The sequence below is a fragment of the Melozone crissalis genome, unplaced genomic scaffold, assembly GCF_028551555.1.
Source record: "Melozone crissalis strain CALT ecotype California unplaced genomic scaffold, PUWL_Pcris_2 ptg000034l_1, whole genome shotgun sequence".
In the NCBI taxonomy this organism is placed as follows: Eukaryota; Metazoa; Chordata; class Aves; order Passeriformes; family Passerellidae; genus Melozone; species Melozone crissalis.
The window spans coordinates 15,305,111-15,357,927 of NW_026535812.1; the positions used below are offsets into that span (position 1 = coordinate 15,305,111).

The 52,817-nt window shown below is 48.0% G+C and overlaps 3 protein-coding genes across 3 annotated transcripts; 2 read left to right on the forward strand and 1 right to left on the reverse strand.

The window, feature by feature from the left end:
• The first annotated feature begins 7,169 nt into the window (after positions 1-7,169).
• On the forward strand, positions 7,170-11,260 carry TMEM207 (transmembrane protein 207). The gene is made up of 5 exons (XM_054283109.1): positions 7,170-7,265; positions 9,088-9,125; positions 9,521-9,565; positions 10,012-10,151; positions 11,112-11,260. Exons 1-5 carry the CDS (start codon positions 7,170-7,172, stop codon positions 11,258-11,260), a joined length of 468 nt encoding a protein of 155 aa, XP_054139084.1.
• An 8,017-nt stretch (positions 11,261-19,277) lies between these two features.
• On the reverse strand, positions 19,278-26,086 carry CLDN16 (claudin 16). Its single transcript, XM_054283051.1, has 5 exons — positions 25,970-26,086; positions 21,360-21,462; positions 20,952-21,116; positions 19,735-19,926; positions 19,278-19,417 (listed from the first exon to the last, which is right to left on the reverse strand). Exons 1-5 carry the CDS (start codon positions 26,081-26,083, stop codon positions 19,278-19,280), a joined length of 714 nt encoding a protein of 237 aa, XP_054139026.1. The 5' UTR covers positions 26,084-26,086.
• Positions 26,087-39,741: 13,655 nt separating this feature from the next.
• CLDN1 (claudin 1) lies at positions 39,742-51,315 on the forward strand. The gene is made up of 4 exons (XM_054282697.1): positions 39,742-40,008; positions 48,208-48,372; positions 48,843-48,927; positions 49,412-51,315. Exons 1-4 carry the CDS (start codon positions 39,786-39,788, stop codon positions 49,572-49,574), a joined length of 636 nt encoding a protein of 211 aa, XP_054138672.1. The 5' UTR covers positions 39,742-39,785; the 3' UTR covers positions 49,575-51,315.
• Positions 51,316-52,817: the final 1,502 nt, after the last annotated feature.

The window sequence follows — 52,817 nt, forward strand, 5'->3', positions numbered from 1 at the left end:
AGCACAGTGGAGAGGTGATGCAGGGGTAATACCTTGTAAGAATGGGGAGATTTAAAAAATAGATCTGCATCTAATTCTGATTGCCATCCAGGTGGAAGTTGGATAGAGTCCCTTCTCTGTCATCTGGACTCTCCTATGTACCAGGAACCCTACATTTATGCAGCCCATGGCACCCTGCACATCTAAGTGCTGTTGCAGCACAAAAAGGACCCCCACAAATACAAGGAAGGAGTTGGCCAGTTGGAGTTTGCTCTAGAAGACAGAGATTATCCTTAGAGCAAGTGAGGAGGGGGAATTCATATTCCTACTGAACAGGTCCTACAGGATTATCCTCACCATTCCAAGGGCAGCTCTGACTGCACCTTTGGCTTCCAGAGCTGCAAAGACCTGGGGGAGATGGAGACGTTATAAAAGTCTGCTTTAGAGTACGATAAGGGGTTTTGGTGTATTTGAGCAGGTCTCTAAGGAAGGAAAATGAGTTTGGGAAGATTCATGTTGCTAGGACAATTTTTCTTGGCCAAAGGGAAATCAAGAGAGCAGAAGCAGGAGTTGGTGGGGAAATCAAAGGGTGAGTTAAAAGAAAGGAGTGTGAAGAGCCTGGCTGTTTGTGTTGAAATTATAAACAGGAGTGTGTTTTTCAGATATATTCTTGGGGAAGATGTAAAAGTGGGAGATGAAGTAAAACAGTAAAGCTGTTGAGGGGGAGAAAGGGCTAAGCTGAGCCTTCCTATTGCGTGGTCTTATTTGCAGTCCCTGTCTGCCCTGGAAGCATCCCCCATATCTCTCTCTGTTTATACATGCAGAAAACTCCTGCAGAGTGGGGAGGAAGATGCAAGCTCTCCATCTGGTCTTCCAGACGTTGTTTCTCATCCTGGCACCAGCCTGGAGAGGAGGTGAGCTCTGAATTAGGTGGCCAGAGCCCATGGTACAGGGCTTTGGGGCTCATGGGGAGCAAACCCAGAGGAGCCTCATTGCCCCATCCTTACCCTGATCCCAGACGCGTTGCTGCAACATCCTTGGGGAGCACGAGGTGGGTATGTACAGAACATCTCACCCCAGCATCAGCTCCCTGTTCCTAGGCAGAGCATTTGGCATTTATCTGTCACAAGAGGAAGCTGGAGAGCAGCCTGCTGGTCCCATGTTTCTTGAATCCATAAGTGCTGGTACCAGCCCTCACTAATTCTGGGCACACAGGAGCTTGGCTAGAACCTGTTCTGAACTGACTCTGTCTGCAAGGAATGAGGGTCTGAAATCGCTGCCCTTCCTGCATGGAGCCCAGGTGGGTGGGGGTGCTTGGCAGGGGACAGGCTGCACCTGGGGCCCCCTCAACAATTCAAAATAAACCCAGAAAGGGCACCTGGAAAGAGTTCAAGGTGCATGGGAGGCTGGTAAGCAATCAAGTGTGGTAAAGGTATTTGGATCAACTGAGGAAGGCTTATCATCTTAGGCTGGAATGTCAGCAGGTGCCTGCACTCCAGGACAAGCACAGGGTGCCCCTGTGGTGCCTGGATTCTGTCTGTTGCAGGGGCACAGGGGACATGTCCCCGTCCCTGTGCCCACGTGAGCCCTCTTGCAGAAGAGCCCCTGGACCACGGGGTTTCCTGCTGAAGCAGCACATGTGCCAGCTGATAATGACCAGCATTCATTTGTATTTCTGCATTCACTGCTAAACGGCTCTGCCTGGAAAATTGCCTTGAAAATGTGTTTCAGGATGTGCCAGATAGTCTCATGCTAATTTCTCAGCCAAAACCTCCCATGTGGTGTCCAATGTGATATCAGTAACTCAAAGGCAGAGGAAAATGAAGCCTCTATTTGCTTTCAAGCAATTTATTCTCTTGTTGTCTTTTTACATCCAGCAGCTAAGTAAATTAGAGGGATGAAAATACTAAAGGCTTTTAATTTTTTCACTGTAATTTCTTAGCCCCTGGCAACTGAATAACAACAAAAAAAAAAGAGAGATATTATGAAAAAGTAATAAAGCCTAACTATAATTTTTAATTATTAAATCCACGTACAATTTTAACTGATTAAAAGTAAGAGGACCTGTTGGAGTACAAAGAAACAGCAGCAGGCTTCAGAGTTCAAGTAGTTGTGATCAGCTTCAATTTCATATTAGAAAATGAAAAGAGAAAAATTTCTGCTGGTGATAACTTTGTATTTCTAGTATACTTCATCTTTCTCTTTTTTCAGGCTGCTTTTAATTCTATCAGCTTTAAGCTTAATTCTGCTTTTGTGTTTCTTAACTATTGAGGATTATTCAGCCCTTTGAACTGATTTCTGACATGCTCTGTGTGAGGTACAGTGGTATCTGGAGAGATTGAGATGAAAGATCTCTTAAAGTCTTTTTCTAGCGGGGCTGTAACACACAGAATTTCATGGATATTTGGGAAGTCAGTGATAAAGCTCAGAATTATTTCATGCCCTGATGTCCAAGCTGGAAATAAGAGAAGCCCCACTGTCATTCAGGTGCAGTAGATCTTAAAATGTTATTCCGAGCTCTGAATTCTCACACAACAAAACAACTGCTAGGCTTACGCAAATCCTGTTATTTCAACACCTTTTATTTTTTTAGGATCCAGCTTGAGTTTTAAAGACAAAACTCAGCTTGGAAGAGGAAAGGAAATAGCCACTTCTCTAAACTTTCAGCTTCACCCTGCCCCACCACAACACAGCTCTCAGGAAATCACTGCATACTGATTTCTGTATTTAATGGTGGGAGCAGAAGCAGCACCAAAGTCATCAGCACACACAAAATGTTTGCTGGAAATATACATTCTCAAAGTGCAAGAATTCCAGACCAAGAAAGCTCCTGCCTCAGTCCTTTCAGATAAGCTTAATATTTCAATTGTTACAGTATTTATTTCAGGTGTTCATTATAAGGTTGGAACAGCAGTCCTTGGACAAATCACAACAATTTCTCACAAAACCTCAATGTTGGGACTTCAGATAGTTTTAAAGTTTTGACTTCCCTGAATATATGAACACCTGTGTATTGAGTTCAGTTTTCTGTAGCTCTCAGCAGGGGATATGCATGCACATATAGGAGAAATCTCATATGCATAACCTAGAGGAGATTCCTTTTTCTTTATCTTCCTGCCAGGCAGGAGCCTTCACTGACCCCGTTCTCTGCTGGATTTTCCCTGCTGGCACACCAAGGCAAACAAAAAGGCTCTCTGGACCATCCAACATGAGGAGGTGGCAGATCTGCGGCGTGACCTCTGAAGCCCCGTTCCTGGGGAGGATGCAGCAGAACAAAGTCACCCTTGTTGGCATTCAACATTTCAACCCCTGTGCAGAGCCTCTCCTTCCCCTGCAGCACATCCCCCTCACGGGCTCACAAAGGGCTGCATTCATCAGGGACCAGCAAATGGGTATAATCCTTTTGAAAGACAACAGGCCCTGCCAGCTCCTCCAGGCCTTGGTTTAAAATGTTCATCCTTCCTCAGTTACTCAAGGCCAGGGCCACCTTGGCTGGCTCTCGTGCATGTGGAGGGGTTTGAGGGTCTGAGGACCCTGTGGGGTGGGGAAAGGGCTGCCTGGGTCAGCAAGCCCTGTTGAAGTGGTTACATGTCATGTGGGAGCTCGCTGACTTGTGTCCCAGGAGCTGTTTGGTTTCGTGCCCACACTCCTCCCACGGACAAGCTGCTGCTCAACCTTGCTGCTCTGGATGGGGTGAACCTTCTTTGCTTTTCCAGCCTCACTTTATTCATGGTTGGTTTGCTCTCATTTGTTCCTGTGCCAGCACTGGCCATTAGCTTAAAAAGCTCTCCCCAGTGCTGGATTTATCATCTGTGTGTGTGTAGGGAACGAGCAGCTCCTTGTGGCTTCCATTCACAGAGGATGAGACCGAAGCTGCTTTCGTTCTCCCGTTGCACAGAGGAAATGCTCAGTCCTCCCCATTGCTCTGGTCTTCTCCTGGGCTAAATAAACTGAATTTGCCTGCTGAGTCATCCCAGGCCAGGCCAGGAGGGATCAGGGGTCCCAGGCCAGGCCAGGAGGCAGCCTGGCCAAGCCTTGATGCCAGAGCTGTGGCTGCAGAAGCAAAGACTGAGATGGTCGTGGTGGTGCAGTCAAGAAGGGAGAGGAGAGATCCCAGTGGCCTTGAACTGGAGCAAGAATTGATTGTGGTGGTGATGTGAAAACACTGCAGCATAACAAAGTGAACACATGCCTAACCCTTGTCAGTTGACCTTAATATAGAGAGCAGGATTGCCCTGATGTTCCTTGTCTCTTTTCCACATCTCTGTGTGTTCTCCATTCTGTTCCATGTCCCACCTCTCCTGCTGCCAGTCTCCTTCTTCTCTTTCTGAGTCTTTGACAGTCTTATTCTGCTCTGTTCTGGGAGGGTGATCAGAAATTAGCAAGGTGATTGCTTTCCCAAAAGTCATCCCAGCAACCACCAAATGCTCTGAAGGCAGCCTAGAAAGAGCTTGAAACAAATTTAAGCTGCTAGCTGTGCTTACAGGCTGCAAGGTGTTTTATGTGGACTTCTGTTTGCCAGTGAACTGCCTCCCACTCTTACCAAGATCCAAAAATCCCCAGGTTGTTCCCTGAAATTTTGGCTTAATCTAAAAGCATATCTGAAATTGTATGACACACAATGAAACACAGGCCATCAGCTCTAGTGCACACAAATACAATTTGGAGCCCATCTCCTGAAATTCAGACCCCTGACACAACCCTGGCCCTCTCAGACTCGATGAGGTGAATCAGCTCCTCCCAGATTCCTCCTGTCTCCCCATCTTGCATTCCCTTTCACACCTTTCATGTAACCCAGCCCCCAGTGGAGGTGATTTCTGTGGCAGCTCTGGAAGTCACCCTCTGAGTGATCCTAGAGCTGTCCCTCTTCCCACTGGAAGGAGCAGGCTCTTTAAGGAAAGCCATAATGGGCAGTCAGAAATTGCCCTACGTTTTGGTAGCTCCTGTTGCTGCCTGGGAGATGCATTTGTCACCTAGCAACGACATAAGGTGATGAGGAAATAACAGCACGTTAATCTAATGGCCATGAGTTACCATCCATCAGGGAGCAGCCTCCCAAATCCACCAATCAGGAGAATAGAATTGAGGAGGAAAGAGATACCGAACTTGTCATCCATAAGTGGAGGAGGAGTGAGCACAGGTTATCTTCATGTGTGTGTACAAATGTATCTCCTTGTGGGGGTATCCCTGGAGAAATCCCTCAGACTGGAGCTAGCCTTCAGACACAGAATTGTCCCAAAGATGGGTCTCAGTTTTGCAAAACCTGAAGGCAGCAGTGCCCCAGCAGGCAGGGAGCAGCAGGAGGGTGCCAGCCCACCAGAATTTTGGTGCCAAACCTCTCTGGGTTTTTGGTGTCCAGTCCTGACTGTCTTAGAGCAAAAGCCGAGGCTCTTTATGGCATTCATGTATTCAAGCTACTCAGCTGATCATGGACAGGGAGAGTTTTCCTGCTGAAGCAGTGATTCTTTTCAGAATTGGAATCACTCCTGAAGCAAAAGACTGGGCTATTCATGGACCCCCTTTAAGCCAACTCTGTCTCCTTTTGTCGTCATTACAGAGAGTGCAGGACAGGCTTCACAAATTGCCGTCATCCCTTGGAATCCCTGTATGGGTCCAACCAGCAGAAAACATCGAAGTTTGCCTCAAGACCAGGAGCTGAGCAGTGATAGAATTCAATTATTTCCCTTTTCTTCTGGAAATAAATCCAGAACAGAGGCCCCATGTTATTTTTCAGTACCAGGAGCTCATTGAGGTACCTGCCCCCTGAAATACCAGGGTTGATCCATTTGGTGGCTCTAAATTGAAAGTACCCTGGATGCTGATATGAGGGAAGTAATTGTGAGAGGAAGAAAACTGAAATTAGTTCAATGATGGATGACCTCACTGAAGCCTGTAAGATTGTAAGAGTCACACAAGGAACAAGAGTTCCCAGCAAGGCTGTGCACATTTTTATACTGCAGGAGCTTTTACTTTAAGAAAACAGCTAAGAAATTGGTTTGGCAATTTACTGTTGAGCAGCACTGAAAAGGATTGGTCTGAAGCAGGACAGCATGTTCAGACCATTTATTTTGTGTAGCACATGCACTTAGCACCATGATGAGAGATGCTTTCTCAGCGAGCATCATTTCAGGGACTCGCCTTTCATTAGTGCTGAGCTGGAAGTAAACATGAGGGAACACCAGGGCTTGGGCTGGGTTTATGCAAAACTTGAACATTAAATAACAAACCCGTGTTGTGCATGTATATCACAGCTGGTCAGACTTCTTGACCTTTCAGCTGGAGCAAAGCCACAGAGGTACATCTCAAGAGCAGCTCGGCTTTGTCAATCATTACAGAAGTAATGGCATCCCAACATAATGCTTAACTCTGGAGTGACAGCTAAACATATTCATGGCAACACCCTTTGTGTTAAAATCTGGAAGAACTACAGTTAATGGTGCATTTCAGCCACGGGCTGTAAACTTCTGTGACAACCTATTACTGACTGCTGAACAAACTGGGACTGTCCCTTCCAAGGGGATCAGGGCTATGGTGCAAACCATCTTCTACCCCTGTGTAACCACATCACCTGGATGGCTCTATAGGAATTGAACGTGCAGTGAAATTTTGTGTCCCTTGTAAGAATCATTGGGATGTATGGGGTTTTTTAAGCTGCATTTTCCTGGCAAACCCTGACAGCTGCATAACAGCAGTGCTGGTGCTGGTGGTGGGTGTCTCAGGCTGGGAAGGGTTTCCTCCATCCTTGGTGCAGGTTTGAGGTGGTTGCACAGTGCACAGGGCATGGTTAGAGCTAACTCTGCTTTTTTTGAAATGCCAATATTCCATCTGAAGGCAGCATGCCATGAAAGTCTGGCCCCACTGCACAGACACCAGTGACTCTGTTTGTAGCAGCTCCTGTTAAATGCAGCCGTGGGTTAATATGGAACTAAGCCTCAGCAGCAGGAATTTGTGAACAGCTCGGAAAATACCAAAACAACTGCAAGGTGCTGACCTTAAACCCGTGTTCCTTTAACTTCTGGTGGCTGTTTGTGTCCCTGCAAACCCAAATTCGCTCCCTGGCTAGCGGTAATTTCTGAGGCGCAGGAAGCCATTGGGTAACGTGTTCTCTGGCTGCAGGCACCATGTGCAGGGAAGTTTTAAAAGCACCAAATCACAGAGGGTAAAACACTGCTGCAAACAAAGCTCTTCCAATGTTTCTCACATTAATGATGCAGAGACCTGGAGCTTTGTGTTTAACTTCATGGATCACAGCAGGAACCGCAGTTCTGTGTTTAACCTTCTTCCAGGTAACCAACCCTTCACTGGGACCAGGCTGATTTTAGGGATTTTGTCAGGGGGAGGGGAAGGTTCCAACTTTTATAGAATTTAATAATCAGCTTTCTATTTTTATTATTATTCTGTGAAGGATTTGTTTTTGAGAACCTAATGAATTTGGGGAAGATTTAATGCTCACAAAAATTCCAATTAATGCAGAGAAAACACTACTGCCTTTGTCCTTTATTCTGTCTGTGGCTATTGAGATGGAAGAGCTTGGGGCTTCAGCAGCACGGGTGGGTGTTTGGCTGCTGTGACAGATTCCTGCCTCAGAGCAGATGCACTTTGCTGCAGTTTAACCACGCTGAGGTGGCTCTGCTGAGCTGGTTTGAAGGATGATAAAAGAGAGGCCAGAGGTTGTCATTCAGCCATGAAAAATACTCAGGATACATGTAATCACAGCAATCAGCTATCTGCTTTTGACTTGTTATTTAATAATCAGTTGAAATGCAAAAAAAACCCAAAGGAATTAAAATATTCTGCACCAGGGTGCATGTGTGACATGGCAAATTAGTTCAGTTTTAAAAGGACACGTCTGGAAGAGTTGAAGCTTCTGTCTTTTTCTCTATTCCTCATTTGGATTTCAGCCACTCGTGAAATTTCACAGATAATGCTTTATATTAAAGACTTGCTGTGCCCAAAAACCTCTGGTGAAACTGGGACTGAAAGGCAATGTGTGCACAGGATCAGACACGTTATAGAGATCTGAGGGGGCATTTCTTACTGTTTACAGTGGCTTGAGCTTTGCATAACAAAAAGAACCTGTTAATTAGAGACTTTAAAAGAGATTTTTTAGTTATGCATATTTGATACAAATTTCTAGTTCAGAACAGAGCGTTTCAGTTTGACTCAAAGTCAAAAATCTCTAAGTCTTTCGGATATATGCAGAGGGAAATCCAAAGTAATTATTTACAAATTACATTCTAATAGGTTTTTTCCGAGAAACAAATCTAAATTCCTCTATCTTGCTCATTCTGCTTCCCAGTGTTATCACAACTTTATACCCAATCTGAATTTTTTTGTAGCAACATTGGACAACTGTAATAACACACATAACACCAATCAGCCAAAATAATCTATTGACCTGGATTCAATTATACTGATGAACTGCTCTGGTTACTTTTTGCACAGATAATATGAAACTGAGGCTAAGATCAACAAGGCTTGCAAAAATAAACTGGTTTAAACTGAGAATAGAAAATATACCTGAAAAACAAGTTTCAGGTTCGCATATTTGCAATAGCTGAAACCTGACTCTGGGAATGATGCACCACTACTATCTGAAAAGAGGAAAATGCTGGGTAGAGCACACTTCTGGTAGAAACAGCTCCAATTTACTGCTGCATTCACAATCAGCTCCCAAAAAAAAAAAAAAAAAAAAAAAAAAAAGAGCCATAGAACAAGAATTTGGTCATGGGCATTTTCAGCAGGTATTTCTGAATAGCAAAGCCCAGTGCAGCAAGCAGGTCTCAGACTCCAGCTGGTGTTTCCCTGCTCTTGCCTTTCCCTCTTTCACATCAAAAGGAATGCTTTCTCCTTGGCCTAGCTTTCATCTGCAAGCTATTGAATTTATTGAGCTCTTGGTGAGGTTCTCTGCTGGTTTCGATTTGGGCTGGCTCAAAGCAGAGCCCCACAGAGGCAGATCCCCAAGGAGAGGTCTGGTTTCAACCCTGCAGGATCAGCACTCCTTTTGCTCTTCCTCTCCAATTTGCCACTCTAAGAACAGTAATTATACTGATAAATTGTAAAAAACAAAATATACCTGCCCTGTGTGATTTACATGTGTGTTTTCAGTCAGCAGACTCCGGGTCGGACTGTGAGCTTGGCGAGAGGTGAGTGTGGCTCCATTCTCTCACCCAGGCTCTTTCAGGGGTGCTGTGCTCCTGCCTGGCACACCAGCACAGCTGAGGAATGAGGACTTCCAGGAAAAGGCCACTTAGGGATGGTTGTTTTTTTCCAAAAGAGGAAATAGAGGCTGGCAACCCTTTGGGTTTTCAGCAAAAATGCTGGTGGAGGGCGCCAGTGTTGAAAAGCAAACAAGTGGCATTCTGCTTCTTCCATCACCTGCATTGCTCCCATCCACACAGAGAAATTTTTAATGGGCTCCCTTTATGGAAGAAAACTTCTCAATCTTCTACTTACTGATAGTGCTTGGTAGATGTGCTGGGGTGGGTACAGCAGCCCCCTCACACTGGACTGGGAGTCCTTTTTATTCTTCCCTTTTTAGGTGCGTTGGACAGAGCGATGAAAACTTTAGCAGCTGGTATGTGTGGTAAGTCTCAGATCTGCTTTAAGGGGAAAAACTGGCAAATAATATTCTTTGATGGATATATGGAGAGAAAGGCATTAAGAGAGACTGATAGCTAGAGAGCATTGCTCCTGGGCTGTCCCTGTGTTCTGTCTTTACAAACTAATGGAAATCATTTATCCATATCCTCCTCACTGTACGCTGACAACTGAGCTGGGAAAAAATGATGGATTGTGTCAGGGAGAAATGTTTGAATTTCCAGCCAGCACTGGCTGCTGAGTACTCAGGAGTGAGACATTGGTTTCTGGGGACTTTGATCATGTCCAGTGTGCTGGTGGAGAAACACAACATTTAAGGGCTATTTGCAAAAAGATGTTAATGAATATGTTAATTTGAAGACATGCAGCCATCTGTCGGTGCTGCCCGCAGATGGTGACAGTGCTGTTCCTCCGCTGCTGCCTCTGCCTCAGGTTCCTGGTGCTGTTTTTCCTGGCCCTGCTCCTGTCCTGCGGGATCTGCTGCTGCCTGCAGTGCTGGCTGAGGCGCCGGAGCCTCCTGCCCCGACGCACCGTGGCTGTCTTTGCCCTCAGCAGCTCCGATGCCTTCTGTGGTTAGTCCTGTCCCTGCTGCAAGGTCCTGCTGGCCCTGGTGGCCTTCCTGTGGCCCATCCATAACCCAGTAAAAAGCAGTGAGGCTTGGGAGCTGGGATGCAGCCAGGGGCTGCATTGATGGTGAACGGTGGAGTGCCCAGCTCTGGCATCTTGGGGACGTGTCCAGACCATGGACTAGGGGGCTGAAGCCACATCCACTTTTCACTGAGCCATACCTTGGTGCTGTTCCTGTGTGTCCATGTGTCCCAAAGGTGCCTTAGCTGGGGCTTGGCCAGGCAAACACTGCAAGTATGTGGCACTTTCTCCTCAGTGCCAGGCCACTCAGTGGCCCAAGACATTGGGGCAGCCACAGGCTCTGGGGTCAGGCAGCCTTTTCCAGCCTGTGTCCTTCATTTCTCATTCAGGCAAAACTGTACTGGTCTAACTCGAGCCACCCCAGTACAGCTCGACTGGCTAACACACCCTGGTCTGTCAAAAGATTGTCCTGGTGGGTGCTGTTCATTATTGAGGCTGCCACCCTCAGCATTCCCCCAGGAGCACCCAGATTTTGAGGACTGGGCTATAATGACTGTGTAGCAACCAGAACTGATATGGAGTATGGCCAGCAGCATCAGCAGGCTGAGCCAGACAACATCCCTCCAAGAAAAATAACGCTAATCCTGTCATTAGGCTAAGCCCTTCCCAGAGGACATATTACCTGCTTGCTGGGTGGTCACAGACGGTGTCTCCACTGTCTGTGGTGGGAGGACCCACCCAAACCCACCCAGATTCCTCTGTCCCAACTTCTTGTATCTGGAGTTTGTGGTGAAAGACTTTGTGATGCCATCCTTCAAAAATTACATCCGTGCCTTTCTTGTTTCCAAGTGGTTTGGCAGCTCCTCCTGGGCTCACCCCTCTCCCTCCCACGCTTGCCCTTCACGCCTGTCTGCTGTACAGTGGTGACTTTGCTTTTTCCCCAGCTGCTGAAGCACCTCCGTGCCCCTTCTCCGGATCCCTGAGCTCCTGCAGGACTGCAGAGATTTCCTCTTCTCCTGCCCCCTGCTTCAGCCTCGGGGGAACTGAATTGCCTCCATCTTATGAGGATGTTATGAAGGAAAACAAGCTCTAGACACCACATGTTGGCTTTCAGGGATCCTGCTTGGTTCATCAGAGATCTTCCATCGTGCCAAAGGAGTGTGAGATCAAATCAGCCTTTTCCACAGGTCGGCCGAGAGTCTGAAAAGCTGCACAAATTTCATCTGAACCTGAAAGACGAGACTAAATGCAACAGAATAAATGCCAAAAATATGTGTTGAATCTGTCACAGGAGTGCAGCTTGATATTTTGATATCTCTGGATTTCAAGAAGCTTCCTCAAAGGCCTGAATGCATTTGGGGTTTCTGGCTCAGCCTCTAGATTTATCTCTCTAAGGCTGCTTGAGCTGGTGCAACCCCATGTATTTTAGGACCAAATGTTGATAAATGACTTGGTAGTTACTTCTCAGGCTTGGGCTGCCTCCTTCACTCGGCACTGTGCCAAGAAACACCCTCTGGCAAAGTCATGTTGTTCTAATACATTGCAATGCAATCATGCCACTCTGTGATGAAGGATCGTTTGCCACATTTAAAATATTTAGCACAGCATATCAGATTTGTCTAGTGCAAAAGGCAGCAAATTTATGGCCAGGGAAGAGAAAACAAGAGACAGGGATTATGTAGGAGTAGCAGTGGCAGGAGCTGGTTACAGTGCCTTAAAAAAAGGTGAGTTTGCTCATTTGAGCTGTTCTTAATTTCATGATGACGGTCCTCAGCTAGTCTTGCCCTAGCACTGCAGACCAGAAGGCTTTTAATGGCCCAGGACCCACATGGAAGTCCCCACAGACATGAATTAGGGGCTTAGGTACTTAGTATTTAGCTACAGAAATCTATTAGGATAAAGAATGCCATTGAGGCATTCAATTTCCTTTGAGGTGATCACTGCAGACAGGATGGAAAAATAAGAAGCCATCTACACTGACTTGTACCCACAGCGGATCATCTCAACCAAAGCCATTCCTTGGAAGTATTAGCCTAACTAGTTCTCAAATTATTGAAGAAAGATGCTGAATTTTCCCCTTAGCTGGATTCCAGATGAAAGCAAAGATTCCCCTTTGTTTGTCATGGGCAGGGCAGGCCACTGAAGGCTGCATTCAGCCTGCCGGGGCTCTCTGCCTCTGCTCTCTCCATGGCAAGGGCTGGGGGATCTGTCAGACCTCTCCTGCTGCAGAAGGGAATGCCAGCCCTGGTCCTGTGCTGCCATGGAGCCATGAGCCCAGTTTGGGCAGCTGGGTCCATCTGGGATCAGAATCCCAAAAGATTAATGGGAGCCCACAACCTGCCTCATGGAGCACCTCCCCACCTGTAGAGCAAGGTTAGCACCAGTTCCTGTGCTCAGGAAGGAGACTGGGAAGATAAATGCACTAAAGGTTATCATATTCTCATAATGATTCTATGTAAGTACATTTGTTAGATAAAGAATTGCAACTTATTTTGAGAAAAAATTATTTGCCAAAACCACTGCAAATTATCTCCCTAAAATCTTATTTTAGAAGCAGCTTTAATGTTTGACACTTGTGTGAAAGGAAATAAATTTCACTTGTAGCCAAATGAATGTTTGTGCCAGCAGGCTAAAATATTACTGGGTTTATTAATAAGGAAAATTAGCAAGTACGGACTCAGCCAGGGGAGAAATCAAGCAACTTCTGAGTGTCCTTTTGCTGGCTGAACTTACTAAGACTTGCAGGTAATCAGCACCTCTCAGGATCAGATCTTTCACGTACATAACTGCTTCCACCACTCAACCCCTTCAATTTATGCCCTGAAGCATGAGATTTGATTATGTTTGTCACTGCAGCTTGCATAGCCTGTTAGTGGGCATTAAATCAGCTGTCACTTGATTCCCACCTACACACTGTTAGCTTCAGTGACCCCTTCATGGCAGAGAACTCCACAGGTTGTCTGCATTATGTGCTGCATAAAACATTACTGCCTCCTGCTTATTAATGGCTTGGCTCTAAATAAATTGCTGCCTTTAATTTCACTGAATGTCACCTTCTAATCAGATGGCTGGAGAGGCTAACAAGCAAGGACTGCTCAGGTTTCAGTGCCTCCAATCCCTCTGCATCCCTCTTTCTCCAGGAGCAGTGATTCCTGAGGTGTAAATCCTTCCCCAGCCACCCAACAGAGGGCAAGCAAGACTTTCAGCACACAAAACACTGCAGGGAAGGGGTTTGTTCCCCTGCTGCTTGTGTGCATTCAAGTGTGTTCAGTTTCATGTTTGAGGTGCTTTAATTATGCACAAAAGGAATCAAATTTTTTCCATCAGAATTGCAACAAGTGACTCACAGTAAAGTAAGCCAGTGCCTGTCCTGAAGTCAGGCTCCATCTGGAGTCACCAGCGTGGGAGAACCTGTGTGCTGTGGTACCTGTGCAACACCACAGGAGCTTCCAAAAACAGCTGAAAGCCAGGAGGTGTCTGCAAAAAAGAGCTCATGTAGAGCTGCTGTGGGGAGGACATAAACTGATATTGCTGCTGGCTTGGGGTAAGGAAGGGAAGTACCCTGAGAAAGGGTTCAGAGCCCTGGTCCTTGGCTTCCTGATCAATGGAGTGGAGAAGAAGATGGGTTTCTTTCTTCTATAAAAGCATTTCGGGTGGCCCCACCAACCCCTTATTATCTATGGAAGCTGCTTGTCCCAGCTTGCCACCTTGCTCCTGTGTTCTCCAGCAGAACAGACAAGGTTTCTCCAGACCTGTGTTCCCATTCTTACACAAGCAGAGATTTTGCTGGGTAATTGATATTTTTATAAGTACTCAGCTCTTAATGAGGGCAGTTAAAGCAGTTTGGCTGATGTTTCCAGAATTGCAAAGAGAGAAGAACCACTTCCTTATAATTCATCACCTTAGGAGTAGGGTTCACCTTGGAAAAGCACTTGTCCTGCTGTGACTCTCTGGCTGCCACTCATCCTCTGGTTTACACTTCCTGCTGACTTTGAGAAGAAATGGCAAACAGCTCTAGAAAAAAAGCAGAAAACACTAGAAGGCAGATGTGTTTCTGGGGGAACTTGTCACCAGCAAGACTTGTGGGGGGACATGGGAGTGGTGCAGAGTTGCCAATTGCTTGGTGACCAGCAAAGGACAGAGGGAATGTGGTGGGCACGCGGCTGGACTTTCACATCTGCAGATTAAGAGCTGAATAATAAACTCATAAAGTGGCTCTCAGGCAAAATAGAGCAAAGCCAGAGGTAGCTGAGCCATAACAGGGCATCAGTTTGGAATGCCAGGAGGGTTGGACATGAAAGATGGGGAAATAATTTATATGCTCATTAATTTTTTAATTGTCATCCAAAATTCTGCATTATGGGCTGTAGACTTCTGCGCAGAGAGGATGAGGACGGGGCTGGGGACAGATGCCCGCTCTCTTTGGGTCACTAGATGGCACAATTCTGGCTATTTTCTTCCTTGCTCAAAGGCATTTTGCAGCAGGAACCCAGCAGCTACGGGGAGAAAATAGTTCTCGCTGCCGTAGCGGCGGTTGGACAGAGCATTTCAGTCATCAATCACTTGCCCACAATATTTAACAGATGCAGAAGAACAAACTGCGGGAGTCCAGCCCCAGCTGAGAGAGAAAACCTTGTGTTCTTGGTGGAATTTTACTTTTCTCTCCTGGAAAGTTTAGGAAATGACTCTGAGTAGATGTGTCTAGGGTGAGACAAAGTCCTCAGCTGCTGGAGATGCATTGCTGCAGGTGTGCACTGAGGCCTGAGCTTTGTGGCTACCAGCAAAGGTTCAGGTAGCCTCCAAAATCAATTCCCCATGCCCAAGGGCTGGTCCCATTTGTGCTGCTGCCTTTTGTGTGTCCTTGCAGGAGAGCAGTGATTCCCTCCACAGGAGTCAAAGCAGGTCCTGAGCAAAACCTGGATGCGGGTTAGGGAGACACAACACTCAGTGCTTATTGTATCCCGCTGATGTTACAGCCTGTAAGGAAAACACAGTTCTGCACTGCTGCTCCTGTCTCCTGGAAATAATTGTTCAGATCCACTGAATTCACACCAAAATCACATGGCAATGTCTGTGAAAAGGCAGGAAATCCATATCCTGGGAAACACTGACGCAGCTGCAGTAGGAGATAGCCTAGTTCACAAGGTCACAGTAAGAGTGGGCACTAATTACAGCTGGAGATGTTAAAAGCCCTCCTGAGCAAGGCTGATCTGGGCAGGGAGAGGATGAGATGCTGCAGGCAGAAAAGGACAGCCATTGCAGGTGTCATTTTTTTATCTCTCTCACTTGCCTGTATGAAAATGGGAAATCAATAGTTATCTGTAAGGCATGGAATCAACTTAGCAAAGATCTTACCTAAACACTTTACTGCTTTCCATAACCTGCAGCCAGCCCTGCCAGAGTGCATGGAGACATCAGGGAGAGGACAACGGGGAGCCCCAGTCCAAGGAAGCACCCTGGGGCAGGCACACAGGCAGGAAAGGTGCTACTCCCTGCTCTTAGCTAAATCCCTGACTCTCCCTGTGCCCTGGGAAATGAAAACAGAGGTGCCCAAACACAAAAAAATGCCCCTTGAAAGCTAGTGAAAATATGGAGAAACCTAAAAATCTGTTGGAACTGATGGAATCAATGTTGGGCCTCAGCTCAGCTGGAAATTGCAATTGAGCAAAAAGCCTTGGTAAGCCATCAATGGCCATCAGGAGGGGAAAATCAGTCTATTGTCATTCCCAGTGGCTGCTGCTGAATGGAATGCAGGTAGGTATTAAGGAAATACCTTAATAACTGAGCTCACCTGATACATCTTTAGCCTTAGGGACTGGTTGTGATTTTGAAAGAATAAATAAGTTGTATTTACTTTCTGGGAGGTTTCTTGCTAATGAATATATAATTAAACTAAAATAGATCTGCATTGTGACCTGATAATGAGCTAATGAGGAGTGAATCCTGCAGTCATGAAACCAGTGTCAGTATTAAATCAAACAGGGATTAACAATTAAATATTAACAGCTGATCAAAACATCAGCTAGACTGTTAGCAGAATTTGAATAATGAAGCAATGCAGTACTGGAATGGTTACAAAACATTAACCTAGCAAAACTAAGAGCTGCTGTGACCTTTTCCTGCTCCTCTTGTGCAGGAGATGGGTCCTCAAAACCTACCATAGAATTTGGCTACAATAGAAGTATGATTAAGGAATTAACTCTTATTCTATACACATACTGAAGAAGAGAGGCTCACAAGTGTTGATGCAATATTCTCGATATACAAAGAATATTTGTACAAGAATTCTTTGTGTGTGAAGTGTATTTGAGGAGGATGAGTTAAGGTAGTATTTGTGCTCTATTTGTGTTTCCCAAGGAGGAACACAGGGCTGGAGGGACCAAAGAAACTAATCCTTAATATTCACCCCTCATCAGGGCATAGAGATTCAGTGCCCACTGAGCCACTGCTTGGTGTGACCCACGGGTTGCAAGTCACAAAACAGCTCCCACCACCTTGAAACAAACTGAAGACCATTCAAGATAAAGGCCAAAAATTCTCCTCTATCACTGAACAGGAGAAATCAGTGATCTGAGATTTGTAATTACACCTGCACTTCTTCTCTGCTAAACAAGAAATAAATCTTCACGGCAAGAAATAACCTTTGTGCTCAGAAACAGCTATGGAAAACAACAGCAAGAGGCTGGCAGGCATCCCTGAGTGTTTGTGGGGAGGGATAATGTGCTGGCTGCATAGGCTGTGCAATTTTTGATGCAGAGTTGATGCTTTTGCTGGGTACCTCCTCCCCAGGAGCAATCTCTGAGCTGGGTGAGCTGGGCTGAGGCTGCCTGCAGCATCTCTCCTCCCTCTGGGAGGCTGAGGGAGCATTTGCCTCTCTGGGCAGGAGCGGGGATGTGGGCAGTGGAGCAGTCACTGAGCACAGCTCTGCCTCTGGGGTGTGTTCACCCTCCATCTCCTTCCCACTGTGTCTCTGAAGGACCAGGGCAGCAGGGACACAGCCCAGGAAGCAGAGCCAAAAATGTTCCCAGAGTTTCCCTGCCCTGGCAGAGAGAATCAGCAGTGTCAGTTCTTCTGCCCCAAAGACCCACAGAAAACATATTTCTGATGGGGCTGTAAAAAAGTTTAAAAAAAAAAAACAAAACAAACTGCCAAGTTCTGAATGCAGTTTCCAGCTTCCTGCAATAACAGACAAAAATTCCTGTCACCTCCAGATCTCTTTGTGCATTCTTGGTACAATCTGTGAATTCATCACATCGCTCATAACTCTTGTACTTGTTGTCTCTCAGGACCTTGTAAAAAAGCCTCCATCACCCCTCCTACTGTGTTTACATCTGTTTGATATAGCTCATCTGTTGGCAGTAACCTGCTCCCAGTTTGGCTGACATAAACGTCTTCCAGCCCAACAGCACGAACTCTGCAGGCACAAACCCTTGCCTGGACAGCAGAGCTGCCACCAGGGCTCTGCTGAGATGGTTGTGCTGTGCCCTCAGCCCTGTGCAGATGCCTGGCTCTGCTGGGATGGTTGTGCTGTGCCCTCAGCCCTGTGCAGGTGCCTGGCTCTGCTGGGATGGTTGTGCTGTGCCCTCAGCCCTGTGCAGGTGCCTGGCCCTGCAGCAGGGCCATATGGAGCTGCTGTTGTCCTGTCTGTTCCAGGCCCTGGGTGTTTCTCAGCTTGGAGCCATGTCAGGGCTGGGTTATGTTTTGGCCTTGCTGGTCAGCTCTGTGCTGCAGCACGAGGTGCTGCTTCCAGGAGAACCCATCAGAGGACTCGGCCCTTCATTTTCCATCATAGGAGTTATCAGAAGTGCTGCTTGGGATGCAGTTCACTCCAACTTCAGCCAGCCCATCTCCCTCTGGGCTACATAAGATAAAGTTTCACTTCATACTGTCTGGGAGAAGGAAATCCAGCCTCCCCATCAAGCAGCCCATGGAGGAAGCCTCCCTCTGGTAGTGCTTCACACCCAGCTGAGACTCCAGCTTTGTTTCTCCACTGCCCCATAGCAGATAAATCTCTGTGCTGGGAGACTTTTCTCAACCCTCAGTGGCCCTTATATGGTGTGGTGCCCATGGTCAGAAAGGACTGGATTTGGACAGTTCCTATCAGCTCTAAGAAAACTCTGTCTCAGCTTCTCTCTATTAAATGCATGAAAAATGTTCACATCCATCCTCAGGGAACATGTTAAGCCACACAGGGGTTTTCATCCCCCACCCTAGTGAATACCTGGCTGATGCCCTAACCTCATCCAGCCTATGGCAGCCTGGATTGCAGCCAGGGACAGCAGTCCTGAACTGGGTTTAAATACCTTTTAATGGAAAGGGACAATAGATTTTAGTATCATTTTTCCTAGCTTCTAGTTAATGTAGATATATTGTAATGCACAAGTTCAGGTTTTGGATCTTCACTCACTTCATCCAATAAATGTTTTTATTAAGCAGAATGAAGCTGGCAATTTCTAGATTTCACTGGGTTTAGTAGTGTACCTTTTAACACTGACTGAGAAGGACTGTATTTTTCAGGCAAGAATGCACCTGCATTTACAATCATTTCTCACTGCAGACTCATGGACCAAAGAGAGGGTCAGACATTTAACACAGCTCTTATCTCTTGAAAAGCTCCCCAGCTGCCTGTAAGAGAAGCAGACCCCTCTACTGAGGGCACAGGGTCCAGATGTTGTTCAGGCAGTCAGTCCCTCCCTTTGCCAGGATTTTCTCCTTTGTACACTCTGGTGACACATTGCCAGATGTGGACCAGATCCATCTTGCAATTTGGGTGTCTTCATGCAGAACACTGTGCTCTGGAATGGCTGGTTTATCTCATTTCCACCAATAACGTTGAGACAAATGCTGAAAAGAGTTTGTGTTGATTATTTCAGTCTGTGCTTATACAAGTGGTCTCAGCACCCAAGGCAAGAGGATTCCAGAAATCAGGATCTTCTCAGAGTTTACTTTCTTGAAGGAAAGGAATTTTGAAGCCCTTGTAATGAAGACATTGTAGCATACAGCAGATCCTTGAAATTCAACTGCATCTGTATCACAACCACAAGAGCTTGAGTCTCTGCGCAATCACTACAAATTAAAGCAGAGCTCTTTCTGGAGCACTTACCTCCTGCTCACACCCTTGTGTCCACCGCATACATTTTGGAGGTGGCTGTCTGCGAGGATGGCAAATGCACGTTTGTTACCAAGGTGGCAGCTGAGGAATAGCCTTTCCTCAAGGAGTAGGCAGAATGGAATCTTCCAGAACTGGTCTCTGTGAGGCACAGAGAGAGAAATAGGAACTGCTAATGAGTGCTTGGTGACTTTCAGCCGCAAAGTTTCATTATTCAGGGAAAGCAGCACTCCAAGGTGTGATATAATAACAACAACACACTTTATGTCATCCTTACACCCCAGCTCCCACATGAAGACCTTGATGTGCTTTCTGGAGCTGCCTAAGACTATTCCCATTTTACAGCTGAAAATATCGTCCCTGGAGATGAGCAACCATGCCAAAGGACTTTCCCCACCTGTAGCACACCCTGAGCAATGGCTCTGTCCCTGAGCTGTGCCTCAGCCGTGCTTCCTCACCTCTGAAGAGATACATGCAGCAGGTGAGCAGGGACCCGGACAAGAAGCAGCCAAGTGACCCCGCCATGCCAAGCCAGCAGGACCAACCAAACTTGTACTGGATGCCCAGGAAGATGTTGTGGAAGAGCAGGGAGGAGCGCTCCACGTAGACATCCACGGCGTACCACACGGAGCCCGTGATGCCAGGGAGACCTGCAGAGAGGGGCCACACTCACAGCCATGGGGGATCAGACCTAAAGTACAGCTGCAGGGTGGGAAGACCTTCCTGGGACAGCAGGTTTTGGCTCCTGTCCATGCTCAGGTGGATTCACCCTGGCTCCTGCTGATACCCTGTGCTGCCAGGCAGAGGCTGCACCTCTTGGCTCAGCACTCACACACACTTCCAGCACACTGGCAGCACTCAGATTTCTGCAGCAAAAGGCAGGAAGCTCCTCCCATCTCAGCTGCTTGTAAAGTTGTCTCTAGAATTCAATTTTCTGATTTTTTTTTTCTGATTTTCAGAACTTTGATGATGTGCTTTTCAGACAAACTTTGAGAAGTGAATTGGAAGATGTTTCAAAGAGCCTCTTAATGTGTTTTACATGTGCTCCCAGTGGCTGGGGTGAGTTATTAAATCTGCTTAGACTGAAGAAGAGGTATCTGCTTGATATTGGCATAAAGTCAAATTATATTATTTGGTACCTAGTTGGCTACTTTCGTGTTTAAAATTCTCCCATTGGCTGTAACAGCAAAGCACCTCAGCCAGTTGGGTATTTATCACCTAGAAGGGACAGACATGCTATTATCCTTTTATTAGAGATCAGCTGCAGAGATTTTGGGCTAAGTGACTTGCCCAAGGTCACACAATCTGTGGCAGAGCCAGGAACCAAACCAGGATGCCAGGACTTTCTAGTCTTTCAGCAACTGGTCTAGAGACCTACAGCAAGATTTCTTTGCTGTATCAACAACCTCAACTGCTCCACAGCGAAACAGCAATAAATGGAAGTCAGTCAACTCAAAGCCAACTCACCTGGTCAAAACATGAACTGAAAGCAGATAAACTCAACTACATGCTGTTTGAAGCAGGTGGTGAACAGAAGAAGCTGCATTACACAAATAAATCAAATAAAGGTCCTTTCCCCTACAGAAAATCGCCAGCCAAAATAAAAGAAGGCTTTTAATGCTTCCCCACTTTGCTACAGGGTGTCGTACAGAAAGGGAACACTGTGGGGAAATACCTGCAAGGAGCAACATAACCCCAGCCACCAGGCAGATGCGCAACTTGATGAGCGGCTCGTCGGGAAGGAATTTCACACAGTCCAGTCCCAGGACCAGGAAGAGAAATCCAAATCCTGACAGGAGGTCTGCTGTTATCATCATGGCTCGGGTCAGCACCAGCTTCACTGCAGGACAAAAGCAGATCATTCCACTGCACAAGGAATGGAAATGTGGGCAGGGAATGGGGTCAGATCCCACGGGAACATTTTATTTTCTGGTGTTCAGCTTTTTTCAGCTTCCCCTGGGAGTAATACCTGACTGAGAAAAGAAACATGCCTCTAATTATCTGTCACTGAGTGGAACAGATACTCTTAGTCTGCACTCAAGTGTCCCCACCACTTGCAGAAACATCTCTGACTCTTACATACCAGAATGCTCGGCGTAGATGGAGTCGTACTCATCACAAGTTTGGATCCCATCAAAAACGTTTGTGACACATTCCCACCACAGGCCACGGCATTTTGTACTCACCTGTGGATTGAGAGGACAAAAGAGACCATAGGGTAAAATATCCACCAATGCAGCAGGTGGTTGTCTTAGCCCTTCAACAGAAATCCTGGTCCAGTTACAATGATGGTCAAGCAGAATGTTTAGCTTGAAGAGAAAAAGTAGAAATATGGAGGGAAAGGACAATGTTTTCTATGTCCCTACTAATGCTTTTACATTAGAGCAAAAGAATTCAGAGTAGACATTAGGGAAAAAAGCCTTGCCTAGTAAGGATACAAATTTTTAAGGAAATTTCTGGGAGGAGCTGGGGGGTGGCTGACCAGAAAGATCTAAGAGCAGGTTTGCTCACCCATTGCCAAACTCTTGTCTAGGCTGAGCTGGGCAGGGCCATGGACCAGACAACCCGATATTTTGCTGCCTGTGCTCCCCTTCCTTACCCCATCCTCCTGATGGCTAAGGAGCAGCTCAGAGAGCGGGAGAGGAGTGCAGAGCAGTCTGGATGTGAGCCCGGGGAGGGCTGCCCCCAGATGACTCAGCTGTAAACACTGGCTGGAAAACCAGAGGCAGCCGGTGCTGATCCCGGCCCTGGGGGTGCTGATCCCGGCCCTGGGGCTCCCTCTGTGCTGCCAGCCCTGGGACCACGCGTGCCCAAGCCACAGTCATCACCGAGACACGCAGACTGGGCCAGGCCGGGCAGCAGCATCGTGGTTAATCGTCTGTCCTCCAGCCCTAGATACCATTCCCAGCCCAGCCTTCCATAAATCACTTTAATACGGGAGGCGTTTCCATTACCAATGCAAATATGGCAACAAGCGCCTTTAAAATATTCCTGGAATTGCTCATAGGAGGAGCAGAGTTAATGTCGGTGCAGCTTTGGACTCCAGCCCGCCCACTTCTGCCAGCGACACCCGCTGCAGTTAATGGAAAGAGAAACTCTTCCAGCAAATGAGCTTCACGCAGGGGAAGGGGACCAGGCTTGCTTGGATGATGCAATAAATTAATTTTTCTTGCACTGTGTAAATCACAAAGCAGATAATAACATATCTCGGACACATAATAAAGTCTTAATTCAGGATGTACTGAAGTCTGTAGCCAACTGTAGTATTTTCTCCACAACACAATGTCTGAGCCAAGCTGTGCACCTCCTCTGTGATACTGCTGTCTGGATCAAATGGGAGGAAAAATGACTCGCTGCTTCAGAATGGCAGAAGAGATGCTATTTATATTTGAATGAAAATAATCTACATGTTTTGTTTCATGAAGATGAGAAGTGCTTAAGGTTTCTGAGAATTTCAGGGCATATTTAATGAAAAATATGATGAAAAATGAGAAGCAGTGATGGAAAAAACTAATTTCATTGATTCTGTGCTTTTCAAGAGAACAGAGTCTCGTAAAATAATTTGCCATGTTTACATTCAATGTATTTTTACCGTGGCCCTCTTAATGCAGTTGCAGGTCCTCTTCTGTCTTAGCTCACCACTGTTCAGGCTGTGCTTGAAATTAGCATATTTTTATTAAATTACATTTTATTCCACTTGTGTTTATATAATTTCTCTTTCCTCCCAAACCACCATAGGCTTATTTATACTACTCTGCATTCAGCTAATCATGTCACTTACTTCCTCACTTGCTGATATTATTACTGTTTTTTAAATCTTACAAGCAGCATCTACATCTAAATTATTTATAAGAAGACTAACAGGATTCCAGGCTTTGTCACCCTCCAAGCAAAACAGAGGTCTTAAGCACAACAGTTACGGTCCAGCTTGTGAAATAACCCCCTTCCCAAACTAATAAAAACTTGTTTAATGTTTTTTGTTCTTGGCATGTTTCAGTTGTCACTACTCCTGGGCAAAGCAGGAGCCAGCCCATGTCCACATAGCCTGTGTACAGCCAGGGATAACTGTCCCATTGCCTGGTGCAGGAGGGATAGGAACAGGTGTCACTGTGGGGACCTGTGGCTGCCCTCAGCTGCTGCTGAGCTATTCTGGATTCTGCTGCCAAGGGCCAACACTTGCTCCTCTCTGCTTTGTGCACTGCTGATCCTTCTGGTTGTTAATCTGCTCCCAAGCCACCCTTGAGCATCCTCCCTTGCACTGACAGCACAGACCCTCAGGCACACGGGAACTCGCTGCTGTAAAGGGGACAGGGGTCAGGGCATGGGGCACCATGTGGGGACATGGATTTGCCCATCCATGGCTGGACTCCTGCACCATGTTGGTAGCACTAATTCCCCATCACCTCTCTCCCCCTACAGCAGATGTGCTCCAGCTTCCCTGGGCCCAGCTGAGGACTCCCAGAGCAGCCAAAATCACAGCCATGCTCCTCATCCTCCACTCGGATTACAAAACACGACCTGCTTTCCCTAACACAAGTATGCATGTAAAACATGAACTGCATAATGACTGTAATACACATAATTATATCCTATTCATAATGTATAATTAATATTAAAATAATTCTCATACAGAAAAAAAGGAAAATTACAGAACAAGCGCACGCTTCTCCTTCTGGGGAAAGCGGAGAAGACAAACACATAAGCAATGTTAGTCACAGTGTTTTACCGCACTCTGAGAAGGTGCCAGCAGACAATGATTACAAGCCCAGCTTGAGTGTAAAACAGGCAGCATTTAACAGTAGTGGTGGTATTTATAATCCACCTGCAACAGGGAGGGACTGTCTACACAATACAGCCCTCGTTGAGAAGCAGATTATGGGCTTTTTCCACTACAAACTACCGCAAAAATGGACCCAGCCCTGTCTTGATGCTTCACAGGGAGTCACTAACTTAAATAGCTTTCTGTAACCTGTTGTTTCTCAAGGGAGGTGAGGGTGAAAGCTGAGTCAGGGCCCCTGCAGCCTCTTCTTCCTGGGATGCTCCTCTCCACTGGGACCACAGTGAGGGCTTCATCCTCCCCAGCTGCAGGGGGTCAGAGTCAAAGCCAAGCAACCAGCCACGATCCAGCAGCTGCTGAAGCATGGAGCTCCCTTCTTCTGGAGCCAAAGTTGCCTAACTTACCCTTTTTTCCATCTGAAAACAGGAGTAACTGCGCACTCTAGCCTTTCTAGCCGTGGACATTCCCTATTTAGAGAGGCAGTGAGTCATTAGGGTCATTAAGATCAGTGGTCAGGTATTAAGGCTGGGGGCGCTTTGCTCCATTATTTAGTATTCACACTCAGAGCCGGAATGTGAGAATAGTGGTTGCTAATGACCAAACTGGGTGTTAATGGAGCACTTCGGACAGCCCATCGCAGGTGCCTTTGCCCAGGAAGACAAGGTTACACAGCCTCAGGTAACGGACCAGCTCTTTACTGGACTCACTCAGGAGCTGGGCTTCTCTCATCTGGTTTTCCCCACAACTGGACTCCCTTGGCTCTTCTGAGTATACTGATACTTTCATCTGAGTATTTTCTGATAGAAATCTGAAATATCTCCCAAATGAAGAGTCACATCCCATCCAGCATCACTGGGTGCACTCTATTTGCCCTGAAAAGTGGCTCACTGAGCTGACATGCTGACCACCAGGAGCTGCACTGCATTGGATCATCACCTTGGCACTTACATCCACCTTTCAGGGTTTCTGACCATCAGACTGTCAGGATTTCTTGTGGCGTAGAGAAAAAAAGTTTTTCTTGTAATTAGTTTTATCCTTCTTTCCTTGGATAATTCATCCCTTCATGTTCTACAGTTAAATGCTGCATTGCAACCACTGAGCAGAGGAGCTCATGGTTTCATATGCTGGATAGCAGATAGGAAGTTTTCCCCTGATACTTTCAGCCAAACTTTCTGTCCTGGAAGGTGTTTCACCTTCACTGCCTAAACCATCCAGTTTGCCAGAGAGCAGATTCCTACACTGTGGACCTGCAGCTTAACTGTACAGAAATGAATGGCTGTGCTGGGAAGAAAATTACAAATTCACAGTACTGAGTGCTGGAGAAGCAGTGGTGATTTTGGACCTGGAGTCTTTGGGGCACACCTTGCCTGTAAGCAGCAATCTGGTCCCTTGCTTGCAATTACCTTTTGCCAATATCTTTCTCTAATACAAGAGTGCTACTGTCCACATGAGTTCCAGGAGATATTGAGTCCCCATGCTCCCCTTAAATTTCTGGTAGCCCTGTAGCTCCATAGCTGGCCAGAAAAAGACTTGAGGAGAACAGTTGTACATGCTGGATGTCTCCACCAAGAAGGCTGAACTACAGAACTAGAGACATCTTGAAAATATCCATGCAGATTGGAGGTACAGGATAATTCTTCTCAAGTTCATGCACATGTAAAATCAAAGCCTGTAGATCTTTCCTGAACTTACTAAGTAAGAGCACAGTCTGGATAAAAAAGTCTGGCAAAGAGAATTTCACAAAATAAGACTCTTCTCATGCTCTTGCCACAGTAATTATTTTCATTCTCATCCACTTTCATCCAGCACAACAGGGAGAAAGAACATGAGAATGGAGTGGAGCAATGACACCAGGAACAAACTCTCTCTAGCACACATTGGTTTTGGTGATCAGACTCTCCTCACCCCAGTCTTACCTCCAGTGAGTCATCAGCATTCACCATCCAGCAGTCTGTCCAGGTAGATATTATCAAAAACGCAGCAGAGAAAAAAGCACAAAAGAAGCCCACATATTGGAGGAAAAACTTCATGGCAGCAGGTGCTCAGCACACCCAGGGGAGTGCGAACAATAGCGCCCAGCCTTGTTCCCAAAGCCAGGGCAGAGACAGAGTGTCAGTGTGCCAGAGGCCCAGCAGGGACCATGAAGAGCAGGACCTCCTCTCTTGTGCAGATGCCATCTGGTGTGATGGCTGCAGGGCAGTGCTCACTGCCAGGGGTCAGGAGGAGGGTGAGAGCGCCCACGGGAGCTGCTGCAGCCAATCCGCCCTGCCCCGCTGCGGCTCCTGTCATGCCTGACTGAAGAGAAATGGGGCTGTGCAGAAGGGACAGGTAACTGCAGCCCTGGCTGCCAGGGGAGGCAGCTATCATGGCAGGTTTTGTCAAAATAGGCATTAGAAAATAGAATCGAAACTTGTTCTCCAGGGCAGAAGTCTTGAGCCTTGCTGAGGGATACAGAGAGGAGCTCTCATGTGCACACACACATTTATTCTTGTTCAATTATTTATGCTTTACCAGGGAGCAATTATTAAGTGTCTTGGTGTAGATCCCAGGCCCCTTGGTTGTTACCCTGCTGGTCTCTGGTGCAGTGATGATCTAGTTCAATGCAGAAATGTCACCAGGGAGGAAAAGGAAAAGGCAGCAGTCATGGGCCTTCAGAGCCAACATCCACCCCCATCCCAGACACAGAACTCTACATTCTGAATTTAAGTCAAACCTCGATACCTCTCATGCCTAGGCCTCAATTTGTTCATGACATGAGTACACCTCCAATGTGGAAATCTTGATGTTTTCAGACTAGTGCCAGTCTGGAGGATTTCAGTTGGTTGGAATTCCCTGCTTGCTTACTCTGACTGCAAACTTCTGCTTTCCTGCCGGGCTCTGCAGGTGAGCAGGGGTCACACAGGCTGGCAGGGGCAGAAGGCTGGGGCCTCTGTAAGAGACTTCTCAATAACTCCTCTCATGCAGTGCTGAGAAAGTCATCAAGGCAGGAAAACCAAAAGGGAGTATGACTAGAAATTCCTCCCACCCCAAATGTACAAAAGCACAGAAACCAACGCATCCTCAATGATCCTTATTTTTTAATATAAAGAGAAGAAGTAACGGGCTGAAGAGCTGCCTTGAATGGACAAATATTCAACACAGGGCAGAGGAGCAGCCTCCCGCTCTGCGTTAAGCTTTGCTTCCAGCTGCTCGCCCAAGCTGGCGGTGTCTGTCATCTGAGCTGCCACCTCCAGATGGAGCCAAGCGGCACCTTTACAGCGCTGCTCAAAGCTTCTGCTTCTCCGGGATTCCCCTTCAAATACCGCAGCAATGAGAAGTTTATTCTCCCAACAGATAACCCGTATAATTCCAATCATAACCTCATGAGACAGTTTTGCCGACAGAGATCACAACTTTTACCCTCGATGCCAGGCTCATTCCACTCCTCATAGGTCACCCTGTGGAATAGGTCCTCAGCACATGCTTTGGGAGGCTTAAGAGGAGAACAAGAGTCCCAGGTCATAAGGCCAGGGTATGCAGGAGGCTCTGCTGCTTCAGCTTTCTGCTTTCTGTTTCCTAATTCCATTTGTAGAAGCTGACAAGTGAAGAACTTTTCTTCTTCCATCTTTCCCAGATGCAGGTCCTGATGTGGTTATGTGGATATGATGCTTTCTCCTGAGTTTTCTGGCATCCAAATGTCTGGATAAGTCAAAGAAACCTTCATGATTTTCACTTCATGGCTTTCTGTGACAAAGGTAGCTTTGTGTTTTCAACAATCCTGACCCATGGGGACGTGGCAGTGACCACACAGTTCCCATAAAGGATCATGACTCTTATTAGCACATACATGTATATAGATTGCATTTGTGTGAGACAGGTATGAAAACACACATCATCTTCCTGTACTTGCATTGTTCTGAGCTCATTAACCTCTGTCTGCACCCATTTTTAAAAAGCATCCTAGTCAGTTGTTATTAGTGGCAACTCAGAAAAAGCAATGTGGTGAGCTAGAAAAGGCCTGAAAAATCTGAGACAGCCTTCCCACAATCAGCATTAAGTCCTTAGCAGTGTCAAGACCAGAGCTTGACAGCAACAGAGCCTGGATTAACCAGGAAATGTATTATAGCCATATGAAATGTATTATAGCCATATGAAATGTTTTATAGCCATTGCCTTCTCCTTCTGTCCTGTACCCAAATGCAAGCCACTTTCAGAGAGGATAAGCCCAGTGGAAAGAAAAGGGACATTTTCTCTTATTTGGTGCATGGTGGAAGTGTCTCTATAGAAGCATGACAGAGGTAGGAAGTGAAAATCTCTCATGAATAGCCAGAGAGGTGTTTCTAAGCTTGTGTGATGGGCACATTGTTCTTTCAGCCCAGCCCATGAAATGCCCATGGATGACAGACCAAGAGGCAAACTCCACCGAGGGGGAGAGGCAGCATGTGAGGCACCAGTGCTGCCTGGGCTTCACTCCATCTCCCCCCAGCTGTTATTGCAGTCCTGGTGATGTCTGGTTTATTTTCCGCATGCCCAGCTGCTGTCCCAGCTCCTTCCACATCCCCGTGTTCACCTTCCCTGCAGGGCAGGGCAGGTGAGTGACCCTTCCTGGAGCAGGATGCCCGTGCTTCCCTGGCCATGAGTCACTGGGGGCAGGAAGTGGCTCCAGCCATTTGCATCTAGCTTGGGGCTCTGGAGCATCCTGGCCTGGACAGCAGAGCAGGTCAGGATCCTCCAGTTTTCCCTGGTGTAAGGCTGCTCCAGACTGTGCAACACAAGATGGCTCATGGCTTTTCACCTGGTGGAGAGACCAATTCAATATCTGTTCCCTCTTTAGGTCTGTGTCTTCAAACACAGCCATAGAATGTGCTGCAGTTACTAGAAAGAATACAATATTCTTTATTTTGTAGGAAATGGCAACGTACATGTTTAATATTCTTTATTTAGAACAAGTCAGCATCTTCTTGAAGCAAAGTCTGTAGCAGTTTCTCATCATGGTCTGCTTTCCTAACTTGCATGACAGATGTCCCCTCAGCTTCAGAAAACAGCTCTCCCAAAATAACCTCCCAAGATGCCTTTGTATAGCCCAAAACCTGGCTGACATGATGCAGGGTAGCTTTCCAGTGAATTTGTAGGCTGTACTACATATGCTATCTGTGCTTTGACACTAACAAAAGCATTAGAGTATCCTAATATTTGATTGTCAAGGCTTGGCCTTGTCGGGCTCTCACTCTGTGTGGTATCAATGCAGCAAAACTTTGCTAATGTAGGAGTTTTATCACCTTGACTACACTCAGTCCCAGCTCAGGGACAAATGCACCATGGGTCGATTGCTTTTATTACTCATTAACACAAGGTGGTCTGTGCTCTCCCTTAAAGCCAAGCTATTTTATGTTAGAGAAAGAGAAGCTACTGCCAGTCTTGGGAAGTGGTTGCCACCAGTCTACTGACAAAACCATTTTTGCAGCACCACCCCCGTGAGGTTGCAGTCCCGTGAGCACAGAAGGGTGGTGTTCTGCCTTTACTTCCTCAGTGTCTAATACACAGTGAGCAGAGGGCCTGGAGCAAGAAGGAAGTGGTGATGCTGTGCATCCATGCATGGAATACAGACCTCTCTGCAAACAGGCAGGCACCATGACGTGACTTGTGCTCAGGGCTTGTCCAGCAGGAAGGGCTCAGGAGTCAGAGGTGAAGGAGAACTTTAGAAAGGGTTTCCCTAAGAGCCCTTCTGCTCCATGGGCTTGTCTGCCCAACCCTTCCCACTCCTCCCTCCTGGCTGCTCCACCTCCATTTTCCTCCATTTTCCTGCTTCACACACCCCCATCCATGCCTTCTAAGTGTGTTCAGCTCCAGAGAAGAGCTCCTGGGATGTGAGATGTATACACAAATAAATTACAGAGCAGTGTGTAATGTACCCCTTCAGCCATGCTCATACAGCCACAAAACCTTGGGATTTAGCTTGGCTTTAGCTCAGTAACCCCAAGGAAAACAGTAAGACTTCTGAGCAGCCTATGATTTTTCAAGCAGGCAATATACAAGATTAAAGGAAAATAGGAAAGCAAAGGCATGTTCTGGTAGATGAGAGCTTAAAGGATTGGTAAGTAAAAGCTGTGTTTGTACATGCGTGGTTGTGTGTGTCTGTATATTATACACACAGATATGCTTGCACACACTCCTTTAAAACAGCTTTTTTAGTCACTACGAAGCAACAAATGCTAAAACAAGCATTTCATTACAGTCTTTTCAGGTTCTCAAAGTACCATCTTCTCCTCAGTACAACAAATTTAGTTTTATGGCTGCCTATGAAATCCCACACCTGAGAAACATATCATCTCAATGATGTATTGCTAACCCCACTTTAGAGCTGGGGCAAACCAGGCCCTGACTAAGTGTCCATAGATGGAGAGCGAGGAGTCCCGCTCCCCTTTGGCGCCGGGGCAGGACTCCCTGCCCGGGCGTGGTGAGATCCCTATCGGTGAGAACGTGTGTGACCGCTCGGCTTTCCCGGGAGCCGCCGCAGAATGCGCGCTGCCCTCGCTGCATACCAGCTGCACGCAGGTGTGTTTTGGCAGAGCAGCTGGGTAGTGGATCGGACACACCTTTTCTCGGCATGTCACAAGTTCCAGTGCACAGCCCTCGTCCCCAGGCACCCCGGGGGCTGTTGATGCCCTGCCACGTCCCTGCGGAGTCATCCTCACCCAAGCGTGCCTTTCCCAGCATGAGCCTGAACTTTCCCGTGCGCTGATACCAGGGTGATTAAACGCAAGTGAAGCACAACCTCCGTGCCACTGCTAGCAATCGTGCGGGAAGGGGAGGGAGAGCAGCGTGGGCATTTAGCACTCTCCAGAGTCCAGAGAAGCACAGGAGAAAGGAGCCGCGGTGGAAGGGCTCTGTGTCGTGTCCGTGCTCCTCAGGGACACCTTAGCGCAGGGGAGGGGCCGTAGGTGAGCCTGGCCCTGCAGGGCTCTCCTGGCTGGAATCCAGCCCTCCCTGTGACTCACTTCACAGGAAACATCCCCTTCAGACCTCTGTGCCTCTCGCTGATACTCACCAACCTGCTTATCAGAGTGACGAAAGACCCTCTAGGAGACTCATCGAGAAAGGGAGGAAAGTAACTAGGGGGTTAGAAATGCACAGTTTGGTAACAGGATGTTTGGTCTGCTATAAAAAGCCCAGGAGGACTAGAGCTGAGGCTTAGAGAGAACAGTTGCTGCTGTGATTCACAGACCGTGAACGCAGGAGAGTTTTGAGATCTGGTTAGATGAGTGGGGGCCAGGTTTGGGTGCAGGGTCTGCAAGGAGTTTCCCTGCAGAGCTCTGGGGCTGTGACTCTCTTAAAATCAGTGTCTGCCCACTTGCCTGCCATCTGTCCGTACCGACACACTCACTGTCCTGTCTCTCCTCCACATCGGAGTCTCTCTGCGCACTAAAACAAGAAAGCACAGCATGTCCTTTCCCTCTTTCTTTTACCTGCCAATATTCTGTCCCGGTGGTCCTGGTTCATGAAGGGCCCAGTTTCTGTTCTTTAAGGAGATGTGTTGTTCCTCACCCACGCTCTCCCGAAGGAGATCATCCCTCCCCTCTTTTCACGCTTAGAGCTTCATTTGCACCTTCTTTGTCAACAGCACAGGGCGTGGGCTCACGGAGCGCTCCCGAAACACCCATCGGCAAAGCCTCTGTGTACATCGGGCTTAAGGGAGAGTTTCACCAGCAGGGACACAGCTGTGAGAGAAACACCCCCAGCCTCCGACCTCCAGCCAGATAACTGGGGTTTTAAACTCCCTCCAGGCATTGAAATATGACCTTGGGTTTCCAATGTGCTCTCCCAGTCCAAGCGATAAAGGGTGTGTTGGAAAGTCCGGGGAAGAAACTCCTTCCCTCCTCCTCTGCCAACACAGTTCTGCTTTCAGTGCAGACGGGTCTTGCACGTAGCCAAGGCTTTTCAAGAGTTTCATTTCCTTGCAGGCATTAGAATTTAACCACATTTAAATACTAAGTGTTAAACTCTGCTCCCCACTGAAAAATCCAGCCGTGTGTGTCATGGCAGAGGTTAGTGAGTGCTTCACAATACCTGGCTCTGATTTGGGTGTCTTAAAGAGGACTGACCACACTGAATGTCAATACTTAAAAATCCCATCATTCTGCTCCTCTCAGTTTCCAAAGACAACTGCTTGTTGGAAGATGGTTGTACAGCACCAGTGTGCCCCTGAGGATGCTGAACAGTTGTTAACTGCTTCTGGCCTGTCATGAGATTTCCTACAGCACAGTAATCTGTGCATCTTGAATGTTTCCAATGTCCAAGGACAGCCCAAATAGGTTTGGTCTTACTGATCCCCAGAGGAATTCCTAGCAGCATGTGAAGGGGACTAAGTTCAGCAACCTGAAAAAGACACGAAACTTCATTTCCTAATCTTTGCATTCCCCCTAACAGTCTGATCTAGAAATCTGGCAAGAATTTATGGCAGAGCCTTTCTAGGAAGGACACTGGATCACTTTATCTTCCCAGCACTAATTATCTGACATGTCATAAGGGCTTAGGAAAAGGGCAGAGGTTGTGGTCCAGGCACAGAAAGGTGAAACATAGCCATACCCTGAGATGAGAATCTTTGAGTAATTTCTAAAGTGCTGAGTACAGCTTGGGCTTTTCCTTGGTGTGAAGGTTGCCCCCAAAACCAGACTCACAGGTACTTGATCTTGATGGCTCACTTGGTCAGTGGTTGGGCAATGTCAATGGTGGTAACTCTGACTTCACAGAGGTAACTCTGTCTTCAGGACTGCCTGAACAGCAGTTCCTCCAGAGCACCTCAGATGAAGTCATTAGGCATCTTTTCTCCTCCCCATCTCTTTGTAATACCATTCCAATGCCTCCTTCTTCCCTTGATCTGATTTCAGCAAGAACAACCTGAGGTTATTCCAAAGAGGAAAATTTTTCAGTGGTGATTCTGAAGGTGATCAGATTCTTGCCAGTCTCAGGAAGTTAATTTCGTAATAGGGTATCAAGTTCATAAATGACCATGGGCACCATCCATCACTGAGTTCCTGGCGGACACTTGGTGAGATTTGGGTAGAAACATGATTCTTGCTATAAATTATCTTGGAGGATCTTGACCAAGACCTTGGAAGCATCAGGAACATGATGAGAGAAAACAGGATGGGTAGATGGCAAGACTAGGTCTTTACAGAGCCCATCTCCTGGAAATGCACTTAGAAAACTCTTCCATGGATGGTACCAGGGATGATTTTTATCTTGTTGCACATCTCTCATGGCTCATGCACTGAGCATGACTCTCACACACACATGGATCTGCCTTGCTCTCAGTCAGTCTGGGTCTCACTTACTCTCCTTGTTTCCCCTCTCCTGCCCTGGGACTGTGACACCAGGAACTGCTGTGCTCCACGTGTTCCTAGTGGCACATGGTGGAGAAAGTGGCCACACTTCTGACAGGGCACACTTTCCATCTGCCACATCACTGCTGAACCTCTTCCCCAGATGCCTCACCACACCTGTCCCAACATCACATTCTCATTAGTTTCATACATTTTGAAAATTGCATTTCTTGTTGATATGATGTAAAGCTACCCTCTAACTACAACATTTAACTCCCCGCTTTTCCTACCATTACCTCTCTAGTACTATGAAACTCATTGTTTCCAGGAATTTGATTGTGTCTGACTTTTGTTTTCTATCTGGCCTCTGGTACAGAATGTCCAGTGAAAGAACAATACTAAAATAGAAAAACTGAAAACAAAATAAATCCTACCATACGGGTCAAATCTCTTGGCCTCCAAGGGTTGGTTTTCGTGCCCTGGAATCTCTATCAGAGCTTCCAGTATTGCTTTGGGAAACAACACACGAGCAGCCAAGTGCAGGACCACCTTTATTCTTTGGCAACTCACTGCCTTGCACAGGCAAGCCCTGAGATCTGAGAGCTGTGGGTAATGACACACAAAGTAGAGCTTTACACATGCCAAAACCACTTACTTACAGACGAGAAAGATTCCAGTGTTTTTGAGGCATTCTGAGGCACAGTCTCGGGCCCTGTAGTCATTTGTTGGTTGCTGATTCAGAAGAGAAGAAAAAACAAAGGTAACAGGTGAAAACTGAGAAGCTGGGGAGGAGACACGATTTCTTTCAGAGCCCTCACTAGAGAGAGGTTTGGAGGAGAAGTCAGGAGTTCAGCCAGCCTCACACAACTTCAGTGTGTTACATGTAAACACATTTTAGCTACAGCCAGATGAAATCCATCATGTGAAGAGTGGAATTAAACTACTCCCAAAACTGTAACCTTATTAAAACTGGTGGGAAAATATGAATGTTTGAATGACTGCAAGAAGAGGGTTGATTATTAGCTTGGTTTATCTCCAGATGATTAGGAATTCCAGGTCATGTCTGCTGACCAAACATAGATCGGTTTATGCTTTTTCTGTCCCAAATATTTGAGAATGAATAACTACTACAGCCTATTTTAAATCATATTTTCAGAATAAATTCCCTGTGTGTAATCAGTATCAAATAAGTCCCGTCAGTGCCTTCGATAAATGCTACCTCCATTGAGCACAAATTTCAATAACAAAGAGGAAATCTGAGCTTTGCTCCTGGAAATGATGGTTTCAATTCATCTCTGTAGGTAAAAGCTCTGGTTTTGATGCTATTCACTGCCCTGTGGTTTATGGGCAGTGAGAGTCATTTGAAGGAAGTCTTCTCCAACAACATTTTTGTAAAAGTCTGTACTGAATGGCAGCCCTGCAGGAGTAAGCAGCAGATGAAGGGTTAAACTTTCCTTGTGCTGTTGCCCTCTCCAGCCCTGAAAGCTGTGATCTTTGGCTGCTTCAGCTGCTACCATGGTCAAACACAGTCTGCAGACCAGGCTGGACACAATCCTGACTAATCCCAGGGAAGATTTGCAGAAGTCTTAGATCCTCCTGACATCTGGGCAAAACCATCTGGGCGCTGCCTGCAAAACAGAGCTTGGAGCTAAGGTTCAGCAGGGGTGTTTCCCCTGGATGGATGGAGGAGTAAGTGGGAGAGAGAGAAGAAAAAGCAGCCTGCAGAAAACAACAAAGCCTTTTTGAGGTTTTTCCAGACAATGTAAACCTGAGCTAAACACATGTGGTCCTCCCAGTCCACCCTTTTCCTCCAGAACCTTGGGGACTTCAAATGAAACAGCAAGTCACAGAGTTCAAAAGAAACAAGGTGTTCCTCTTTCCTGTGAAGTACTGAGTAAATCTGCAAAACTCCTTCCTGTAGAATGCTGCAAGCACCAGAAGTTTAAAAAAACAAGCTGGATTTATGGAGGGAAAACCGAGTGAACAAAATTAAAGTTAAAAGTACTGGCACCGGCTCAAGGTTTATTCAGACATGGATCAGGGCATGCTATAATGCCTTTTGGAGAAGGGTCACTGTTCTTGCATTATTTCCTGGCTCTACAACCAGCTGCCACCAGAAACACGGGCTGGAGTGCTGCTGTCTGGCCATTCCCATTTTCTGGTCCAGTTGTGAAGCTTGTGCCTTCACTCTGAAACCAGAGTAATGCAGCTGTGCCTGCTCTGCACACCTGCTGCTCGGTGCACCTGCCCATACTTACAACAACTTACAATCAGGTGTTTACCCTTGTACATGAGTTTTAGCCCAAGGATGAATTCAGGGGAGTCTGGGGGCAAGCTTTAGGGTATGCAAGGACAGAGAGCCACACGTGAGCCCATGCTTCCCAAACACAGGCACGCACAGTGAGACTTTCCCCGAGAAATGTCTGAGAGAAGAGGAAACCAGGCTGCTCACCTGCAAGTCCTGGCAAGTGTTGAAGCTTGTTTTTGCCAGAAAAGGAAACAGGTATCGTTTACTACCCACAGAGCTGAGATCTGTGCTGAGGACAGCGCTGAGGCTGCTCTCTGACTCACACCCCCCGAGGGAGTGACATGACCAAGGTGTTGAGCATTTGGCCAGGGCTGTGGCACACGAGGGCAATCTCTCTGAACAATTAGAGGAGTCTCTCTACCTGCAGACAGAAACATCCCAGTTTGATTTCACGGACTGTCTGTACACACGCCTCCTCTCACTTGGTCATGCTATTGTAAAGGACAAAAACTCAGCTTGCATGTTTACTTAAGAGCAGGCCAATCACTGAGGACTGTCACTAGGGGAGTACCTTTAGCCTAAAGAATACAGAGGAGATTGCAACATCTTGGATAAACCCAGGTCTTTCAGCCGAGATTAATGATCTGAAGGAATGGTATTTCCCAAAAGTCAGGTATCAAAACTAGGTGAAAATAGAGTGAAAACTCTTTGGGAGTTCCAATGGAAAAAAAAAAAAAAACCAAAAAACAACAACAACAAAAGAACCTCAGGCAGAGGAGGAAAGACAGTGATTAGGAGTAAAAAGAGGTTTTATTTTGCCCACTGAGGCAGAGCAGAAAATCATCCAAGAAAAGAAATGAGATATTTCATGACTCAAAGAAAGGAAGGAAGTTCAGAAGAGGAGACTAGGTGCTCTTAGGGATACTGTAAAATCCACTGCAAATTCCAGAGCACTGAGAACATTGATGAGTGATGAAGGGGAAAAGTGGAGTTTCAGTGTTTATCTTGCTATGTAAATTCCTTGTGATGATTCCACAGAAATAGTTTCTGGGTTTTGAAATCTTTCATGAAACATGAATAAAAAGTATCAACCTCAAATCATGCCTAGAAAGCAAAATAAAAATTGGGTGTTCATGAGGCTGGCACTGTGCATGAGGGGACTGTGTAAACTCTGTGTACAGATTGTCAGAGATGTTCAGTGGTTAAAGAAGCATTGGCAACCTGTGCTGCAGCCTGTGAGGGCTGCAGGAGGTCTGAGAGCACATGGATGTGTATCCTTACTGCCTTTCATTGGCTTTGTTTGACCCAAGGCCACTCTGTCACACAGTAGCCCTGCCAGTGCAGCTCCATCAGGGACAGAGCAGCAATGGGATGGCTGCACTGCCCCTCAGGAGCACAGCATCCATCTCCAGGCTGCAATCCCATAGTAATCCTCACAGCATATTGCTGTTTCCAGTCTAAGTTCCTAGTCCTTCTGGAAGGGGAAGACACTGAGCACAAATGCTGTCCCTACGGTATGAGCAAGCAGTCAGACTCGACAGTTTTGGCACAAACTGTCCCCAGAGTGCCACCAGGATAAGTTCTAAGATCAAGCCTAAGCCAAATTTTCCCAAGGACACCGTGGCCATGAATTTCAGTCCATCCAAGAGCTAGCAGCATGGTCAGGGTGCTACAACATGCATCACATGCTGGTGCATGCACTTCCCCAAGATCAGTCTTGATGTGCCTCCCAGTATCAGTGCAATCAGATCATTGGTACCCAGGACTCCTCCCTGTACTTTCCTAGAAGGTTCAGTATAAAGTCCAAGACCTTCCCATCCCTCCTTCAGTTTTCACTCCTGGCTGCTCAGAGCTTGTAGACAAAGGATCTAAACCTTCTAAAAGTGTCTTGGTAACTTTTAACCCTGTCCAGAGCTGACCTTGTACTGCAGGAGTCAGTGAGGAGCTGCCCAATCTGTCGGGATAGGGGCTGGCAGGAGGTTCAGGAAAGGGGTGAATCAGTTCAGTGCTCTAAAGCACCAGGAACTCTGCCCATTCCTTTGGAGATGGACACTGTTGGACCGAAATGACTCCACAGATGTCAACAATCAAATCCAGACACTCCTAAATCCTCTCTCCTTAGGTCCGCATGAATTTCTGCCCTGCCTCTTTACCAGGCAAAGAGTTGTTCCTCACAGGAATCAGCTCCAACAGCCAGCACCATGCTGGTTTCCCTGCTCCCTGTTTCAGAGTTCTTCATGAATACACAGATAAATCCAGCTACTTTGTTATCTCTACATTGCCAAAGAAAACTTTGCTGCTTTCTTCTTCTCCACTCCCAGAAGTATAAAACTGTGGTCCACAGAAACACAGGAAATCATTTATTCACATGCAGAATCACAGTTCCCTAATCCTTCAAAAGTGGAAAAAGGCATAACTGGAAAAGTTTGCTACCAGGCAACTGGGGTGGATTTCATCACACCAGCAATGCTGCCTGGACACTAGAGACCCGCAGCCACAAGTGTTTTCAGAGCAAACCAGCTTTGCTTTGTCTCTGGTTGGTGGAGCAAGATTGCAGTGGCTTTTCTCCCCTTTGACCCCCCTGGCATTGCACAGGACTGCTCAGGTAATCATGAGTCTGCTTGTTTGTCTGTTTGCAAATCTCAGGAAGCAGCTCCAGCAAAATCTCCTAAGTCATCAGAATGCAGCAAAACACGGTGTCAAAACAATGCAGCCCCATCCCTACCTCCAGCAGGACCTTTATCAGGAATTATCACCTGCTTATCTCAGAGTTTGGGATTACAGCAGGTCCAGGCTGAAGGACCCCTCAGTCCAGCCTGTGGTGAGGGCGGGCAGCACCACCCAGCCCATGCTGTGCCCTCTGAAGGAGACATCATTTCCTCACTTTGCCTGCTATGATGCGTCAATATTCAAATATTCGTGCAGGAAAAGGGAAACTAGAGCAACTGGACAAACACACACCCAAGACAGAGGACACTCCTTCCTGGTCTCTAATCCCCTGGTTCAATAAACCTTAGCAAATCACTGAAGAGAAATTTCTCCCAGTAATGCAGAGGTGTACTGTCCTTATTAAAATGGTAGGTTCAAAAGTTTGGATTTGTTCGTGGATGATGAGTGTTTGCACAGCTGCCTCTCTGAAAGCCCTTCAAAATCAGAGTGCTCATAATTCCCATGGCTGCTCTACTGCCTCCTCTGTGGCTGGTTATCCCACGCGTGCTGCATGTCCAGGAGCCAGGCAGCGAATCTGCAGGGGGAAATGTCCTCTGCCTTGCCCGGTGGCACTGAGCGGGGCTGGGACGGGGGTCACACACACAGCGCAAGTGGAACCGGCACAGCCCTGTCCCCACTGCCCTGCCCGCTGTGCTGGCTCCGGGAGGGACCGAGGGAGACCCGGAGAGCCAGGTTTACAGCTCCAGCAGGTGAAAGACAGCAGTGAGCTGCCAGCCCCAAGGAAGGCTAGTGGGGTTCGTGCTCTCAGCACCCCCAACTCGAGGAGTGGGCAGACCAGGACACAACCAGGGCACCCATTCGAGGTGCCAAAACATCTAGGGGTACCAACGCAGCCCCCCATGGGGGACAGAAGGGGTCATTCCTCCGTGGGGAGGGTGCAGGGGGGTCACAGGCCCTGAGGGAAGGTCACTCCCCTGAGAGAGGGGTCACTCCCGGCCGCACCCGGGGCTACGCGGTGTGGAGCAGTGCGGTGCAGGGCGATGCGGGAGGGTCACAGACCCTGAGGGAGGGTCACTCCCCTGAGAGGGGGCCACTCCCGGCCGCGCCCGGGGCTGCCCGGGGCGATGCGGAGGGTCACAGGTCCTGAGGGTGGGTCACTCCCCTGAGGGAGGGTACACTCCCCTGAGGGAGGGTCACAGGCCCTGAGGGAGGCTCACTCCCGGCCGCGCCCGGGGCTGCCCGGGGCGATGCGGAGGGTCACAGGCCCTGAGGGTGGGTCACTCCCCTGAGGGAGGGTCACAGGCCCTGAGGGAGGCTCACTCCCGGCCGCGCCCGGGGCTGCGCGGCCCCCGCGGGGCGGGGCCGGGGCGCGGCCGGCAGGGGGCGCGCTGGGCGCGGGTTCAAGAGGCGCGCGGGGCGGCGCGCGAGCGGCAGAGCAGCAGCGCAGCGCGCGGGGCAGAGCGGCGCGCGCCCTCCGTCTGTCCGTCCCCTCAGCCCCCTCAGCCCGCAGACATGGCCAGCGGAGGGCTGCAGCTCCTGGGCTTCGTCATGGCCTTCCTCGGCTGGATCGGCATCATCATCAGCACCGCCATGCCCCAGTGGAAGATGGCATCCTACGCGGGGGACAACATCGTCACGGCCCAGGCGCTCTACGAGGGGCTGTGGATGTCGTGCGCCATGCAGAGCACAGGGCAGATCCAGTGCAAGGTGTACGACTCGCTGCTCAAGCTGGAAGGTAAGTTGGGGCTGGAAAGGTGGTGAGGGTGTCGAGGTGTCCGTCCCGTCGGGGCTGTCCCCTCCGCCTCAGCGCCTCTAGTTTCGGTCGGGGCGGAGGGGACCAGTCCCGCAGGGTCATAACCCGGTCGCGTTAAAGTTCAGGGTGAACTTTTTGGACTGGGTTTGCCAGTCCTATTGTACGTCCAATGTTCCATCTCCGTCGTCGTCCCCGCCCGGGTGCCTGTCGCGTTGGGGATGCCGCTGCTGTCGGGTCTCACGGTCTCTGTCCCGTTTAATTTACTCAGCCTGTCCCTTCAGGGTTGAAGGTGCAGGGCTCGGGGTCCCCCATCTCTTTCACGACTCCTCATCCTGTCGGGGGTGGGATGCGTGTCTCTTGGGGCTCCCCAGGATGGGAGCGGAGCGCTCCAGGGGCAGTGTTCGGGCAGGAGCAGGAGCTGCCCCTCATCCCCCTGCCCGCCCCTCCAGAAATGCCCCGGGGGGAGGAAGGGTGAGATTCTGTACGTGCGTTCCGGAAAGCGCCGTGTTTGCGAACAAGAGCTTTTGGCTGTAGAGGTCCAGCCCAGGGACTGGGCTGCCCTCGCTGGGCACGGCTGAGCGGCAGCAGCGTGGCCCGAGTGGGCTCTTGTAGCATAGGTCCTGTTTTCCTTTGGCTGTTTCGGTCTTTTGTTCTCTGGGAAAGTCGCTGCTGCTCCCGCGGGCTGTTAAGCTGAGGTCTTGCAGGTGAGCTGGCCTCCTGCCCAGGTAGCACTGCCTGGAGTTTTTAGGCAGGCCAGTATGCCGAGATAATCTTTGGGTCTCTTATCTTGTCCTGGGACGGTGAAGCCATGGTGTGCAGGCAGGAGCTGCAGCCTGGCTGGCTGGGGGTGGCACGGGGGGTCCCAGCCTGGCTGGCTGGGGGTGGCACGGGGATCCCAGCCTGGCTGGCTGAGGGTGGCACGGGGGTCCCAGCCTGGCTGGCTGGGGGTGGCACGGGGGGTACCAGCCTGGCTGGCTGGGGGTGGCACGGGGGTCCCAGCCTGGCTGGCTGGGGGTGGCACGGGGGGTCCCAGCCTGGCTGGCTGGGGGTGGCACGGGAGGTCCCAGCCTGGCTGGCTGGGGGTGGCACGGGGGGTCCCAGCCTGGCTGGCTGGGGGTGGCACGGGGGGTCCCAGCCTGACTGGCTTGGGGTGGCACGGGGGGTATCAGCCTGGCTGGCCGGGGTGGCACGGGGGGTACCAGCCTGGCCGGCTGGGGGTCATTCGGGTGCTCAAGCCGAGCTGGAGCCTCAGAGAGGGCTGTTTCTAGAGCGCCGGGGCAGATAACTCAGGCTGAGACCGAAAGGGGTTAAAATAAATGTACTACTTTCTCAATATCCCTTGTCTCATCGCAAGTCCTGGAACACCCTCATCCCTCCCTAATTAATAAAATAGTAATTGCCACCTTGGTCACCTTCTCTTTCCCAAAAGAGTGAGCAGGCAGTTTCACGTAAACCGATGTCGGCGGGGAGTGTCCCCGAGTCCCGATTGCTACCAGCCCTTCCCGTGTGTCACGCGGTGGAGCCGGAGCCACCTTCGCGGCCAGCCCACATCTGTCCGGCTGTTCCCTGCCCCAAAGCCCCGCAGGAGGTGCGGGTCGCGCCCGTCGGGAGCGCTTCGCACCCACTCGGCACTGGCAGGGTGCGGGGCCGTGCTGATCGGGGCAGGGCTGGGCGCGCAGTCCGGACTGCTCGGGGTGCTAATTATGTGTCAGCTCAGCTTCAATCCTCTTATCTCTCACTGGGGGTGGGGGGCGAAGATGCCAGCAGTGGCTGAGGAATCTCCATCCACCCCCTGGATGGCTTGCGAAAGGTAACCTTGCCTCGGGGGCTGTGTGCAGCCCATTGTGCTGTAAATGGAGCCCGCCTTGAACAGGCCCCCCAAAACCTGCCCCAGGCCCTCCTGACCTGGCCATTCATGGCCGAGCGCCGAAACCAGCTGCTCCCCTCACCTTTATCCGGCCAACAATGCGAGCTCTTCTCTTCCGGGGGAGGGGGTGACAGGGACCGAGGCCGAGCTTGTGGCGACCTTTTATGTTCTCGCCGAGCTCTGCAGGACGGTGTGCCTGAGAATTCTCAAATACCAGGGAGATCATAGGGTGTGTTATCCTCAGTGAGGGCTGGCAAAAGGGCTCCTCATTTCTGTGCTCCCTCAGCTTGCTTAGGCTGTGCCTTTCCCGCTTTCAGGCAGAGCATGCCTGGGGGTGTACACCTTATCTTTCGTTTTCCCTCCTGGTGTCCCTTCAAGGTCTTTCAGTCACATAGGCCTGGGTCGGGACCAGCAGTTCTGGTTTGGGTGGAGGTGCCAAAAAAAAAACCAAACCCCCCCAAACCGTTTATATCTACAGCCACACCCCGGGACAGGTGCAGTGGAGAGCTCCCTTACTGCATTCATCTGTGTCCTGGTGAAGGTGGCACAGCTGTGTGGGCAGAACTTCTGCCTGGCCAGCTTTCCTGCCAGGGCTTCATCTGCCCCAGGTGCTCTGAGCCACATGGCAGAGCCGCATGCACTGATGGGAGAGGCTCAGATCTGTAATTACTGTGTCCCCGTAGAAAGGACTGAACCTTCTTGCACCTGCAGTAACTCGTGTTTGTGGGAATGCTGGAAGGCTTTGCCAGCAAGTTTTGGAACATCTGGTAGCTGTTGCCGTTCCTCTGGATGTGTCAGTGTTTGGCTGCAAGGCAGAGATGGGGTTGGCACAAGCTGATGAGCACCATTAGCCAAGCGAGGGGCCTGCAGCTTCCCGTGTGGGCACACTGCTGGAGTGCACCCGTGCTGGCACTTGTCCCGCAGCTGCGTTCAGCTGAGGGCTTATGTCACTGCTCCTATTCAGGGAACAGAAAGGCTGCGTTTTGCTGGCTTACGTGAAAAGCAGTGCGTGGCCACACGCAGCCATAAAGGCAACAAATGCCACCCTTGCAACGAGGCTTTGTCGCACAGCCTCAGCATTGTTCTTGTGGCCCTCCAGCATGGTCCATGGAGCTTAGCTCGGCTTTGTGCTCCTCGAGGTCTCAGGGGGATGGTCTCAGACAGGAGGGAGTAGGGCTCCTGGTAGCTGTCTCTGAAAGGTTCCAGCCCCACCTAACCACATTCTTCTGTTCAGGACAGATGTTGTTCTGGATCCTGTCTAGGCTGTTTTAGCTGAAGATACTCATCGACCTGTTTGATTTTGCTGGGAGAGGTTCTGTGTTTGAGACAAGCTGAGACTCATCTATCACTTCATCACCAAACCTAGTACATCCACAATGAGCTTTTGTGCCCTAGCCCAGAAAATAAACAAGGTTTTGAATGCCCTCTGGGTCAAGCAACATGGCTGAAATGTGAAATCTTCCCTCCTACACCTTTACCTCCCTGGCTGAGCCTGTTCCAATGGGTGGGGGGAAGGAACGGTTCAAGCTCAGGTTACTGCTGCTCAGTTCTGGTGGTTGGGAGTTGGGATGGTGGCCCAGGGAGGGACAAAGCATGAGGGACATGTGTCCAATTCTCCATCTTCAGATCTTGATTAAGCAGGTAGAACCTGCTGGTATCTGTGCTTTCATGTGGGTTAAGGGTTAATTTGCTACTGTGTTTCTCAATCCTTGTTCCTTCCTGATGAAAAATTGCGATTGAGTGATAAAACAGTCTCATTTGTGCCGGCTTTGAGAAGGTAGAGGGTTACTTGGAATGCCACCGAGGCTGTTCCTGTGCAGGGCCCTGGTGTCTGCAGGAGGGGATGGATGGAGTCTGTCGCAATACACTGGCTTTATTGCTCTACAGGCAGCTTCTAAGCAGCTTTCAGTAGCTGGTGTTACTGTGTGTTACTAAATCTCTTCAGGAGGGAATTTCCAGGCTTTGTGGGAAAACAGGCTGCCCAGGTCTCCTCTGCCCAGGAATCTGGAAGTGGTGGGATCATGCTTGTCTTACCAATCTGTATTTGTCAGTGGGGGTAGGAGGGCATCGAACCTTACTTGCTTTCAGATATGCAGAGTACAAGGCCACTGTTACCTACTGAACTCGCCTCTTGTGCACTGGACATGCAGTAGGGAGTTCCTAACCGTCCCAGTTTGTAAAAAAACCCAGGACCCAGAGTCCCTGTCCTGCCTGGATACCTCGGTATGGTCTTTCAGACTTGTAGGGAGGTGATTTGAAAGTGTCCAGACTGGAGTCTGCTGCTGGGTATGCAAGGTGGGCCTTTGCAGGGTCTGGTAGGGGGATTGAAAGCCTCCAAGCCATTAGCAGCTTTTGAGAACAACTCCAAAGTGTGAGAGAGATGTTTGCTGGCCACCTCTGAAGCTTGCTCAGATCTTCAGTCCCCTGTCTACTGCACAAAAGTGACTTTCACATGCTGGCAGGGCAGACCTGCAGGATCTCAGCTCTCCCTCCTTCAGGGAATGCAGCTTTCATGAAACCCCGGTGGAAGGGAAGGCTTTGAAGGCTGCTGGCTTCTCTCGGAGGTGGACAGTGGAACATGGTTCCTGTACTGCAGGGGTGCTTGAAACTCCTGGGGAACTTCCTTCATAAGGATTATAGGGAACTGCACAGCATCTGTTTCACCTGTATTTTGTCATCAGTTAGTTGGATGAAGGCCCATGGGAAGGGAAGGAAAAGTCCTTATTTTAAATTAAGGCAGTTGATGAGCATCCATATCAGAGAATAATCTGCACACAAAGCTATTACAGCAATTTTGCCTTACAAACAGGCATTACAAAAATCCCATGGCACTTTCCCAACAGCTTTTCTGTAATAGAAGTGACATAAACAGATTGAATAAGGAAATGGGATGATAGAGAAAACCTTCAAACATCTGCAGGTGAAGTACTGAAGTATTTTTTATATAACTAAGCAGTTACCAGCAATTACTCCTGTCTCAGTTAATGATAGTTGTGGGAAGAAAAGCATATTACTTAGGCCTCAGATAAACTGAATAAGGTTTTGTGTCCAAAACCACTAACAATAATTCTGAATGGTTGGTTAGTATTTTTTTAAAAGATGTGAGTGAAACAGGTGTGAACTGCAGCTGCATGTTTGTGGACTTTGGGTTTTTTATGCCCTGTAGAATGCACATTTGTTATTAATTCGCAAGTCATCAGGCATTTTAAGCCTCTGTTTTTCAGTTCTTGCTGCTTTGTTGCTGCAGGGTTTTCAGACCATGTCTCTCATTGCTAACCAGCAATCAAAAGGCTTGGCTTCAGAGTGAGTACTGGTTTGTATTGATAAAATACTGTTGCCATCTGACAGCTCTTGTTTAGTGCCAGGCCACTTTGTCTCACCTTGTTGAGGACTGTTTTTTCCTCAAGGGCTCCCAGGGCTGCCTGGGTTTTTCTGTTCCTGTTGGTGAGACAGTTGCAGCAGCAAGGAGCGTGGGGGAAATCCTGTTTTCCCTCTAATATGGTAGAAGTTGTAAAGTTAAATTGCTGTGGATTACTTCTACTTGCTGTCAGCAGCCTGTCCTGTTGAGCAGGTTGAGACGATATTGTACTTGTATAATTTTGGATTTTTAAAGCATCTGGAAAGGCTCGTGTGAACAGCAGAACTATTATTAAAGTGGCTTTCCCAGCCCCTGGATGTGCAGCTTCCATTGACAGCGTGCCTGTTAATGTGTAGTTACTAACTGCTAGCCTGTATGATGATTAACTGTGGCCAGTGCACTGCACACATTGCAAAAGTGGTCGGAGGACAAAAGCCCTGCCTCCCAGGCTGTGCTGGGAGCACAGGGCAGGTGGAGGGTGGTTGGCTAACACAGCCATGTCACTTTTCAGCTTCTTGGGACAAAGGAACAGAATGTTCTGCACGGGCAGAACCTGTTCTGCTGTCCCACTGCAAGTTTCCTCCGTGTTTCTGTCCCTTTGTGAGCCATGCATGAGGAGGGGGCGAGGGCACCAGGAGTTGTCCCAGCAGCGTCTGCTGAGAGTGGGCAGCCCTGGGGAATGCTCACAATGCTGTATTTTGTTCAGCTGCTTCTGCAAAGCTGTTGTGGCATGCATCCAGTTAATACTTATACATATTGAGATTTTGGTGCATTTCATAGTTGAGTTTTTAGAGGTCATAGAAACCTTTTCCAGCATTTTCCTTTGTTTGTCCCTTGGCACTGTGTGTGAAGGTGAAATGTTTTTTTTCCACCCTTATAACTATTTTTCTAGTTTTTAGAGATAGATAGCATTGCCTATTTTGAGCTTCATGAAAGAACTCTTTCAAAACCCTGTCCTATAAAGTAATTTCTTCTGCAGCAAGACTGAGCCAAACTTCCTGTAGTCTTGATAAAACAGGTTTGGTACCTCTGCAGAACATAGGGTTTCCCATGCCTCGTACAAGCTGGTACTCAGCCATGGGCCTCTCCAGAGCCTCTGCTGTAGGGCACAATTTAGCCTTAAATGTATGGCAGCTGAATTGGTTGCTTGTCAGCTGAAGCCTTTCTGAACACTGGCATCGCTTTTGTAAGGTAGAAATTACTTTTGGAGTGTAATCTCTGACACTGGAGATAAATCAATTAAAAACGAGTTTGGATAGTGCAGTGGTGATTTATGCTAAAGTGACAACTGGCTTTGTTAATGGGTTTCTGTACATGCAGCAGATGGGCTTTGATTAACACATGGGTGGTGCAGAGGTGTGTCACCTTCCCCTTTGAAGGAAGTGAGAGGTGATATTAGCCAAGCTGATTGAGGAATTTTTCCCAAGAAAGCCAACACTCATCTTATGAAAGTGTGTTCCTTCCTGTTGCTCCGATGGTCTTTTTGTTGTGTTGTTTGTAACTGGTTTCATAATGTGTTGACAGAACAATAAGGTTGTGTGTGCAGGGGCAGATCCAGATCTGTTCTAGAGCAGAATTAGAGCCTGGTGCTGGTATGGGTCACAGGAATTTTCCTGCACCAGCAGCTCTGTGGGACAAAGTGTAGTAAAGAAGCTGCAGAGGATGGCTGTGTGGCTTTGCTCTCCTCCTGGCCAGGTCTGGGCTCTGAGTTTCAGGTTGGGCCACAGAGCCCATTGTTGGGGCAGGGACTCAGATGGGCTCGCCACGCCAGCCCTGACTGAGTGTGCAAGTGCTCTGTTGAAGGCTGAAATCTTGCAGCCCAAGCCTGAAATGCTTTGCAGAGCTCTACCAGGATGCGGTCAGGGTGTTTTGAGGGGTGAGCTTCAGATCTGAGATTGTGTGTCAGGGGACACCTGTGCCTTGGTAACAGCATGCTCCTTGGAGCTTATTCATTTTATTAACTAGCCCTGTTTGTTCTCAGGGCTTTACAGGGCTGTGTATGAAAATTCATTCTGTTCAAACAAACCTGATTTGCCAGACAATGAAGCTCAGGCTCTTATTTCACTGCTAGTCAGGTGTTTTGTCACCTGAGGGGTTTTTTTTTAGTAATGACTTGATTTGCATTACTACTTTTCTTTGGTATCAAGAAAATCTAAGTTCAGTAGCTCACATTCATAGGATTAGTGTGTCTTCATGCCTTCAGACAACTCCACATAAAAACCAAATCCCGAGGTACATCAAGTCTGTCTGCTGAGAACTCACTATGAGAGGCATCACCCCATGTTCTAACTCTTCAAAAGCACAAGAAGCTCTTAAAGCACTTAAGTGTCCTTGAGTTAGTTAAGCTAAATATTTTATGTAAAAAAGAAAACAAGGTATTTTTCAATTGTCTGGGAAAGTCCTATTTTTTTTGCCATTGTATTTTTGTACCCTCTGAGACTCAAACTGAGAATGTAGCACAAAAACATCTGAATCAGCACCGAGTTATTTGTATATAAGACAGGTTTTGGAAGTGTTGAGCAGTAAATGGGCCTCTCTGTCTGCTGTGGCACTATTCATATGTATGTCACTATTCATATTAAAACACGTGCTTAACTACTTTGTCAAGGTAGAGCCTAAATCTGAATACTTCTTTTGATAAACAGATATGTCCTTCCAATTGGGATTCAAATGATCAAAGAACAAAAGATGTCTGGGGGCAATTCCCAGGTCATTTCCTGCAAAAGGCCGTTGCATGCCCTTGTTTGCCATGCATTTTAGAAGAGGCAGAGAGCCCTCTGATCCTGATGCATGGCAGCCTTGAGACTAAAGCTGAGAAGGAATGTCTTGCTTGGCTGTATCCTGTGTATTAGGGAGCAGGAATATTTAGACAGAAGATTGTTGAGCCCAGTAATTTGAATTTTGATTTGTATCTTGAGTTGACTTTGTGGGTAACTCAAATCCTATTGTCTTCCAGGCAGTCTGCAGGCCACAAGGGCTTTGATGGTGGCTTCAATACTCCTGGGGCTCGTTGGAATGTTTGTTGCTGTGACAGGCATGAAATGCATGAAGTGCATGGAAGATGACCAGGTGAAGAAGATGAGGATGGCTGTCTTCGGTGGGGTGATCTTCATCATTTCAGGTTGGTAACACACAGATGTGTTGAGAGTTGAATGTGCTGTTTCCTAGGTGGCACATATCCTGTGCAGGATGTGGGAGGGCTTGATGTGTTGCTCCAAGAGCATTTTGGTCTGGGAATTCCTTAGAGGACTTTGGCTCAGGCGACCTGAGGCACCTTGGCACAGCATTACAATCTCCATATGGACTCCATGCTTTCCATATCTGTTGGCAGAGCTGAGTTTGACCCTGCTTTGGTGAGAAAAGGCTGTCAGCAGAGCAGTCCTGCCTTTGCTGCTGTGTAACTGCAGGAAGCCTCAGATCTGTTCTTAACTTCTGTCCCAACCAGCACTAAATGGAACAGCTCAGAACTTCCAGGGTAGCAGCAGCAGCTCAGCTTTACTCCAGATTCTGATTCTACTGCATTATTACTTTTGCAGTGATATTTTTGCTGATTGTTTTTTCTTAAGCCATGACATTATGTTCTCTTTGCAGGTCTGGCAGCACTGGTGGCCACCTCGTGGTATGGCAACAGGGTGGCTCGGGCCTTCTATGATCCTTTCACCCCTGTCAACACCAGGTACTGACCCATTTGGTGTAACACACTATGGTTTAGCATGACAAGTACTCACAGGGCTTAGGTTTGGGTAGCAGTCACTCAAAACAAAGAAAGGAGTTTTCTGAACTAGCTGGGCTGGCTTCAGGCTGTGCAGAAAGAGCTGTGACTGGATCTCATTATCAATATGGCTCTTGGTCTTGGCTTTAAGGTAACATCACTGCCAGAGATCCCACAGCTGGGAGTTCCGTAATTTTTGTCCCACTATGTGCTAAAGTGTTGGTTTAAACAGAGCTTGGCCTGCAGGTGGTGGGGGTGACTCAAAATACTGGAGAAACCCAGCTCTGAGCTTTGAGGGTCAACAAAGCCTGACTGCTCCAAGCTGCTGCCTTGTAGGAAGCCACATCCATCCCAGTTTCTGCTTCCTCCCGCTATGTGTGAATGTATAACTGCAAGTAATACCTCTGGATTACAGTGATTCTCACTTTCTCCCTTCTTTCTTCTCCAGATTTGAGTTTGGGTCAGCTCTCTTTATTGGCTGGGCAGCTTCATCTCTGGCCATACTGGGGGGATCCTTCCTCTGCTGCTCCTGTCCACGGAGAGAAACTTCATATCCCCCCACCCGAGGCTACCCAAAAAATGCCTCCTCCACAGGGAAGGATTATGTATAAGGAAACAAAGAAGAGGAGCCACCAGCACTGGTAGTGAAAGCATTTTGGAGAGGACACTACAATGCCACTGTCCTGAGCAGAGTCCAGGCTCTAGGTTCTGCCTTCCTCTTCTCCCAGAAATGTGTATATTTTTGTAATCCTCTTTGCTACTGGACGTAACTTCTCCTTTCTCTCCCGGCCCGTGGAGGAAGGCCAGCCTAGATTCATAGGTATTGCCACTGGAAAGATGAAACCTCCAAGCTTGGGTTAAGTTTAGCATTTGGGAGTAAAAGGGAAAATGATACTGTTTTTATAGACGGATGTTGGTGCTTTTTTTAGTTGGTTGTTTTTATTTTTTTTTTTTTTAATAGATGGTAACAATTCAGTCCCATATCCCATTAAGTTAGAGCCCAGTGTGGTGTGTGTAGAAATTAAAGGACCATATATTATATACAGAATGATGAAACCAATAGCTTAAGGGGAAACATAATTTTGGGGAAAAGGCTTTACATGTAAGAATGTTTGGAGATGTAAAATGCTCTTGTACTGTCTTATTGGCATCATCTTCAGCACCCTCCTTTCCATGCAGACAAAGGGTCAGAAACAAATTGCTGTGGCTTAAGTGGAAATCCACACTGTCCGTGCACATGCTGTTGGCTAATGGAAGATGCAGTGTAAGGTAGAGACCACAGAAGTTAACAGAGTCCCAAAGCATCTGCAGGTTTCCCTGGTGCCAGGGAAGAGCTCAAGGAAAAGGATTGCCTTCTGTTTTCACTGTGTGTCTATGGTGAGGCTGTGGCTGTTCCCTAGACACCAAGTGCTGCCAGTGGTTGTTTCTCCATGTTCCCACCCTGGCAGCTGAGCTTCAGCTTTGTCCCTGTGTCTGTTACAGGTCACCTTTTACACTCTCCTCTTTCCTCAAGGCTTTCTCATTTGGGCTTAGTTTCCCAATCTCTGTTTGCCTGATGCAGCTAGCTGTGTTAAACCAAACTGAATGCACTGCCACTCCCTGATGTTTCCCCAAGGATACCTCACACACTGCCATTCCATCCTGTCTATTTCTTGTAAACACTTCCAGTGATGATATGAAGGCAAATTCCAAGAAAACTGACCCAAAGGTTATGGCATTTGCTTGTAATCCAAGTTCACCAAAGAGGAAGAAACAAACATTTTACAGATATAGCCATCCTTGCATATTAAATCATGTCTAAAAAAATAATAATGCTGTTCATCAAAGGTTCCCACCCCTTCCCTTGAAACACCCACTCAGTCACTTGGTGTTGGCTGACACTGGGAGTTAAGTCTTGTGATTCCTAGAGGGATGGTGCCACTTCTCCAAAGCTCCAGAAGGAAACTGGTGCTTCTGACCAGGCTTTATAATGGTGTATATGTTCAGAGGCATCAGATCTCTTGATTTCCTTCTGTAGACAGGGAGAGCCTCTGGCTGAGCTGTGTACCACGTTGGTGGTCTGTACAAACCTTGTACCTCTGTACCTGACTCCTGCAGCATAAAGTTACTAAAAGAAACCAACCAGAGCATTTGCTTCAGGCTCGAGTTGCTGTTGGCCTGTACTTGGAGCTGGGCCATGTGGCTTCCCCTTCTCCATGGGGAATTGCCTGTGCACAGCAGCTGCCTCGGGAGACCTCTCGTCTTGGGAGGTGGCAGCTCAGGTCACATTAAAGAGCTGCTGAAGTCTGTGCTTTTGTATTTGCATTAACCCTGAGCCAGGGAGCAGATGCTTGTACTGGGAACTTGTACAAAGTGTTTAAACAATTTCAATAAATGGACTTTTTTAAGGAAAATCAGACTATTACTTCATTTCTTGTTTTTGAGCAGAACTTGGAACAGTGCACATGGAAGTGAAAAGTGGGACTTGGGCTTTTGGGAGCCTGCCTGCCAGGATGGAGCTTGTTTAGCTGTGTGTATCTACAGCAGACTTAGGTGGGGACAGATCTTCTGCAGTGAGTCAGGCAGTTGTGGCCTCTGGCAGAAACTCACCCAGTAATTGGTCCGATTGCAGCCCAGGAACCAGAAGGTCTGCTCTGCTCCTCGGCAAGGCAGGCTGCACCCTGGGTGGAGCAGGAAGGGGCAGGGGCAAGGCAGACTGGCCCTGGCAGGGGAGTGGGAGCTGCAGGAATGGGGAAGGGATGGGACGTGGAGCCAAGGTGTTCCCAGGAGAGGTGCTCTGCCTTCAGAGCAGGGAGAGTTCTGCTGACCCATGTGTGACTCCATCTCACTCTCAGGCCCTTCAGGGAGTGTACTGTGCTTCTACTGTGACAGCACAACCTTTCTTGCGGGCCAAGTAGAGAATGGTTCCTGTTGGGCATGGGGTCTTACAACCTACTCTGATACCTCCCCAAGCTCTAGCCCCCCGCTTCTACCTGCCCTGGAGACCTTTTTCTGTTCATCAGGGTTTTGAGTTCATCCCTTTCATATTTTTAAGTACTTGTGATGAGGGGCAAACTGTATTTAAAAAATTTTCTTAAGCTCGGTCAAGGAGCTGCCTCCTCTAGTCCCTCACTCTCCAAGGGCTATTTGCTTTTGTGATTACAAACAATAGGAACAAAGCTAATTAGGCCTTGTAAAGCTGGCAGAGCAAAACAGCCAGGCATGTGGCTGGCTGAGTGAGCTTGCAGTGCCTGGAGCAGGCTGGTTGCCTGGCATAGTTTGGGCTCTATGGTCATTCTTATTCCAACCTGTCAATTAGTCAAGGATTTCCATTGAGATTAATTTTTTCCCATGTTTTCATGTTCTTTCCCTCTCCAAGGACTCTTGCAACTTCTACTCTGAGGTTTCCTGGGCAGAAGAAAAGAGGAAAGCAATTCCAGCTCTAAAATGGTCCGTAAGACTTCTCAGCAGCACTGCAGGAGATGCAGCTCTGTGTGAGGCTGGCACAGAGGCAGCAGCCAGAGGCTACCTTGTTTGTTTGTTTGCTATATTTTAACTGGACAAAACTCAAAGCCAAACTTTCATTTCCTCTCCCTTTCTGCCATGATCATGCAATTCTACTTGGCCATGTTTCCTACAACCCTTTGGCCATCTCTGCTGTAGTTTGCATAGGAAAGGAGTTGCATGGGTTGAAAGCTGGGGGAGTTTCTCAGTGGATTTCAGTCTTTGCACATGACTGACATTCCTGCTGCTAAAGCCATCTTGCAATGAAATGATGGCATTTGTGTCTGCAGACAATGGGAACTTTGACTGCTTTTTGGCACCTTCTTCCATATCATATTTTATTATGTTCACATAGTGCCAGAGCTCTGTAC

Excerpts from the sequence above, each read along its gene's own strand:
- CLDN16 (XM_054283051.1), bottom strand. The coding sequence starts at position 26,083 with ATGAAGTTTTTCCTCCAATATGTGGGCTTCTTTTGTGCTTTTTTCTCT. Across the intron at positions 21,463-25,969 it reads ATGCTGATGACTCACTGGAG|GTGAGTACAAAATGCCGTGG; the intron begins GTAAGACTGGGG and ends CTCAATCCACAG. Across the intron at positions 19,927-20,951 it reads GGTTATGTTGCTCCTTGCAG|GTCTCCCTGGCATCACGGGC; the intron begins GTATTTCCCCAC and ends CCCTCTCTGCAG.
- CLDN1 (XM_054282697.1), top strand. The coding sequence starts at position 39,786 with ATGGCCAGCGGAGGGCTGCAGCTCCTGGGCTTCGTCATGGCCTTCCTC. Across the intron at positions 48,373-48,842 it reads GGTGATCTTCATCATTTCAG|GTCTGGCAGCACTGGTGGCC; the intron begins GTTGGTAACACA and ends TTCTCTTTGCAG. Across the intron at positions 48,928-49,411 it reads TTCACCCCTGTCAACACCAG|ATTTGAGTTTGGGTCAGCTC; the intron begins GTACTGACCCAT and ends TTTCTTCTCCAG.
- TMEM207 (XM_054283109.1), top strand. The coding sequence starts at position 7,170 with ATGTTTCTCACATTAATGATGCAGAGACCTGGAGCTTTGTGTTTAACT. Across the intron at positions 7,266-9,087 it reads TGTGTTTAACCTTCTTCCAG|TCAGCAGACTCCGGGTCGGA; the intron begins GTAACCAACCCT and ends GTGTGTTTTCAG. Across the intron at positions 9,566-10,011 it reads TTTAGCAGCTGGTATGTGTG|GTTCCTGGTGCTGTTTTTCC; the intron begins GTAAGTCTCAGA and ends CCTCTGCCTCAG.